This window comes from Melospiza georgiana, chromosome 5 (assembly GCF_028018845.1).
Source record: "Melospiza georgiana isolate bMelGeo1 chromosome 5, bMelGeo1.pri, whole genome shotgun sequence".
In the NCBI taxonomy this organism is placed as follows: Eukaryota; Metazoa; Chordata; class Aves; order Passeriformes; family Passerellidae; genus Melospiza; species Melospiza georgiana.
In genome coordinates, this window is record NC_080434.1 from 57,996,125 (window position 1) to 58,067,516 (window position 71,392).

Genomic DNA, 71,392 nt, shown 5'->3' on the forward strand with positions numbered 1-71,392 from the left:
CAGGCAATACTAATGACAGACTGTATCTGATTTTGGAAACACAACAGCAAAATACATTTTCTTGCAGTCAGGCAGTGATATTCTCACTGCAGAGTGGCTGCAGGGATGGGGCTTCTTAATCCAAAATTTTTACTCCTTACATAAAAATTCATTCTCTTCCATCTGACTCCATCCACTTACTAATCTTTTGAATTTTCTCTCTTGCTCAGCTTTTCTTTCAAGCCAGCTAGAAACAACAGTTCTTAGTGCTCTTTCCCAGTGCTGTAACTCCTCCTTTTTTCTGGTTCCAGCTGCACAAACTCAGATGGAACAGTTTCCTCCAACCAGTGTTTGCTCCACTTCCCTCTCAAAGCTGCCACATTGCAAGCTGGTGTTTTAACAAACCCTCCAAACTGCAGACAGCACCCCAGGCTGGTGGCAGCTTTGAGACCTTTCATGTTTCTGGTGTGAAACAACTCTCACAGAAATGTTGCCAAGCAAGGGGAATAATCCTTAATGCAACAGAGCTGCCCTCATGGCACAAAGCACCGGTACTAATCCATGATCTGATGTAATCTATGTGTTTAGAGTATCTCAAGCTGCCACTTTCCCTTTATGACAGTCTTACACATTCCTCCAAACCTCCAACACACTGTTAGAAGAGCACAAAGGTTGCAACATGGTTTGATTTAAACTTACCCTATAGTGACTCCTCAAAAATGCAACAGAGAAAGCAAAATCACTGTGGAATCAGAGACAACTGAAAATTTAGGAGGTTTAAATTGCAGATGTATCCGTTCCAAGCAACAAAATCCTTGTGGCAACAGAGTCAAATTTCTATTTTCTCTTGGGATAAGTAATTTTAAAAATAGTTTCTGACAAGAGGAAACCTACAGAGCTGGTGACTGGCACATACCCACATTTTGCCTCAGGCAGCAGTGCAAGGAAAGCAGAGTGAGAGTGAGCACGAGCACACGTGGTCAGAACTGTAATACCTGGACTGTAGAATTCACATGGGCAATTCCCACAGGGAACTGCAGTGTTCCAAAGCAAACAGTGTAAAAGAATGAGGGGAGAGCTCAGGGTTCACCTGTAGAAAGTGTTCCCTGCTTAATCTATGTGGGACTGCGCTCAGCTAGACTATGTGCTATTTTTAACACACACACCCTGCAAAAACTTTGTTGTTTTGATTTCACTGGCTGGAAAAATAGTGGTTTTAAGTTTTCTAGTACATGTGCACTGCAAGAAAAGAAAGGTGAAAAAAAAATCCCAACTTGCTCTCCAGGGCAGCTCATTTTTTTAAACTGGTCTCAAGGTAGTAAAAAAGTTTTTTTCAACATTAAATGACTATTGAGAGAAATGTGTATCTTTTGAGACTCACACAGACACTGCAATGGGCTGCCCCTCTTGTTTGAAGGTGTGCTGCACTCTGGCCAGAAACATTCTCTCATTTGAACTCAGGTTGAAATCAGTTCAGGAAGGTGCAGGGACCAAGTAAAGGAAGCCAGGAAGTGAAATCCCAAACTGTAGTGTATGGTGGTTAACACAACAAGAGATGTAACAACTAGTTTTGAATTCTTGGAGGGAAAAACACCTTAAAAACATAGAAGAATACTGTATTTTCCAAACTTTAAATTTCCACAGAATGTTAAAAAGTATCTGTAGCAAGCAGTTTGAAATGCAGTAACTATTCAAAGCACTAAAGCATAAAAAGGCCTATCTAAGCAATGTTTCTATGCTGTGACAGTCTATTTATTCCATTAATCAGCCAATGTCTTATACTCATTCAAGTGCAAGACAACTTACTGGTGTATTGATTGCATTTATTTTATAGTGCAGCTCTTCTTGTGATGGCACCCTCTTTAGCATTGTAAAGATACCTGGAATAGATGGAACTACTGAAAATCCTTAGAAAGACAAAATACATCAAGCAGTATAAAACAATTTCTCTTTATTCACAACTTGATCTTCGCCTTCATTTTACAAATAATCTGCTGTGCAAAACAATTTATAAAATACTAAAAAAAGGTTTTATTGTAAAAAAATAAAGTTTCTAGATATACAGTTACTTTGCACTATCACAAATATTGCCCAGTATTTACCATTTAAATTCAATGTCACAATACTCAGGTCCTGTAACCCAATGACCCTACTGGTAAGAGAGCCACTACTGAAACTCAGGTTCACTAGAGATTGGTTAAGCATTTTCCTCCTGTCATATCTACACTATCACACAGCTCTGATGATCCATGCTTGGAACTGTACCCATATCATGAACTTAGACACTGGCCATCCTTTCCTCAATTTTTAGGTAAAAAAATTCCAAGTTAAATGGTAAATTTAGTTGGTGGCAAATTTTAGTAAATCATGGCTACACAGTGCAGTCACAGAACAACAAAGGTCCCCAACAGTGCATTTAAACTTTGCTGAGAAGCAGTGTAAATAAAGGCAGCCTACATGTGGTTCTGGGAACAAGCACTCTGATTCCTGTCAGTGTCCAAGACACCTGGCCTAACAACTGACCGTGCTGCAGTGCAACTGCAGCCACATGAACCACCTCTGAGACGTCTTGGTACGGCCAGCTGAGCCCTCATTGTTCCAACTCACTTTCATTTTGCAGGGTTTTCATGGCCAAGCCCCAGAGGGTCATGCTGGAGAAGAAGGGGCCCTCGTTGCTCTTGTAGGCGGCAGAGGAGGCGCGGCTGCCCAGGGGCTCGGCCTCCAGGCCGGGCACGGAGGGGCGGACCAGGGCCATGCCCTCGGCCTGCAGGGGCTGCTCTGCCGCAGGCACATCCACCTCGGGGTACGCGTACGCCGGGGGTGCCGCTGGGGCCGGCTGGGCCCGGCCTTTCAGCGCCTTGCCAGAATCCACACCGAGTTTCTCTGCGTCTGCCGAGTCGTGGTGCTGGATCATGGACCGCAGCTTACAGTAGGAATCCGCGGAACTGTCGAATTCAGGGGAGCTTCCAGCGGGATGAACGGGAAATTTAACAGACACTGGTAACAATGTGACGGACATCTCCGGGCCAAAGGAGTCGGAGCTCTGGGACTTGTCCAGCTCGGGCGTTTCCATCCCTCGGGCGAGCTCCTCGAGGGCCCTGCAGTGCACCTTGCGGTGCCGCCGCAGCACGGCCGAGCGCGTGAAGCACTTGTGGCACGTCTCGCACGTGTAGGGCTTCTCGCCCGTGTGCGTCCGCACGTGCCGCCGCAGGTCACCCGAGCCCGCGAAGCACTTCCCTGCAAGGGACCAGGACACGGTCACAAAGCACTTCCCTGCAAGGGACCAGGACACGGTCACAAAACACTTCCCTGCAAGGGACCAGGACACGGTCACAAAGCACTTCCCTGCAAGGGACCAGGCCACGGTCACAAAACACTTCCCTGCAAGGGACCAGGCCACGGTCACAAAACACTTCCCTGCAAGGGACCAGGACACGGTCACAAAACACTTCCCTGCAAGGGACCAGGCCACGGTCACAAAGCACTTCCCTGCAAGGGACCAGGACACGGTCACACACCGCTCCCGACACAAGCGAGTACACGTGCTTTAGTCTCGGCATTTCCGCTGGTCAGAGCCACCCGGAGATACGTACAAGTGCCTTCTCCCAGCCCGGCAGTCGAAGAAGGAGTCAGGATTCTTCTGTTCTGGCTCTCAAGGTTGTGTTTTATTTCTTATCTATAACATTCTTTCTCTGGCCTGCTGAGGTCTGTTCACCACCCTTGGAGGCAGTGTTGCCTTTTATACTAAAAACTACCTGTACATTATTTACAATAATTTCCCAATACCTATCACCTATGTTAGAAAGTTTGTCTCTACCCTAAACCGATCCAAAAGTGCCACCGTCATAGAAGATGGAGGCCAAGAAGAAGAAGAAGAAAGACTGGACATGCCCAGATTCCTCCATCTTGCCTCCTGAACCCCCGTTCTAAAAACCCCAAAATTATACATTTTCACCCTGTGAAAAATTTGCTATCATTCTACTCAAACTTTCGTGGCTTGCAGATCCTCATATAAGGTTGGTAATTTTTTCCACGGGTCAAAATCAAAGGCACAGGTGGTCTTGGGCTCTGTGTCGAGGTCTCCGAGCCCCCTGGCAGGGTCTCCAGTCCTCCAGGGCAGTCAGAGGAATTTCCTGGGCTCTGACATTTTAATTACAAAAACAATCAAGCAATAAAGAATGTCCCATCACTTATCTAGAACAGGTTCAAACAAGTTCCATCTATTTTTACAATTCCACTAACTTGTTTCTTCTTCTTGATCTGATTGTCTAACTTGTGTTTCCCAATGAATGGGTTTAGTTTTTGTCTCCAGAGACAGGAATATCCATTAGTACTTGAAAACTGTGAGTGCTCTCAGTTTGTCTCAAAGAAAAAAATAAATTAACAGAATTTCTCTGTTAACAGAGAAAAAAATAAATTAAACTATCAATTTAATTTGTCTGTCTGGAAAAACAGTATGCTGATAAGCTTCTAAATATATTCTTCAAGTGAGAGCTGCATTATTGAAAGAAATGGTTTGTTCATTACCGAGGAACTACTCTCAAACTGCTGACAAAGTTAGCTTTTTTGTTTACTTTAGGCTAACATAATGCAGCAGTCCTTTTTTACATTCTGGCCAGAGAATGTGTGAGAACTATAATTTTTTATTGCTGTAAATATTAGAACACAGAAAAACATTCAACTGTTGGTCTATCTTCAAAGCTACAGACTCAAATAAGCTCAATCACCATATTGCTAAGCAAAGAGTCTGAGGCTGAACCTAGGCAAAGTGTAGGAGAACAAGCAGAAAAAGAGATAATTAATTTCCAGAACTGCCACAAGATTGAGACACCTCACATTCTTTAAAATAGTAAAAGTAAGCTTGTAATTTTTATCTCATTTATTTTGCAAGGACCATCTAAAATGAATCATTTTAAATGACTGCCCAATACAACTGCAGTCTCAATTTTCAGCAGCATACTTTTTATTTTGCTGCACAGATTTCTCTTCAGAACCATTTAACAGACACTGGTATTAAACAGTTATGATAAGATTAAAAATTACTGGAGTAATACATCTGGATGTTTTGCATAATGTGAATGATTTCTTAATGCTTCACCAGATCCACTTTGCACAAATCAAAAATATTCAGAAGACCACTACAAGACAAAATGAAAACAAGCCTGTTTAATAGCAGCAACACAACTGTTTTTACTTTTGTATCCTGTGTATCTATTTCCTCATTCTGATGCAAGGCCTCCTGACAGTATTGACTTTTTCTTGTGCCTTAAGACAGTGCAAATAAAACATACTGCAGCTGGATTTGAACATAGGAAGTTACCCTCCTGTGAAGCTGATTCCTCAGAACATGAATGAAATTCTGTCTAAATAACACATAATGGCCAAAAAAACACCAACAAACTGTGCAGGATCCCAAGTAACCTATGAGATCAAGATGTACCGGATCAAAAGACATTTTCAGACCTCCTGGCAGTATGGCCTATCTAACAGATTTTGAAAATGAGTGTTCTGAAATATTGATCATGTTTTGATTTTATTTCCAGAGGCTGAAGCAAAGTAGCAAAAGGTTGTTATTATCAAACTCTATGGGTGAATGGAGTTAAAATCAAATGGTATGCAACTGGAAAAATAAAAGACTCCATCAATAGCCAAATGATGTCAATCCTAACTTCCCATCAAAAGGACTATTCTGAAAAGAAATCTATTTTTGAAGCAGCTACTCTGAGCAGCTCTGTAGCAAACACATTGGCAAACACACACAATGTTGATTCCTCTTACTTTCCTAATTCCTTTCTCTAATTTTCAACAGAAATTCTCTTTTAAACTTACAATAAAGGAGTTTATTACACCAAATGAAAGACTATGAAACATGCAAGAGAAAATTTTGTGACTGACTTTCACAACATGGTATTTCAACTTAAAATAGTTTTGATTAATTGTTACTCTGCTGACAAAGGAACTTTTACTCATCATTTGGAAAGCAAAGACACAACCAAGCAATGCACAGTGAACCTTACCACAAGCTGAACAGCTGTATGGTCTCTCTCCAGTGTGCCTTATCCTGTGCTTGACCAATTTTCGTTGCATATTAAATGACTTCCCACATTCATCACAGGTGAATACTTTATCTGCTGTATGGGTCTTTTTGTGCTCCTTTAAATTACTGAAGTTACTGAAACCTAGAAGAATATGACAGGCTCTGAGATTAAAATGATTCCTCACTTTTCAGTCAAAAAGCCTGAGACAGAAGCTTTGGTTCTTACACACCTCTGCCACAGATATCACACAGGTGAGGTTTTTCTCCAGAATGAATAATTATATGACGCTGAACATCACCAGAAGCAGCAAATCTGCAACACAAGACAGAAACCCAATCAGTGTCTTTATAAAGCCCTTACTTCCCTAAACTATCATATGGAAATTGGCTTGAATGAATGCCTGATGTTCTGAACAAGGACTACGACCTAAAATACAGATTAACTGATGCAATTAAGAAAACATTTTTAAACTGACAGTGCCCAATTAAATTTATGCAAGGAAAAAACCTCCAAATATTTTTACCATTAATGTTACTAATTCATTCTGCATTTTATGCTATTCCTGCATTAGTGTATTTTCTGTCACCTGTTAGCTAGCAGAATCATTTAATACTTTGCTTAAATTTGCCAAATTTCCCATACTTCAGAATTTCATAAAACGTAAAAAAAGAAAGTATCACCAAATAATGACAAAAATATGAGGGAAAGGTACAAACCCACATGATTTATTGTGACTCACACCATTCAAAATACACACAACAATATACAACACAATACATATAACACAACAAAATACACTCCATGCTATTCTTACCTACATACCAATACACAAAAAATTTAGACCACAAGCTCTGGTGACACTGATTATCTTACAACAAGTCAATTGCAAACATTTATGTATTTTAATCCCACCAGCACATGTTTAAACCAGCATCTTCTAAACAGAACTGAGCAGCATGCTGCCTTAGCACTTGGCTTGTAGTTTATCATGAAGATCAGCAGAAAACATGAACAAATTCTTTCATGTTAACTTTACTAAGATGAACAATTCTACTCACCTTTTGCCACAGATTTCACAAATGTATGGCTTCTCACCAGAATGTCGACGTAAATGTGTCTGGAGATTACCTGCCTGAAGGGAGAGCAATTTAAACATTTAAATATTTAAATTCAGCTTGCCTGTTGCTGTATACAGATTAAAAAAAATAATGATGGGAACTATGAGACTGGCTTTTTATTCCTACTTCTAAGGCAGTGAAGACTACAAAGCATGTATGAACTCAAGCATTCTTATCTAGTAAAGACAGACTACCACGTACTTCAAATTGTTTATGTATGCAATTATCCATTGACAAGAATAGGGAAAAAAATAAAAACAAGAAGCCTGAAATCAAATGCTAAGAGAAAAGAAAGACCTATAATTGAAAGCAGATCCAATTATAAATGAAGACTACACTATCTAGAATGCAGTGAAAAAGAAAACTTACTAACTTACTAGCAATATGGTTCATGTCAGTCTCACTTTCCCTGTCCTACAAATAAAATATTGTTACACAAGGATGTCTGAATTCACCTACCAGGTGTTTAAAAAGAAAAGAATAGGGTGAGCATTTTTCTATCCATAAAATACTCAGATGCTCCAAACCTGAAATTATTTACTCATACCTAAATAAAACAGAATAGGAAGTACAGAAAAGAACAAATGGGACTACTGCTAACCATTTTATTACATATCTTTCCTCTCTCAATCCTCTAAAAATCATGCTAGTTGCTAGTCCAGCCAGCCAGCCAGCCAATGACTAGGTAAAATCTTCTTACTGAGTCCAACTTTTTTTGAAATGTTTTAAAGCCACTAGTCCTTGTCAATGGCTACTCCACTGAGTCCAGCTCTCAAAGCACACGACACACCTTGTAGAAGAGCTGCAGATGTTCCATACATGGTGCACACTTCCACAGTCAGTTTTTAAACCTTTCTGATTGATTAATTGCCTGGTTTTTATTTATCTAAGGAAACATCAAGTCCTTTACAATGGGAAAGAAAATTTGGGATGCAAAGATTATCATGTCCTCATCAGTCACAGTAAGATAACAAAAATTAGACCCAGACAAATTCCTTCTGACCCATTTAGACAATAAATTACCTGTTATGATCTATCACTGTAATCAGACTCAAGTACTACAAACACACACACACACACACAGAGGACAGTATTGAATGGATCAATGTGTGAACTCTGAAAGAGCTTTCTTCAATCCCTGTACACTTTTTCAAACAGTGTGACTGAACAACTGTTTTCTAAGGCCAAACTTTCTAATACTGAAATCTACTCAAGGAGAGGCATTAGGTACTTATTTCTGGGGAAGAAGAAGATGAATCATGGAATAATTTTTGCTTTTCAAAGACAAGGGATTTTATATCACAGTGCATTTAAGAAAAACGTACAGAAAAAAAGACAGCACCTTTACTTCTATCCATGTCACAAACAAACCCCATCAGGGGCATTTGAAAGTTATTCCAGATAAAGACAAAGGGTGAATTTTAAGTGCAGCAACAACTTCCCACAAAGGCATATAAAGTAAGAATAAAAACATTTTACAGAAAGCAGTAAGTAGATCCATTTCTTTATTACAAGCATATGTCCTTTCCTCCTAATGAGGGCAAAGCTTGTTACTATCTGTGCTAAGACAAAAAACGGTAAAAACATCAATAGCTTGTATTCTTTCTTAAGCTTTAAAGCAGGCACACAACCTTGGTTAAAGCATCACATGCCATCCCAATGGAAAAAAAAACTAAGGGGATTTCTGCTTGCATTTCAGTGAAAGAAAAAAAATGTTCAGAAGAATCCTTGAAATGGTTGCATAGACTTCCTCCTAAATTTGGACCAGACTTAGTCCTTTTGTAAATGGCAAGCTTTCAAAGTGAAGCACCTTATACACCTGGGCCCCCAAAAGAATCTCTGCAGGAGGAGGTGAAACACAATATCCTGGATCACCTGCCAGAGAGGGCTCACATCACAACAAGCTGTGTACAAGCAATAAGGGAAGATGAAGGCTTGAAAGTAAAAAAGAATGTTTTCCTCAAAAATCAAAGACTTTGATGGCTGTTTGTTCCCAACTATGAGTTCCCACATCAATTTCCCCTACTTTCATTTTCTGCTCCACACTCCAACACACAGCCCGTCAGCTACATTCAGCAGGGGCAGACATCCCACCAGGCCCAACAGCTGCACTGTCTCACAGGCACAGAACATGAAGGCTTAAATAAGAAAAGTGTTTCTATTTCTGTGCCTGCAGACAGAGGAGATAAAGGACAAGATCGGAGATGGTATTTTAAGCAAAAAGTAGATAGTAATTATCCTTGCATCTTGCTTTCTGGTGAGTGGAATCTTATTGCAAGTAGCTCAGACCCCTCTATGAGCAGAGGAAGAGCTGCAGCCCAGAGGCTGAGTGCTCTGGCTCTGTGCTGGGTGTGTAGGGATCGTCCATGAACACGTATCTGCCTGCTCCTTCAGGCCAGTCAGGTCACAGGGAGGGAAGGGAAGCTGTGTGGGAGGGTTTAATTAAAAGGCAGAAATTTCCAGCTTTGTCAGGGGTTTTGTTTGTTTCTGTAATTAGAGGAGCAAAGCACACTGCATGAGGAGTCTGTCATGCCTGTCAAACACTGTGTGACACTTCCCACCTCTTCCCCCACTGTAGTAGTACAAAATACCACTCTATTTGCCAAAAGTACTTTTAATGGAATTAGAAATATCCATGTTTTTCTTTTAATAGCTGGAAATTCAGCCATCAAAATGAATGAAAATGCTGCTCTTTGCCTAAAAAAAATCATGCCCAGTTTTGCTGAAAATTGCCCAATAAGCATGATGAAACAGTATTGTTCACTGGATGCAGTCTTATATTTATATTTGGCAACGAGGTGTAGTACACAAAGGCATCAGATTCACGGGTCAAACAAGGCCCATGGTGGGCTGTGAAACTGAAGCAAGAGCAGCACAACCAGTGGTGGGTGGGTAGGCTAAAAGCACACAGCTCTAATACTTAAACCAGCACCCATAAGAAATGCCAAAGCTATTCAACCTTAATTATGTATAACCTTAATCTTAGTATAAAAATATGCACCTGTTTATTGTCTGCTGTTCTTACATGTGCACCTCTCAACCACGAAATCAGAAAGGAAACAGACATTTTGGAAATGTGAGACAACTAGGCACCAACCTTGTAGAAATACAAATTAGTTGTTGCACCCAGAATAGGAAGCAAACACTGGAGGGCCAATAAAGCAGCTAAAGCTTAGGCCCTGTATGTAAGTATGGAATTTCACAAGAAGTTTTTTCTAAATCATAGCTGAGCTTTGTCACCAGGTAGTGGTTTCTTCCTCACTGAAAGAAACTGAGCCCACGTATATGGATACAAATTCTTTTTATCTGACTCAAATCTACTTAATCATTTATGCCATTTAGGAAGATGAAACTGTATTGTGAATACATTACATAAAACTTGAATCTGCACTTTTTTCAGACACTGTAAAAATGCTATTCACAACATACCTTTAAGCATAAAGCAAAAGAACAGTCTGGAAATTAATGTTCTTCGTATTTCAAATATGGCTGTGGCTCTGTATACTTAAACATTCACTTGAATGTAAAATACATAACACATCTACTGAGAGCAGACAGAATCAAAGACATCTAAAACATTCAACATGTTTTTTTCATATAAGACATTTTAATAATTTATCCCTAGAGTGAATTGTGTCTTTGAACAAAAAAAAATCTAATCTTAAACCCAAGACTTTTGAATCAACAGAGATGCATTTCAAGTGTAAGTACCATAATATATAAAATATTCCCACCTGTGAGAAGTGTTTCCCACAAATGTTACATTCAAAAGGTTTCTCACCTAAAAGAAGAAACATAGTAATAATTCTAATAGTTGCAGTAGAACAGAAATGTTTAAAATTGGTACACTTCCTTTTAAAACATGTAATGTAAGAATAAAAAATATCCCCAAAAGGATACTTACCCATCTACTTAAGGGGAAATTCAAGAGGGAAATATAGCTTTTACCCCTGAGTTTGTAAGGCAGACTTGCTCAGAATTTATCTTTCAAAACAAGTAGAAGAGTTTTGATATGAATGGGCGCAGGTTTTAATATTTTAAAAATACTTTGATTCTAAATGAAAGGAGTATCATAACACCAGGAAAAACAGAATAGAAGACAAGGCCCAGCAACAACAGTGATGGGAAGGGCACTTGTTTTTTCACTTGCACATTCTTAAAAAGAAGGAGGACTAAAGGGAAGCTAATTTGGAAGAATTGTGTTTCCTGGTTTTAATGTCTACCATATATCTCTGCTCAGCACATAGCCGTTCAGTTCCAGAAAATAAATATATTTGCCTTCAAATTCTCATCCTATATAGAAGTACCTGAAGATTACCCAAGTATTTTGCTCCAAAATTCTGAATTTATACATGTAAAACTGTTATCCTTGAATCTCTAAAAACAGATTAGCAACTTTAGTAAAAACTGATGCAGCCCACTTTAGCTTTCCAAAATAACTTGACTCTCAATCTAGAATGTGACTGTACTACAATTGTCTTGCTGTTAATTTAAGACAAATATGTTTTAGTAAAAACTTTTTCTCCTCTATAGTACTTCATTTAGGTGTTTTTTAATTCCTCCTGCTTAGTTCCTGGTTTCCTAGTTTTTATACTGTTGATAAAATTTTAGAATTCATCTTTTAGAATTTTAAAACCAAAAATGATGCTCAAATTCCATTCATTCAATGGCAGTCACACTTATCATCATCTTTCATGAGTCCAACTGCACATTTATAGGACATTTGTGCAGGGCACATGTGCAGAGCAACAAAACAAGTGTAAATCCATATGATTTTGAAAACAGAATATTTCCAAAGGGAAAAAAAGAGATCTTAAGCTGTGTTTCATCTTGATCACGATTAAAAAAATCTGTACAAAGATTTTTATTTACTTCTTTAATTTTAATTTTCCTGACTTTACAGAACACCTCTTGGCTTCTCTTCTATTAAGTATTCTTTACATCAATATTTTTCCTCCATCCTTGGAAATGTTACAAGCAACATCTACCACATCCAGGTGTGGGAATTCCATTTCCCTTTCCTCCTGCCAAATACAGATGAAGTTCTTCCAACATATTTTAAGATCGAGGACTAAATGTAATTCTCTTTAGATTTAAAACACAGAGTAAACACACAGTTATGTTGCTTCACAGATTGCAACCTTGCAGTTAGTCTGACAGCTCAAGGCTTTACCTACATAGTCTGCTTAATGAAGAATGGAAATCTTGCAGTTTTATTAAAGCTTTCTTTCAATTAAAGATAAAAATTATGAAATCAGTAAATCAACTATAAAGTCACTCAACTCTGAAGAGCCCTGAGGCTTAATTTCATAAGGATTTTAAACTTGCAAAATACTAAAAATTCTGATGCTGACAACACAAATGTGAATGAAACCAACAGGGAGCCAGATCTGTAGCAACTGGGAAGGATTCTGAAAGCCATAAAAGCGTCAAGATAATATGAAATGGAGGATAAAAAAACAGTAGCAAGCAATTTTTGCAGAAATTACCTATACAAAAAAGAAGTCACTGGAGACCAAAAGAATAGTATCTGAACAGGAATCCACTCTGAAATGACTAGAGGGAGAGGGGAGGAATTGGAGGCTCAAATTTCTCCAAACAATTATTGTAGGCTGCATGCAGCCTCATTCTAACTGTACTGACGTACAAACAACTGGAGGTTTTCCCCCCACAAGATAAAGATAAAACAAACAGGGTTTTTTTTGAAAAAGAAACATCAAATGACTTTTTGGACAACAATTTTGCACTTGCACAGAACTCCAAACCACTGGGCTTATCAAGTAACCTATTGCTCAGAGGCAATTAGCCTCACTGGACCTGAGGGTGTATTAGTAAGAGTGCAGCTAATAAACTGAAGATTCTTCTTCTCTGCCTGTCACTGGTAAGACCATATCTGGAGCCTTAAGAAAAGAAGGCACACAGGAAATCTTACTGCTGGCTACAGGCTTGGGAGGGCAGATGCAAGTAGGTTGTTCCTGGTATACAGTCTTGGGAAAAGAGGCAACAGATGCAAGTTTGACCATGACAAATTCCAATTAGATACATGAAAATAATATTTTACCCCATGAGGGTGGTCAGACACTGGGAGTGACTGTCTGGAGAGGTTGTGGAAACTCTGTCTCTGGAGATGTCCAAAATGTTCACTACACAAGGTCATGAGGAAAACAACCTGATCTAATTTGATGTGCCTTGAGCTGGAACCTGGAGCAGATTACCTCAGGAGACCCAAGGCAATCTAAATTAGTCTATGATTCTACAACTGTCAATAAATTCCAAACCAAAAACCTCATCTGAGAACACCAGGATTGCATCCTTCTTGTTCAACACCCTGCAAGAAGACAAAGTACACAATAGTGGGATACATGGCTGGATCAACAGCAATAGAGAAAAACTGGGGAAAAGTAGTAACTGACCACAATTTAGACAGTGCTTAATGCAGGGGACTTTACTTTTAACCCTTCAGCTGCCATGTGCTTTCTACCTTCTGTTTCATCCCTTCTTGTTCAACACTCTGCAAGAAGAGGTGAAGATAAAGTACACAGCAGTGATCAGAGCAGTGTTGTGTCAGCTCCAGAGGAGAAAGGCATGGAGGCAGAAGTGGTGTTCCTGATGACATCACAAAGGTGAGGAGCTGTACTCACTAAGGCAAGGAATGCTGGAAGTGGCTTAAGCAAAACTCAGAATGAAAAGGTTGAGGATCAACAAGGTATTGTATTACATGGCAGCGCTACTCTGTTCCTGTTCCATCCTGCCAAGAGTTCTTTCCATGGGCCCAGGTTTGTTTTGGGTTGCTCTTTTGAGATGTTGCCTGAAAATACATAAAATACCCCAACAAAACCACTGGATGTTTCTGGACAGGTATGGTCTATATAAAAGAGATAGACTTGCTTCCTTTTTTTCAGACAAGTCAATATAATAATAAAGAACAAATTATAACATTCAGTCAAAATCAACCAAAGTCAGTGCAGTAAGCTCTGTTCAGAGATTCCTTTAAATGTTCATGATAACAATACAAATAAAACAGTCAGACATGCCAGCACAATGACTGTTGAACACAGTCTGGCAGCCTTCACATAGAAAGCTCATCAATGCACCCATGCTAACCTGTAAATTCTTTAGTAGTTCCTAGTGTTCAGGGGCAGAGAATTTCACACATGCTTTTTCTTGACAACCAGACCACCACAGCACTTGTTTTGAAAGAATTGTCATTTTTGGGTTAAAAAAAGGTTTGCTACTGTGACATGTTCATATCAGCTTCCTCCATCTCTTCAGAAAGCTGTACTGGGAGGGCTTTCAGTGAGCCCTGTAAGACTTAAATGCCTGCTAACCCTTCTGCTTAGCTCTAGAAAATTAATGTTTTTAAATAAAATTGATAGCTAGAAATCTGCTATCCTTTCTGAAGTGGCAGATGCATAGAAATGGCGTTTAGCATACACTTATATTACTTAACTACCAGTGTACCTAACAGTAACAACACAGATGTGCTCTGTACCTTCTGCTACAGGTCTTTCCAATATCAACATCCTACTCACCATCCACTGCAATTTCCCAAACACTCTTTTTGCACTAGTTGGGTATTTTAAAAAAAGAATTAACATGAATAGCAGGCAAATAACAGGGAGTAATTCCCAAAAATAAGAAGGAAGCAAACAAGCATTTCTAGTCATATCCTTTCTTCAGTTTTTCCATCCTTTGATGTGCTTGGTATTTGTTAAACTTAGGCTCTTACACTTTTGTCATCTTAGCACATCCATAGAAGAATGCTAATGGTTTATTAACCAGCATTCAAGTCTGGAATTTTTGAAAACTACTGGAAGAAGATGGTGTGTGAAAAACAGCTGAGAATTCCTGAATGCTGGGGTCTCTCTAGCACAAACTAACATGTTACTGCAGTTAGCTGGGACTTTTCTAGATGCTCTTGTCTTCTATCTGATCATCTGTTTTCCTGAAAATCTAAGATATTAAAATAGACTGGATGATACCAGGTCAAACCAGATAAGATTCAAAAAAATACAAGGCAAAAAGAGGATCTGAGTAAGAGACATATGCAACTCTTCCACAGGAGAGCAAATTTTAGAAAAAGTCTTAGCAACATGAACATATAGAAGCAGTTAAAGCTAACAATTGAAAACTTCAGGAAGCTAATGCAAAATGTTTGGTATTTTCAGGTTCTGGGAAGATTTTTCCATTAATAAAATAGAATAAGAAACTTTTAATTCTAAGGATCAGTTGAGAAAAATTAATGTCTGCTAACAGAGTTTCATATTTAGTGTCAAAGTACCAATACATGATCATTTCAAAATTATGTTTATTTGACAAGATTGAGAGAGATGCATTTGTATATTTAATACAGGGAAAAAGAAAAACAAAAAATATTCAACAGCTTAACCAGGAGTAATACCATCTCAAGGAGTTTAAATCAATGGCGCTACCTGCCTAGCCAAGGTATTTTTTAAAAACTCTTCTAAAGAAGCATATGTAATAAAAGGACATGGTCATTAAATTGAACAGACAAAATAAATATTTGCAGTTAAACTAAGGCTTGTTTTTCACTAGAATAAAAAGATACTTAGAAATAAATCTATGTTAGGTTTAAAAATATTACCTGTGAGTTTTTAAAACAAAGTACATTAATTCAAAATTCCCATTTACTCTGCAGCCTGCAAGAGCCTTATTCTGTAGGTAAACACAATTAAAATTGTTATAAGACACATTTATACAGGTTAAGAAAAAATTACTACAAAGCCCCAATTACTTGCATCTTACAATGAATATATGACCAGAGAGAACAGACATATTCTAGTACACTTATAGTACCATTTACTTGTTTGCACCTTTTGTTGTCATCTGGCTCAAGCATCTGGGCCACCTGACAAACTGACTAGAAATGACTAATCTAAATGCAGGACAAAAACAAAATTTTCATTGAAATTTCATTTTCATCAAATTCACACGATGTTCTTTGAAAAAGCACCGAAAGCCTCAAATACATAGAAATCTTTTCTACAACTCCCAGCAAAATTCGGTATTACAGTTCTTTATTTCTGTAAGATTATCCATTAAAAAAAAAACCAAACAAACAACAAAATAAAACCACAACCTTTTGAAAGTAGACCCTTAACCAGCACCTCTTAAATCAAGAGACATTGCAAGATATTCTGTGTAACTGAAATATTTGGTCTGCAGACCAAGTAACTGATAACTGTACCTGTATGAGACCTTTTATGTAGCTCCAAATTGCTTGGATGTTTGAAAGCCTTCCCACATAACTCACAAGTATATTGTTTCTGTGACTGAAGAGTCTGTGATTGTCCTTCTTGTTCCAAAGGACCTTGAGATCTTTCCATTTCAACAGTCTGTTCAAAATTCTCTGAATTCATTAAATCTTCAGCTTCTTTTTCATCAGTAACTCTAACATCTGTTGTGTCCGTGGCACTTTCATTTACAGGTTCAATTACTTCTGTTATTCTACTGTCACCTCTTTGGGACTGCTCAGGGGGCTGCTCTGCTGATTTCTGAGATCTTAGGAAATTTAACTTTTTGAGGTGCACTGCCTTTTTCAGCCGCATCTGTCTGGTGGGCTGCACAACCGTGCTCTCTGCATTTTGGTCTGGAGCAGCTTCACTTGCAGACTGAACCAGGAAGTTTGATGGTAAATGCTCAGAGGTTTCCAGAATACACTCAGAGTGATTGACAGTGCAAGAATTGCTCTGCACTGTGTTTATTTCCCTGGATGTGCTGTAAGAAAAGGCTGGTTCTGCTCCTCTCTCGTGATCAGAGCAAGCGTTTTGTTTGTAGAACTGTTTGCTGTAGAAGTTGCGCAGTTTATAGTAATAATTTGCTTGTTTAAATGGGAGCTCTGTGCAGCTGCCATCTAAGGAATCTTGTGGTGGTTGTTTCTGTCCATCACCTGATGGGGTGTGCAGATTCACAGACTGTGAGTTCTGCTCAGCCAAGCCTTTGTTAGTCTGTCTGTCAGCTGAGCACTCAGGCAATAGGTTTGTCCCGTAGGCATCCCCAGCACAGCTGGTATCTGTACCCAGAGTGTTCTGCAGTGAAAACACACTGTTGCATGGCATGCTGGCTGCCTGCTCCACAGCTGTGGAGGCCTTTAAAAAGGTGTGGCAAATGTTCAGCACATTTTGCACTTGGAGGCACTGTGCAATGTCCAGCATAGCTTGTACATTGTCCTGACTAAGATCCAGGTGGGAGGTGTACATGAAGTCCAGGATCTGGCCTATGCCACCTACGTTTTTGATGTCCAAGTGAAACACATCATTCTTCTGGCCTGAAGAATTCTGGAAAAGGGTCCTGATAAAATAAGGCAAATATTCAAACACAAACACGAATAATTCACAAACACTACAATAAGAAAAACATACATACATCTCAAATAGGCTGCTTGGCATGAAACAAGTTTGTACTCTAAAGATTGCTCTGTTTTTGGTGATGAATTCCCCAAAACTGCTCAATGATTTGTCTTATATATTAGTCCTACATTAGTGCACTTGAAGTATAAATCAAAGCAAATGATCCTTTACCTAACTTTAATTCTGTATTTTTTTATGTTTTCATGTAACACTCTGTACTTATGGTTTCTTATCCACTGTTCATCACATATTAGGTGCAGTGGTGTATTTATGGACATTTGCAGAACTGGTTGACTCAGAATGGTTTTTCTCCTTTCATCAATGGCAGATCAAACAGGACATAAATTTTCTAGCAAAACAGAGAAGACAGACCTCAAAGTCAGCTAAACTCTTCTCCTCTGGCAACTGAGCTTGTCCATTGAACAACATCAGTAAGCCTATCAAAGGCCTTACCACTAGTTCTTTCTTCACAAATACACAAGAGCATGGCAATATTAACAAGAAGATGGCATTATTTTCAATTTATTTTCTCCTATCTAAAAAGGGACTTTTTTACTGGTACTGGATAAGAACCAAGTAAAAGGATAATGAAGAGTACAGGTACATAATCCTAAAACAGCAGTAAAACCAATACCCACAGAATCATCATTGAATCGTTAAAATGCATGAATTCACAAAAGTTCTTACTGTTGGATGTAAAGTATTCTCAGCATCAGAGATGTAGTTCTTCACATGCACAAGTAGTCCTAGATTAAGTGAGTTCATACTCTCTTTCAGTCAAAAACTCTGGACCCATGAAAATCCTGATACCTCCACAGTAAACAATGACATATAAATGGGGTCAGGTCACTCTTATGTAGTTACTTTCCTACACTAAAAAATGCCCCAAACTTAATGGTTCCTCTTTGTGGGCTAAATCTCAGATTTGGGTTTGGTTAAAGGAGGGCATGGTATCAATGAGCTCTAAATCTTAACAAATTGTGAGTCTATGCTGAAACTTCACAAATGCAGCAGATACTCTGAAGCCAGTGCCCACATCCAAATTCCTTCATAAATCTAGACTATCCTATCTAAATTAAAACCAGAACTACAATGAACAGATCTGCGTTGAGAGCCTAAATTAATTAGTCACTTATATCCTATTGAACTTTAATAGGAGTTGAGATCTTAGTTCTTTTTAACTATTTTAAAAATTTGGTCTTTGAGCATAATTGCACTTCATCAGCAGTACAGCTCTAGAGGAGAAAAAGGAACCTCTTATCTTTTTTCTCTGGTCATAACATTCAAGTAGGTTTCTTACAAATGAATTAGCAGTCAAGCTTTAGAGATATTTCAAAAAACAAGGCAAAAACTGCCAGATCTAACAGCTTACTCATAACTAATATAAAACACTAAGCTGGGAGAGCCAGCACCCTCCAAAATTTGGAGGCACCATTGAGGGTAGTAGAGAAGAGTAAGAAAGCAGTGATGTGGTGCAATGGGCCACCTGTAAAACACAGTTGTTGTCTCTGAGAATCTGAGTAAGCAGAGATTCACCAACAACCTATATTGGCACATTTTATTTCAAATATGACTGATCAAACAAGTCCCATTATTTGGAAATGGATAATGTTTTATCAATTCTATTCATTATTTGGCTCTGTTCATATACTCTACTATGTCCCTTGTAAGCAGTTATCTTTTTCTGGAGAAATACTGAATGCAGGTCCATGCCAGAAACTATTATATGAAGTACTATAAGCAAGTCAATCAAGAAGAGCATACTGTGAATACTTGACACAACTTCATCTCTGGACAAACAATTTCCCCTTTTTCCTTATACTCCCAAGAGTTCCTGCGACCAACAGAAAAAAACACCCTTCTCAGAGAAAACCTCAGCCAACAGCATTTAGCTAACTTTTTAAAGAGAAGAATTTTCTATCACATACCTGAAATATTGACTGAAAGCAGCCAACACATTCTTGTGTGCTTTGAAGCAGACGCCCTTGACCACCAGCATGCAGTCACAGAGAAGCCCCTGGATGCGCTGTTCGTGTAGCTGCTGCAGAAGATGACAGCTATGGCTAGCAACAGTGTCCATGCTAGAAAACCACCTAAATTACCTATAATGAAATAAAATCCTAAGGTGAATATTAAATTACAAAATTAATTTAAAATATTAAGAACATTTTTAACAATTTATTTTAGCTTTCAAAGGAAGCAGACTTCAGCTTAGACCTTCAATTTGATCACTAATGACATTTTTCTGGCTGGAGTCACAGCACTGCTCACCAACAGATACACAGCCATACACATTTGAAATACTGACTTTAACAGAGATTTGCTTACCACAAAGAGCCTCTGCAAAAATCTAATGGTGCTGCCAATAAACTGGACTCCATAACCACAAAAAAATGCACCCTAATTTAGACAACTCCCACAATAATTAGATTCTAATGCAAAAGACACAGAGGAAAACCTCAGTTTCTTCAGCCTCTAAACTCCAAAGGGAGAATATAGTACTAGTATTATTTCAAGCATTTGTTGCTGTTCTAGCTACATACATTTCCACCATGGATCCGATTAATTAGACACATTAGCAGAGTATTGTTTGTAATACAATGTAATAACTAAATGAAAAAATCCCCTCTTAACAGGTTGAAAAGACAAGTTGCATTCAAACACAACACATTTATATTGAATTCTATATTTCCTTTTTTTTTTTTTTCCCTAACAAGGATGTAATGCTTCCCCTGTGCACTTGTAAACATAACAATTCCAACTATAAGGATAATCAGAATTTTTAGTCTTCTAACTAGGAATGATGGAGGAAAACCTTCCTATTCTAATGAATGAATTAGGAAAACCACCTTCTGTTAAGCATGACCAGATAGTGGTCAACCCATTCTCAAATCTCATGAACGAAAAGGGTTTCACATAAATTTATCCTGTTCTACTCTGCGATTCCCTGTTTCTGGTATTACATGGGTGGGATGGTATTTTATTGTGCTTTTTCTCTATTAATGCTTAGCATGTTTTGACCAGGCTTTAAAATAAAGAAAGCACATCGATTTGCTTTCCCTGGGAACATCTCCCACCACGGCACCCTGCAATTACTTTGACACGAAGTGCCTCTCATCCATCAGGTGCGTGTGTCCCCGCGGGGCCGGCGGGCACGGGGAGCCGCTCCCGAGCGGGAACCCCCGGCACAGCCGCTGTGTATGGCCAAGCTCGGCTCAGCCTCGCCCAGGCTGGAGGTGCCGCACGGAGGCTTTGCCTCACTGCGGGCCGGCTCTGTCCGGGGCTGGGGCGGGAGGAGCCCCGGGACACACGGCCCCGGGAGGGGGAGAAGGCGGCGCGGCGCGGCGCGGGTGCGACAGCGGCCCAAGGGCAGGAGCCGAGCCGAGCCGAGCCGAGCCGGCCCTGCCCAGCCCAGCGCTTACCGGCTCCGGCCACCTCCCAGCTCCATCCCCGCCATCGGCCGCTTCCGCCGCCGCTCCCGCCCCTTCCCGTTCCCCTTCCCGTTCCGGTGCGCGGGGCGGTGGCAGCGCAGGCGCGGGGCGGCGAGGCCGGAGGGGCCGGTGCGGCACGTGCCGCGCGGGGCGGCGGCGGCCGCTGCTGAGGTGCGGGGAAGGGGAATGGGAGCGGGAGGAGAACGGGAACGGGAGGAGAACGGGAACGGCACAGCACGGCTGCTGCCGCCCAGGAGCTCGGCTGGCGGCCACGCCGGGCTTCCCAAGCCGTGCGGCCCGGTCACCCCTCAGCGTTACCGCTCGGCGGGGCCCGGCCGACACCGGTGTGCAGCTGCGGGGAGCGGGATGGAGCGGCGCGGTCCCGCAGGGGAAGGGAGCGGACCGGGAACGCCGCCTACGCGTATCGGCGTGGGGGCGGTACGGGGGTCACCGGTGCAGGAGTTACAGGGGGTTTCTCCGTTCGGGTGATGGGTTCGGGGGTTACCGGGTTCGGGTGATGGGTGTGGGGGTTACCGGTCCGGGTTCGGGGGTTACCGGGTTCGGGTGATGGGCTCGGGCGTTACCAGTTCCCTGCTGGCGTGGCGGATGCAGGGATTGCTGGTTCCCGGTACTGCTCTTCCCTGCGCTCACGGAGGGCATCAGGGGGAAGGAACTCTTGCGCGTTCTGCACCGCGCTGCTCACCCTGGCCGTCAGTGGGTGCACGGGTGTGTTTCGCTTCGGCCCTCCAGGTGTTTCTTTCAAGCTGTGAGTTAAGATAATCTTCTTGTATTCCTAGAGCTGCGCTTCTGTGGGAAGGAAGAGGCTCCTGACCGCTCGCCACCATGGTGGTTTTCACGTGCAATGCCTGTGGAGAAGCCGTGAAGAAAGCGCAGGTTGAAAAGCATGTGAACATCTGCAGAAACTGTCAGTGCCTGTCTTGCATGGATTGTGGCAAGGATTTCTGGTATGTAAAGAATGGGAAATAACCTTGCTCACTCTGCAGACTCACTTGCTCACTCTTGTCACAAATGCAAGAGATGCAAGGCAGAAATTTTCAGTGAAAGCTGTAGCATGACAGAAATGCCTGTGGCCTTACAAGCATGTACTTTAAGCGCATCACATTTTAATAATTTAAACGTTGACAATAATAAGGTTTAAATGATCGGTTCATTTAAATAATCTATTACTTCAGCTTGTTGGTTGGCTAAGTGTTGCACAGTTTGAGGAGTGAAGCGTTTCAGTGACCTGTGGTTAAAAATCTCTTCTACCCAGGGGTGATGACTATAAGGAACACATCAAGTGTGTAAGTGAAGACCAGAAATATGGTGGGAAAGGCTTTGAAGCCAAAGCTAGCAAAGGAGATGCTAAACAGCAGGAGTGGATTCAGGTATGGTTTATACTGTATACACCTACAGTAACTATTGTCTGTAATTATCAAAGATAGAAAAGAGCCTGTACTGGCTCAAGCCAGAGATCTGTTTTTACCAATATCCCCAGCTGTCTGTTGGTGTTTCCTTGATAGGTCTGTGTTTGTCCTGGTAAGAAATGTGGTTTTTGTTTTGAATCTATATCTTATTGGTTTGGTTTACTGTAATGTTCCCAACTGCATTCAAAGAGACATTGGTAGTTGTCAATCCCTTTTATGCCCTTTATGCTTTTGTAGACCTCTGTCAGGCACTCCTCCTCATCTCATATTCTTTGTTCAAGGTTCAAAACTCCTACCCTGCTCAGTTGTTCTTCATGTGTAAATTAGATCTTTGGGTTTTCTAAAATCTTCCCACTCTACTGTATGCTTGTGAAATGCTGTTCAAGATAGAAGAGAACCATAGATTTACCACGTGTCATAATTATGTTTTCTGTGTCCTTTATTCCTTTCTAACTATTATTGGTCTGTTAACCTACTCTTGGGTGGTTTTTTTGTTTGTTTTTTTTACACTGCTGCTGATCATTGTACTGGTATTTTCATGGAATTGTCTATTTTAACCCTGAGATACTCTATCTAAGCTCCAATGGTCAACTAAAGTCTGCCATTTTAGATATGAAATTAGGATTGCTTTTCCCTTCTTGCTTTGAGCGAATTTGTGTTGAAGGCATTTCACCTTTTATTCACCTTATTAGTCACTCATTTTCTTAAGATCTTTCTGGAATCCTCATAGTTCTCATTCTAAACAGCTTCATATCATAGGGAAAATTTTCTGTCCTCTTGTCAGATATTTTGTAAATATGTTGAACAGGAGAAGCTCCAGCATGGATAGAAATATTTCCTACTCTTTCTGTCTTACACAAGAATCTACTCTCTTATGGCTTTACTTCAAAGGTTTTGGAAGGACCTCAAACACATATTTAAAACCCCATTAGCAGTAAGTTAGATCACATTTATGCATGGAATTGTTGTTTCTATCAAGTAGAACACATCCTAAGAAGGTGCTGAGCTACATGCATGCTTGAAGCATGTGATGAATACCATTAAAGTCAGAGATGAGTGCTTTTGTTGAGATTGAACACTGTTTGAGCACATTTGTAAAGGCAGCATGATGTGAGTGTTGGTGCTTAGGAGCATTGGTAGCCTGCTTCAATAGTAAGTAATTCTTACACTGAAGGATGAGGGATTAGCAGTCACCTTTTTCTGAGTCTTAACATATTCACAAGCCTTTCAGTCACCAGGTGTTCAGAAGTACAGGAAGGCTCTGCAGTGTCCAGTGGCTGCACTCTCTGAGAACTGGGGAGCCCAGAGCCTTTGTCCCCCACAAGCAGCAGTGCTGTTCAAGGGGCTGCCAGGAGGCCCTGGTCTAACCTCTCTCCTCTCATGCTGACACCCATAGCACAGGAATATCCAGAGCTGTCAGATAGGGATAAATGCTTGTTGAAGCTGGCACTGCTGCCAGAAGAAATGCATGTCAGCTGTGGCATCAAAAGTAAGCCTGATTTTTCATAATTAACTCCAAAACCAAAAAGCTTCTTTTCTTAATGCAGGTCTTTTTCATGCTGCAAGAATCCCTTCTGTGATATAGTTACTTTAGTTGGAAATGTTTTTATTACATTTTGTAACTTATCAGAAAGCACTGATGAGCAGTCCTGCTTACCTCTGCTTACTACATAGGTATAAATGTTTATATAGATAATTTTGACACATTTAATGAGTAATGATAGAGCCAAAGGTCAGTGTTTTTCTCGTGTTTTTTGAGCATTTCCTATGAGCAGACGATACCAGCTGTAGGTGCTGGGTGATTTCTGCCCAGTGTATTTCAGACTTGCACACCTGACATGTACTATTTGATCCTTATGCTGCTTTCTTGATTTAATTCTGTTTTTCTTCATTCAGAAAATTCACGAGGTAATGAAGAAGCCCAACATAAGCCCCAAAGTGCGGAACATTCTGGAGCAAATACGTGCCTTTGATAACATCCCAAGAAAAAAAGTAAAGTTTCAGGTATGCTTTAATAGAGATTTGCAGTTATCTGTGCAGTGAAGACAAAAATAGACTTTTTTAGGGAATGCCACTCTTTTAATAAAGGTGGGACAAATTGCTTAGTTGGGCATTTGTATAGATTGTGTAATAACTGAATTTCAAATAGGCAGTGTTTGTAAAATTTGCTTAAAATGACTCTTGGTCTGCCAGTTGAATTAGATATTAAGCCAGAGACTTGCATTTTAACCTTAATCTCCATATGTAGGTTTGTTCTGTTTTCAATACCTTTCTTCTTTGACTATTTGCTCTTTCTATTGAATGCCCAAATTCTTATACATACTTTTAAAGATTTCTTATTTCCTTGGCTTTGTTTTTTTCCTGAAGGCAAGGTCCTGTTTTGAGGGTTTTCCTGTTACTCAGTATTCTGACACTCTCCTGCTCTGCATGCTTCACTAAAGTAAATTACAGATGTGGAGAATTAACTGTGTAAAGAATTTCATTAAAAGTGAAGAATTACTCACAAATGGGCCTTTTTCCACCCCCTCTCTGTTCTTTGCCTCAGATTGTGAGGCTGAGAGAAGATCAGCCTTGCTTCCAAAGCACTCAAATAGAACTTAATAGAGCTGTGGTGAAATTGCTGCTAGCAAGCTGAGGGTTAGACTATTTCCCTACAGGATTAATGTTCTGAGCAGGAAAACTAGTATTTTCCAGATCCTCTCTTTTTGATAAGATACATTGCAGTAGAAGATCAAAAGTTTTTGCAGTTAATTGTTTCAATTTACTAATACACATTTCCTAGGGTTTTTATTGCAATGCAGAAATCTTTACATTTAACAATGAATTCCACATTTCTAAAAATTGATCTCTTGCAGATAGTGTGAACAGCGTAATTTACTGCTATATTTTCATTTTCACCAGGAACACGTGCAATAACCCAAACAACTTTGAAATGTTCGCATTGAGCTGTTTGCTTAAATTATGCTTTCTTGTAATAAACTAAGAAATCTATTTAGGAGTGTGACCATATGTCCAGTACAAAATAAATAAGTTATAAATAAGATCAGATCATTAATGTTTTAACTCATGGGAACAGTCAGAAGATTTGGTGAGACCTTAACATAGCCATTTGTATCAAAAAGCTTCAGGATTATCTTTTGTGTATATTTACCACTTGGGGAGGCAATGGGTGTAGCCTCCTAACAGTTCCTAGACGTTACACGAAATAATTTAGCAAAGAGGCTTGAGAGATATAATAGGAGTAACCTCTAACCAGATCTTAGACAAAAGCAGTGATTTGATTTTTAAATGAAAAATAAAAAACAAGAACCAGTTATATTGCAATGAAGAAATCAAATTGGAGGATATTTTCACTTATTATTGTTTTTTCTATGCACAGAATTGGATCAAGAACAGTTTGAGAATTAATGACAGCAATTTGCAAGATCAGGTGTGGGGTGTTTTCTCAGAAGCAACCAGAAATGTAAGTGTAACTGGAGGTACATTATAAAATGGGAATGCACTCCAAAATGTTTGAAGGAAAACCTTTCAGACTCCCTTTGTATATGTTAGTGGAAACATTGTCTCCCATAGTTCCAACAGATTATGTTATGATGTAATATTTCTCGACTAAATTGTTAATTTGTGGAACACAGAACTGTTGCTGAAGTTGTTCATACTAAGAAAGTTGTGATTGAAAACTTGGACGTGGTGACACAATTGTGCCATGATAATCAGAAGGCTAATTTATGCTACTATAAAAAGGGAAAAGCTCTGCCTTTATCTTTGTTCCAATCTTCTATCACACACTAAGATGGAATAAGACATCTTTCAGAGTTTATTGGTCTCAAATTTATGTGTATTGCAGTGAGAAATTTACAAGCACATAGTTTACCTATTCATTAGTGGGGAGAGAAATCCTCCAGTTTGTGATGCAAGTTCCTCCCATTCCTTTATCCAAATTGTGACCTCACTCTGACCTTTTGCTAGTGCCTAATTCTTTGGTATTTCATTATAGCTTAGCGTGTTTTGGTAGGGTGTTGTTTATTTGCATCTATTGCTGCTACTCAAGAGCTGTTGGAGAAGCTCATTTCTCAGCTGATGTAAAGATGCTCTCCCCCCTTTCACCCAAATTCTTTTGAGGAAGAGTAGGCAAAGCTTTGGCATTATCCCCTGTTGATGATGCTTTGTGTTTCTGATTTGATGATTCCAGTTAAGTTTATTTGCAGTTTTTCTGAGGAATCCAAATGTAAGAGCCAGGAAAGAAAGAAGCACATTTACTAAAGGATGGAACATAACATAAATTCTGAACACTGTTGTGCTGGAGCATTAATACTGAGTTTATACAACTTCACTAAAGTCATAAGCAGTTCTCCCTTGACTTACATTAATTTATGAAAGGTCTTCAATCTGAAAACCTTTTATTTAAACACAAATGTAAACAATAACTGTTCATAGAGCATAGCATTAAAATAAAATTATAACACATCATTTCAATTCACTTTTAAGAAATCTTAGAAAGATCTTAAAATATGATTGGTAATACATACCTTGAAGTGTATATACTTAATTGGAATTCTCAAGCAGGAGTGCCTTTTTTATCATCATGTCATAATGGTTTGTTGTCCCAGACACATCCAAGACAGGATGGCAAAAGAGATTATTACTCAAGGGCTGTGTATTTGGGAATAAGTTCTGTATCTTGCTGTAATGTGCTGTAGTTTTGTTTGTGTAAATTAAAGAGCTGTCACTTCCTTAATTACGTTTAACAAATAATTTAAAGCACAATAGACACTTCAACTAGGAATTACATATATTGTAAGATAATATTTCTCCTGTGATGTTCATTAGCATTTGGTCTGTTAAGTTAAAAGAATGAAGCACATTAGTTCACTGGTGCTGCTTCTCAGGTAACTGGTAACATCATATGTGAGCAATTTAAATTATTTCAGGATATCAGTGTTGTGAACAGTTACCAATGATCTAGTAGAGGAAAGTTGCAATGTCAGAAAGCACATTTGAAAACTGTAATTATCTTTCTTTCAACAAAAGACTTCAAATGAAAAGGAACAAGACAAACCACAACAGAAGGAAGAGCAGCAGCCTGCAGAAACTGGGGAAAATACAAAGGCAGAAGAAAATGGAATTACAGATGAAAAAACTGAGAGAAAAAAGAATAAGAGGGAACGAAAAGAAGAGAGACAAAAGAATAAAAAGAAGGAGAAAAAAGATCTGAAATTGGAAAACCAGGAAGAAGTAAAAAAGATTAAAAAGTCCAAAAAAGGAAAAGAGAGTGTGGAGGATGAATGTGAAATAAATGGAAATGGCAATCACAGTGAAACAGAAGAGGAAACAAATGTAAAGAAACGCAAACATAAACATGTAGAAGGTATCCATCATACAATTTATATTCATGTTTGTTTTGAAGAGGCTTTTTCTCAATTCCACAGCTCAATAAACTACCTAAGTAGAATTTTGAAGTAGTGCATAAGATATACAAATTAGATTATTTTTTACAATGACTGTACATTTATTTTATAAAACCTAAACCACTTTGCAAATATAAATTCATGTTAAAAGAAAAAAAAACTTAAGCCATGTCAGAATTTCTCATTTTAAATCTTTCTTGTGTATGTTTTGTCCAATTCCATCTCTAGAGGAACCTCATACCAAAACAAAGAGAATGAAAACTGAAAGCATTTCAGAAGACATGGAAACAGAAGACGTCAATGACAATGAAGAAAATGTGGGAACAGATAAAGGTATTTTTAAAGGAACGATTTAGATTGTTACAAAACTACTCTGGAAAAGACATAATGTTATAAACACAGCTTCTGTAGCAAGCCATGATATAAATTGTGCCTCAGCGTACATGAATGTGTATATACTCAGTATACACATCTGTTCCAGAATAAGTAGCCTGTGCTACTCTTAACACCTGATAATGAATTACTTCTCTAATTTGTTGTTTGTGCTGTGCTGGCAGCCTTTGGCTGTGCTTGATTCCAGTGGACACTGAGGTTTCACCACAGTGGATCTCTTTCCCTGCTGCCATGCCCATTAGACAGCACAACAAAAAGGGTAACAACTCTTAGACCTCTTGGTATCTCTCATATCCCCGTTTTTGCTCAGTGAATCATAAATTGGACCTTAGTTTATGCTTAGATAAACCTACTTCTGCCTATCACCTATCATGCTCTGACTGTGTTTGAACATACAGATCTTTTATTTGGAAACTACCAATTAATGACCTCTAAAGGTGGCATGGTCAAATTTGACTGCCTGTGATTTAAGTGTGAAGAGACAGGATCTTAACTATCCCTGCATTATTTAAGAGTTTCTGCTTAATAGCTGAAGTGCACAAGTTAAGTAAAAACAATTGTGACCCCTGTTGTTCAAGTACTGTGTTGATTTTTCATCTGTATTCCTTTTTATATTCAGGAACAGCTGATTACTTTTATGCTTAAGACACCCTCCTGTTGTAGATTCAGTCAGTTAACAACTGTTGTGGTAGCCAAACTGATTCCAAAATTAGGAGATTGATGGCTGGTTACTAGTAGAGAAGAAGACCCAGAATACCTCCTTTCACTAACAGTGTTGTACACCTAATTATTTCCTAGGTAAATTCAACTGGAAGGGAACCATCAAAGCAGTTCTGAAACAGGCTCCAGACAATGAAATTTCAATTAAGAAACTGAGAAAAAAGGTACTGTACAACATGTTTTTTTTTAGTCTCCTATGGTCTTGTGAATTTATTTGTGTAATGCTGAAGCTCAGAAAATTCTGGATTGCATAAACAAAAAGTTCAGCATTTTTAGTGGGATATCAATTAACAGAATGTCAGCTGAAGGACAGGTTTTTTATTGCTTACTGAATTACACAAGAAATTCAGTGCTAGTTCTGGAAAGGAATAATAGCACAATAGCTTCCATGGCACTTTTAATGCAGTAATGTAAATGTATTATTGCTTCCAATGGAATTATAGCCACAGACTAAAAACCTTTTCTCTGTCTTTGTGCAGGTGATAGCTCAATATTACGCAGTAGCTGGTGAACGTCACAAAACAGAAGAGGACATCCTAGCCATATTCAATAAGAAAGTGAATAACAATCCTAAATTTAGAGTTCTAAAGGACAAAGTGAAACTTGTGAAATAAACAGTTTGCATACTTCTTGTGAAATAAAGTACTTTGCATAGCTGTTGCATTTTAATCTTGCAGATGGAGTGATACTCTTCTGTGAGCTGTACAAATACTATGCATTGGTATCAATTTGAATTGTGTATGTGAAAGCAGAATTTAACTTTTAATACTGGATCCCTGCCCTTTTTCTAGATTTATCACAGAACCTTTTTCAGATATTTTATTTTTTGATTTTATGGAAAATGTATATTTTTGGTACAAGTTTTAAGAGGCATTGAAAATAATTGCTGGCCTACTGTATTCAAGTTCTCCCAGTAATTAATATAATTTATAGGCATGAATGTTTTTCAGGACCTGGGTTGTGTGGCTTTTTGAAGGAACTGTTTTTAAAAGCAAATAGGATTTTCATATTCAGAAGCCCACCATGGAATAAATGTTTTGTTATGCTAAAACTCAAAATAGTATGGCTGATACCCACTTTATGCACTGTGGATAGTGTATGCAGCCTTTAATAAACTGTTGATTCTGTGTTGTAAAATGCATAAATAAAGTGTCAGATTTGTGTATGCAATATTGCACATTCAGTGAAAATCTAAAAACTGAGTTTTTCGATATGCATTTTTAGATTAGATTCTGTATGTGCAATCCTACTGAAAGTCTTGATTAGTAATGCAATAGATTTCAATAGAAGTGGTTACATGGACTAAAAATTGACTGATGAAATAGATTACTTTAAAATACAAGCTTAAATATAATGAATCTTGTCACTTTATAATTGCATAATAAATCCACAAATTATGCATGCTTTGAAGAGGCTGTTGTATTGCTGTCACCAAAACAATGTAGCTAGGCTAGAAATGTTACAGGTATGTAAGAGACAGAGCTGCCTGACGTTTTGTAGGTTTTTACTTAAAGGCAAAATTACTTCCATGTAGGAAGTTTCCTATTATGATATACTCTGTTAAAAACAGCATTATAAAGCACTCAGTCATATGGTGTTTTTAAAAACTGCTTAGTGATTTCAAGCAGGTACACTTCTATAAAACTCCATGGTAAAAATATTTAAATTTATAGAAATATTAACTATATTAAAGGTATAAATACTAAAAATTAACTGTGATACACTGGGTTCAGTTTTTTTGAGTACATATTTGTCTCACTGTAAAGGTTGCAAGAAAGGACATAATGAATTTAAGGTGTTAGTTGTTTGTTGAAGCTATGCAACAGTTGTTTTTATTCAGTCTAACAGATAAGCAGAATCTTGGATCCTATCATTGCAGAGTTCTGGTGTCTGATGCTCAGGGTTTACTGCAGTGATCACTGAATGAAGCAAAGCAGCAGGTTAAGTATTCAAACATCATGGTTCAGCTGAAAGCTGGGAATAAGGAATATCAAATCAACAGCGTGCAGATGATCTGTCAGAGTAGGATGTGACCTTGTAATTTGCTTTCCTGCTTTAACTATTATCACTCTTTAAGGTTCAAACAGTGTACTCCCCTGTGCATTGCCATGGTTGGGTTAGTGATGCCTGTGTGGAGTAATAAACATGCTGTAAATTATTATTCCCCTCCCTATGTAAAGGATAAAGCAGCACCAGCTGATGTTCAGTTTTTTCCCCTCATGTTTTGGCACATGTGAATCTAATGCTTGCCTCTATTTGTCAGTCATTAGTGGGAGTCTGTTGCAAGTAAGCCCTGTTATAATTACAATAGTATCACCTCAGTGTGTGTTGCTGCAGTATTACCTTTCCTGCTCTGTTGGCAGAAAGAGGGAGGGCAGTATGCTTTGTAGGCATATTTTTCTTTCTGGGTGTTCCTGGCCATACTGTAGTATGGTCATATCTGTAATATGTAATGAAATATGGTAAGTAACATTTATTATGGTAGATGAGTCTATGCCTTTAATTGTAGAAGGCTCCAAGTGCTACTCCAGTCCATGCATAGTTGCATTATTGACCTGCAGGTCTCCAGTGAAAAAAATCTCAGACTTAGATGTTTTTTCATTAGACAATTAATGAAGTACTCAAGAGGATTGAATTTGACTTTTCCCCTTGCAACAGATCTGGACTTTAATTTACTCCTTGCAAATAATAATGTCTTGATCAGATTGAATTTACTTCAAATTTGGTGGTAATTGTTTCAGAGGGAGGCATAATCCCTCAGAGATCATTGAGAATCGTTCAAGAAGACAGAAAACCAGCAGGACCTCTCTAATTTCTATTCAATAATTAAGCAGCATATTTACCAGTATTGTTTTAATCCAGAATATGTTTTAGTGATTTTCTAAACAGCACAAAATAGGTCCATAATTATACCTTACTGTTAAAATTTTCTTTTCTAAAATATTGTATTGAGAAGTGAGTGTCTTTGTGGCAGGGTGAGGAAGGGAGAAATTAGAAAATTGTTTAAAGCTAGTGGCTTTCATTATAACTATAGCATAAGCACTTAAGCAGGGACTTTAATCAGTGGAAGAAAAAAAGCTTCAAAGGACAGCTACTTATTTGTTGTGCTCAGCCCTCCACTGTCCTGGTGCATTAGAGTAGTTCATTCTTTCTCCAGTGAAAACTGATCCTCCCACCTGGTGCGATAATCCAATTGCATCAGGACAATGTAGTCAGAGCCCTACATGAGTAATGGCTCATAGCTGATGACCACAGGATACAGAGACCCAATACATGATTTCATTCAGAAACTTTTAAGGCTGTAACACTCACCCTTATTAAGGAAATAAGAGAGCAAATATTAAAGTTTTTGTGCAAGATAAGTGAAAAAAGGCATATTGTTCTGTACATTGAGCTGTGTTCACAGGTTACAAGATATCTCAGTCAATATATTCAACATTTACCCCTTTCTTCTCCCAGATTAGCCTTTAAGAAAAAAACAGGAATAAGTCCTCTAAGTTTCTTTTCTGCTCTGTCAGCCAAGAAAAGCTGCATATTATGTTTCCCATTAGTACTTTTACAGGAAGTGTTACTTTATATTGAATTCTAAATTCCACTTGGACTAGAGGAAGTTTTACTAGTAACTTTCCTTTATACTTTTAAGATACAGTTCCTTTTACCCCTGGTAATCTACTGCTTCTCTTTGCAATTCTTGGATGTAATTCCTCTTGCACCTGAATCCTCATGCTTTTATGCTCTCAGGCAGCAAAGGCTGAAAAACCTTCAAGCTTTTTGCTTAGATTGGACTTTTTTCTTCAAGATTGCAGATCTTAGATCTTAGTCCTTTCCAAACACATCTTTTGTTTATCTTTTAAAATTTATTCTAGAAGATTTAGAATTGTCCAGTCTTTTGTGTGTTTTGCCCTTCTCATTAGAATCTTTTAGTAGAAACTGCTCTTGCTACACAACTTCAGCTACCTCAGCTACAGCAGCAGTAAAATACTGGCTTCCAACAGAAGTAGTTTTATAGTTCCTGAAACTACTTGAAAGTAACAGAAGACCAGAAATGATGTCTTGATGCCTGCCCACCCATTAAACCCCTCTTCTCAAGCTTCTATGTGGAATGCATTAGTACAAAATTAGTATAAAAAGCCTAATTAAGGCCCGATTACAGTCAAGCTCAACTCACATACACTTGGTTTACCAGAAAAAAGGTACTTTTAAACATAATGGGATCTTCCTCTCAAGCAGCATGAAATCCTCTTGAAAGTATTCCGAACACTGCATCTCACTTAGGTGACAAAGAAAAAGAACCAGAATAAAAAAGAACCGGAATTCTGCCTGTATTGCAGATGGCTCAAACCACACTTCTGTTCCTTGAAGTAGCCACAAAATGAACTTCCACCATCCAGCCATTAATGTATAAACTCAAAGCACTAAGTGCACCTTTGTACTCTAATTTTTTGCCCTTCTGCTGGCCTTTTCTCTTGATGAGAAGGAATTTCAGAAGGAATACACACCTATTGACACTGTACAGTATCCATACATGGCAAAGGCTCATGTTTTCTGTGGATGAGACAGGACCAGGATTTTCTCCTAGACTGTTCTTTCTTACCATGTCTTATACCATGAAAATGTCTTTCCTCCTGCTTCTTGCTCCTACAGTTTTATTCCAGGTGTTATGCCTTTGAAAGTTTCAGCTTTATTTTTGGTGAACTTTCAGTACCAGAAGTTGTTCCAGAGGTTAGCACTGGGTAAGTTTTCCATGAGAAGAAAAAAATTGAACTCAGCTGATGTTCTTAAGATCTGTTTATGTTATGTAGATTAGCCAGAACAGTAATGCGAATTTTGCAATCATCCTCTAGCCAAAAATTCAAATTGCTGAATTCAGTCTTTATAAAGGAAACATCTTTCTCTTCCTGTCTGTCTTGGACAGTTTAATACTCAGTCAGTGTTCCTTCTAACTCTGTTGTCCAATTAATTACAATACCTGTTCAAAAGACATGAAAAATTGACCCTACAGAATATGTAAGTGGTAATAGACTGTGAAGGACACAAAGAAAACCTTCTCTGTGAATGAAGCATGTAAGAGCTTTGGTTTGTTGTTTTTTTTTTTCCAAGACTCCACAGAAACAGCATGAGCTGAATCCCACAATACACAGCAAGGAGATGTTGCTATGCTGAACTGTACCTTCCAATCTTGTTAACAGAGAGAACCACTGCTTTAGTACCTCAGTCAAATCACAAGCAGTGGTGGCACTAGACATCTCCCAAACCATAGTTAAAATTCTATCACAGCCTAAAATAATGCTAACCTCCACCAACAGAGAAATAGTGTCACACCAAGAGAGACTAATACTTCTGTGCAGTAAATGTTGAATGATACACTTGATTGCCCATTCCCACAACTGATAGTTTTTTCCTGTGTGAATGAGGTCTGACATTCAGTATTCAAAAAACATACTTTAGGATGTTCCTAAATGCCCTAAGAATTAAGTTCTTTTCATATTGTTACAGATGCATGATTGCACAGACTTTTTCCTAAGTAAAGAAATCGGTTTCAGTAAGTCCCACTCTTTCCCACTCTCCCACATCTGGCCATTTGTTTTTGCCTCTCCACCACCCCCTGCATTTTTGCAGGCTTTTAAAACCAGATCAAATCCTCAAACTGAGAGGTATTATATACCACTACTGGGGATTGAGTAGTCAAGAACAATTATAGCTGGAGTATTGCTGCCAAATGCTTTGTATCATTAAACTGTAGTCTTGGGAAAACATTTTGAGAGCCATTGTACCCCCTCAAGAAAGTAAGCATAGTTAAATGAAACTAAACAAATGGTTTAGAAGGGAGAGAGTAAGAAAATTTACTTAGCTACTTGTAGGAGAATGATTTATACAGATTTATTTTTGATAAATAGGATGAGTTTTGGATATTTGCATAAATTTGGATAAGTATTTTGGTGTTGTTTGCACAGTTAAAGATGGAAAGAACAGAACAGTCCTCTTATCTTTCAAATGCTGATTATAAAAAGGCAAGTGTCGAACACTAACATCTCTAATCAGGGTAACTGAGGGCGAAGATGGTCTTCTATCAAATAAATACTTCACATCAGCTATTTTTTTGTAATTTGCTGACAACTTTCAAGGTGAGGAATAACATACCTACATAAATTAGATGTCTTCACGTGGTGCATTTTCTTCTGTACTCCTAGATGCCCTTTTCACCTTTTAAACTGCCTTTATCTTTTCTGCTTTCTTTTTCTTCATGAAGTTCAAATGCTTGCATGCTTAAATATAGAGCCTTCTTGGTATCAAGCACACTACTCTATGTATTGTTTCCTTCCTAAAGGGTCAATCCAAGGCTGCACTGCAATTTAATACTCGCATGAGAATTCAGCTTGAGTTCAGGAGTTTGTATATGGACCACATTCAGAGTCAATAGAGTTTTACCCAGCAGTTGTTTTTCAGATCTGCATTAAGTTATTCACACCAAATGCTTTTAAGTCCTTTTCCATTGTACTGAATTTAAAACAGTTAAAAGAATGCAAGATGAAAGCAGGGGAATTGTTTGTACTATTTGGAGGCTTTTTTGTTACCTAGATGAGTCAGACAATGTATTTACTTTTTCACCCAGTGTAAGAGAAGATGCACAATACTTTAGTCCAAGAACAAGGTTCAGAAAGGATTGAGAATCTCTACCCATCCAATCTTTTACTCCTGATAGTGGAAGGTAAGCAGCAGATTACTACTGACTTTATTTAGCTTGTGAACAGAAAACACAGACTATTATAGCACTATTATTTTAATCCTCAAAATGAAAAAATACATCTATATTGTATCCAACCCACTTCAGCTAAAGTTTAACATAGGAAGGAGCCCATCCCACTTAGATATGAAATGAAGAAAATTCCAGTCAGGTGTTTTGTGAACAGATAACATTTGGACTAATTTAGCTTTTGATTTCTGTAATAGGGAAAAAGTTATGAAAATTGGCTGGAATATTAGAAAACTAATCTGACTTCCTAAAAGTGAGAATTTAACTGGGAATTCAAATTCTAAATTTTTTATCTACTTGGTCAAGAGACACAAAAAAGCTACCACATTTGTGAGCCATTAAGAATTACTTGTAAATTAACATATAACCAGCTAGTCACTAAGCAGCAAATATTCAGTGAGCAATAAGAAAATAAAATTCAAAATATCCAAATAGTTTCCAAAATTCAGCTTATAACCAAAAAACCTGAATATTTAAAGACATTCAACTAACATACAAAGCATTATTTTCTACTTAAAATAAAAGAATGTGAAGGTGTTGAATTCAGTTCCCAAGATGTGGAAACTGAATCATATTATGTGAGAGTCCGGGATTACAGTTCACGAGAAAATTTCTGCAAGCTCTGCCCTTTGTACATTTCTTTCACTGAAACTTCAAATTCACAAATTTATATCACAGACTTTTAACTAAAGTTATCACATCAAGCATCACATTTTAAAATACTTTTTAACTTTCATGAGAGTATTGTTAAACATTAACTTGGAAGAATTAATTATCCATAACAGGACCGCTGATTAGATGCTTTGTGAATTACGTTGTTCATTTTGTGACAGTCTCGGTTCAGCTCCTGATCACTATCTATTCTTTGGCAGATTAATAATATCTGAATCAGAGAAGCACTGTGAAAAGATCACAGAAAACATCTCAGCTCTACAAACACAGAACATGAGCGGTCTCAGTTAAGGTCAATAGTGAGCCCAGGAAGGAAGCTCTTATTTCAGCTCTTTGCACAATTCCTACTCTGTAGGTAAACAGAAGTGTTCAGTTTAACAACACTGACAGATCTTAACCTTTCCAAGCATTCATATTTATTTAATTGCTATGTTTAAATCAAAGATATATCCTATGAATAGCTTTTGCAAAGAAAGTGCATGAAGATTTCCTTGTTTCTTATTTGAATCACTAAGATGAAAGTGAAGGCTGAGGTAGTCATTTCACTCAAAGGAAATAAAACAAAGAAACCTCTATTTCATTGATAAGAAAGCAGAGCTCTGATCTCCCATGAGCTGCTAACTTCAAAATATTCAACTGAACTACATAAAGAATAATCCCTGTAGTCATAAGGACTGCAGTGTGGTTGGCCCTTATGTGATACATGTTCTAAGGCTGGGAAAACAATTTCTACTTACTATGACACCTCTCACATGAAATTCAGGTGTAAATGAAGGCCCGTCTTTCTGCAGAAAAAGATTTATTTTTTCTGTTTCTTTTAGGCTGAATTTACTTAAATTCAATGTGCAGTAATAAAGAACAATGAGAACCCCGTTTTCCCTTGTCCCTAGAATCTCAGTCATTAATTAAACACACAATAGTATATTCAGGAAAATACAGTTAGCCAGCAGATTTAGAACTGCTTAAAAACAGTGCAAGTCACAGAAAGTTTAGCTTTTACCCTAATTAGTTTCTACCAGTTAGTTTCTTCCCTCGGGATTGCCTAAAATTAGTGATCTTTTTAGGTTTTTTATAGTTTACTGATAAAATACGTAATTATTTATCCACAGCCTACATTCCATTCTTTTTTATTTTCCTGGTTTTTCAATATAAAACTACAAAGGAAGCATCTGCAAGGCATTTCTCTTGATAAATGCTGCACAATATGCAAAGAATGCATGTGGTAAGTGAAAATTTAACACATTTCTCATAATCATTGTTTTAATGCAAAATATTTTGCCTCCTGAGAGGAAAAGTACAATCAGATTATGAAACATCAGATTTTTGAACTTTTACCTATATACAGCCAGTTAATTTGATTTTGGTAAGTAAAACACATGTACTGAAATTAGGTTCTTGTTTCTTCAACCTCCCTGATAATGATCTGAGCTTTCATTGAGTATTTCTACATTTAATCCCACAGTAAAGCTATACGTAACAGCTGCTGTATTGGACAGGTACTTCCACATTGAAGTCAGCAGGAATTTTGCCTTAAGTGGAATGTTTTGCCACCAAATTTTCTCTGAGAAAGCACAGGTTTTGTAACAATCACATGGATCATCTAATTAACCTAATCAATCATTACTATTAGAAAGAATTTTCTATTTTAAATGGCTTGATCACTGAACACACCCCAGAATATGCAGCACACATATTCACTCAATATTCATATTATTCTTATAATGACCAGACCTAAGGTTAACCTTCCAGCAAAATTGAGTAGTTTTGAATTTGTCCGTGTGAGTAAACAAGAAAGCCCAATTGGTTTCAAGGTTTTGTTTTCAGAAACATGCTAATGTGACTTTGTATCTAGCTACGCAGATATCAACTACAGAACTGAAACAATCTATTTTACCATTTTATTAGTTTATTTAACTTTGACATAGTTTGTCTTGCAAATATGTTTATTATTGCAGTTACGAGTGCTACAGGATTCCCGTGGCTCTGGAAAGCCCCCAGAGCTCTGCATTTCACAGTCCCAGAATATTCCCAGTTGGGAGGGTCCCAGAAGGGTCATGGAATCCAACCCTTGAGTGAGCGGCCCGTACGCTGATCAAACCTCAGAGCTTGGTGTAATTAGCATCATGCCACAATCATTTTTAACCTACACCACTGGCTTGTGTCACAGAAATCGAGATTTCCCTAACATCTGCCCTGGAGAACATCTGCTTGGCAGATGAGGAAAACATTTCTACCCACAGAGCTTTTTGGGGGTTTTTTCTGAATCATTTCGGCACCACAGCCTTCAGTGCGGCACTCGGCTGTACACGGCAGTGCTCGCTCCCTCCAGAGGGGCTCAGCGCGATTCCCGAAGCTGTTTCTGGATCCCGTACAGCGGGCCCTGGCCCGGCCGCCGCCGCTGCCCCTCACGCCGGGGCGGTGGCGGCCGCCGCACTCCCGCCCCGCCGCGTCACTGCCGGAGCGGCCCAACATGGAGCCCGGCGGCGGCGGGGACGCGCTCCCGAGGCTGCGGCGCCCGGGGCGGCGCGGGCCGGAGCCCCGGGACCCGCAGCAGCCGCAGCCGCCTGCCCGGGGCGGCGGGACGGCCGGTGGGTGGTGCCGGGGCGCGGGGAGCGGTGCCGGGCCCCGGCGGGCGGGCGCTGGGACGGCAGCGGGGCCGCCTCGGGCGGAGCGGCGCGGAGCGCGGCCCCGCTGCCCTCAGGTGTCCGCTCCTGGCTGCGAGCTGGGCGCGGGGGATGCGAGGGGCTGGCAGCCGCCGACTGCCTGATCTGCCTGATGCGGATGAAATACTCGAGTGCTCCGGGCCCAAGCTCCAGTAGGATGAGGAGGAACGTAGGAAATGAAAAATAAAGCTGTCTGTAAGCTCCAGCAGAGCTGTGAGTACGCTCGGCTGGTGGCGGTGCGTGTGGAGGAGTCGGCACATGTGACAGTGCTGAAGGCACACGGGCCACCAGGAGCTCCTGAGATAAACTTCAGAGACATCAAAACTACCTCTGACACCTTTTGTGATAGTGTGTATAAATACTGTTTTACGTGGTTACTGTCGTGCACAAAAATGGCTTTCTTATCTGCTTGCTCTCATGTCTCCCTCTCTCTAAAACAGTACGTGGTAATGAGGGGAAAAAGAGAAGGTCGTTTCCTGCACAATGATAGTTGCAGTTTGCCTGCTGAAGGTGTGCAGTGTAAGTCCAGCTAGCTCCTGAAGCTGCAGCTGAAAATTTGTGAATTATCTGCAGTTGAGAACAAGAAAATGATGCCTGCAATCGTTTTGCAAATACTAAAATTCATAAAGAAGGATAAAAATAAATAAGTGATGTAGCAACCTGAAATTCTATATGCTAAATTAATAAAAATTGTTTCATAAAACCAGGGCTTTTTCATTAGTTAAACAACCTTTAGAAAATCTAGTTCAGCTGTTTCCTAAAAAGATACACAGATACAGTGTTGTGCTGATTGTTACTGCTTTATCCTTTTATCAAAGGGTACTTTGTTTAGTCTGTTTCATTTCAGTAAATGTTCAGAGTTCTTCAGAATATTTGTAGCACAAAGTGTATTATAATGAGTAGAATAATCTCCCGAGATAAATGAATTAAAAAGATAAAGTATCATGCTTTATGTAACTATAATCATACTTCATTTAATGACTGGCTTTAGTGCTATAATTATGTTCTTCTTTACAGAAGAGTCTACAGCTGTAGAGAAGACGATGAGGCCTCTTAACAGACTGAATATTCATTCTGCATTCTGGATTTTGGCATCAATAGCTGTGACATACTACTTTGATTTTTTAAAAAATATCAAAGAAACTCTGCAAGCAGAGAGGTAAGGTATCTTTTCTTACAAAAAGGTGTGTTTTAGTCCTATAATCATACTCAGTTTGTTACATCTGGTCACTGTATTTTAAATCATGGATGAACAAGATCTGCAGTAGGAATAGAGAAGCCTGGGAGTGTTCATCCTGGAGAAGAGAAGGCTCAGAGGCATTGTAAGTACCTGAAGGGAGGGTGCAAAGAAGACAGAGCCAGGCTCTTTCCAGTGGTGTCCAGGACAGGACCAGAGGCAGTGGGCACCGAGTGAAATGGAGGAGTTTCCCTCTGAAGATTAGGAAACACTTTTTTACTGTGAGGGTGTCTGAGCACTGCATGGGTTGCCCAGGTAGGTTGTGGAGTCTCTGTCTTTGGAGATACTCAAAAACCATCTGGACATGATTCTGGGCAACTGGCAGTAGCTGAGCTTGCTTGAGCAGGGAGGTTGGACCAGGTGACCACCTAAGCTGATATTATTTAACTGATTTTAAAGTAAATACAGTGTTTAAAATTGCTACAGTTATTTTTTTTTTCTATAAACTCTACTGAGCTGTCTTTGTACATACAAATTTTGCTGTGATACCAGACATTTTAATACTGTACCTTCAAGTTTCCATTTAAGTCCAAGAAATAGCTGCCTGTTTTGTTGGAAGTATTTAGGTTTTGATTTTATTTTTTATAATAAACCCCCTGAAATTAATACATAGAGGTCAAAGAGAAGTTTTCATTTCTCTAGAAGATTTGTAGATGATTTTGAGTAGGTCAGCAAAAGATTAGTGAAATAATTTCTGTGAAGTAATTTTTACTTCTAGTCCATTTATTTTCTATTAAATTATTTTCAATGGGATTGATGTATGTTAAATGTTTTTAGATAGCTTCAGCTGGAAGTGCTTTTAAAACACCTTGCTATTGGCATTGTTATATCAGTACGTGGAAGCTGCACAGGGCTCTGTGCTGGGAGGGTCTCTGGGGCTGCTCTCGCAGGCTGTTATACCCTTCATACAGCTCACTGTGAAAGCAAAACCAGTGACTCCAAGGTGTAATCAGAATCTGGGGTTACAACCCTGTCTTCCTGCACTGCTTGTGTAGGTAGGCCATGGCTACAGTTCTCTGAGTGCAGGATTCTCCAGTGGTAGTAAATTTCAAACTAGCATATTGTGTTTGCTGTACCATTCCAGAGCACATGGTACCTGAGCAGGAAGATCCTGGGTTACCCTTTGTAATTTAGTAATCAAGTTATGGTAAGGATTCATTTTTCAAAATTTTTATTTGTTAATACACCTTCAGATAAGATTTTATTAAAGTGCATCTTCCTCCCAAGTTGCCTTATCTGAACTAGTCTTGAAGTGTATCCTCAAAGGGGCTCAAAAGTGTCTCTCCCTAATTAATCACATACCCTGTGTTTTTATGAATCTGAGTTTAAAATTCTGCAATTCTCCATGGTTTTCTTCAGCAGTTGTAAAGAATAATCTTCATGCTTCTTGTTAAATTTGAGAGTTCCCAGACTGAAATCATATTAAAGCTTCCTGCAGCATTTCTGTTGCACAAAGATCACCAGTCTAATTTATAGTGAAAAGCACAGTTGGAGTGGAGCCTATTTTACTTTATTATTGACAAAGTGGTTTTGGTGTGGTAGTATAGTAGATTCCTGACAAGGTCTGTCACATTGAATTTCCAAAATATTTGAGGGGACAATATATGAAAGGAATGTTTCATTGCAAAATTAAAGTCAGTTTAACAGCTTTTAAGGGCAAAAAGTGTTTTGTAAGACCAATTTAAGGTAAAACCCACAGGAACTCTAGGCCACAATTGTGTTTTTAACAGATATTGTTCTGTTTGGTGACTGGAGTGAAGATTACTGTGCAAACTGCAGTGTGACTGTGCTAAGCATGGTTTAATGTGCTTTTCTTCCCACAGCTGGTGGCTTTCCTGTGGCACTTGTTTGTTGGCTGTGTGTTTATGTGTGGCCTTTTACTGCATACTGTATCTTGAGTGGTACTGTGGAATTCAGGACTATGATGAACAGTACCCTGCACTGATTCCTATCACAACAGCTACCTTCATAGCAGCAGCAATTTGGTGAGTTCAAACACTGTGCAAACTTCTGCTAAAGTCTGTGTTAATGGGCTCATTTTATAAGAACTGTCATTTCTGTAATTCTGCTATGTGTATTGGTGGCAATACCAGTTCTGTGTAGCAGAATTTCTTGCACTTTCAACTTTCATCCACAAAGCAAGAGTTACAACAGTTGAAACTTTGTATTGTGTACTTAGAGATGTACTGGATCTTTTCTGTCTTGAAAATTTAGGGGAAAACTGAAGTTATCTTTGTGTAAATTTCTCACCTCTGGCAACAACTTGTGCAGTTAACAAATTGAGACAAAGGTGCAGTCTCTCTATCTGAGAAAAAAATCAGTTTAATCAGTTTCTGTCAGAGTTCTTCATTATCAAACAATCTACAAGTTAGCAAACATACACAAAATGTTAGACTTCTGACTATTGCCATATGAGCTTTAAGGGTTTATATTTTGTCTGAGAATGGTACTTTTAGTAAGAGTTGCTTTACTTATGAGATTGTGTGAGAACTGAGCACATGTGAATGAAGAAAATTCCATTGTACCAGTTAATTTATTTGCTTTCTGCATGAAAATTGATTTCCTCTTGTTTAGCTGTTGTATCAGGGTATCAGTCAGTATTTGTTGCAATGGTGAAAAAAGGAAGATTGAAGTTCCCTATGGTTTATAATTAGTCAAATCTGTAATTCTTGTAAGTTAGATGTAAAATAAGTTGGTTTTCCCCTTGTCTCTTCAGTTAACTGAAATCTATCAAGATCAAAGTTCAGATTAAAGCTTCTCTCAGCTGCAATGTATGCCTATTGAAAAATCAGAGTAGGTAATTTTCAGGGGCTTCAGATACAGATTTTCTGAAAGTAAAAGGTATCTTTACCCTTGATGTGTTTTGTTTTCAGAAACAAAGTATATTTCCAGGTTAAGTAATTTAAGTCTTACTTCTTCTTTTGACATGTTTTCTTTGTATGCCTGATGTTTCTGTAATGTGACATCTGAACTTACCAAATACTTTCTGCTTTTACTCCCAGTTTCAATGTTGCCTTGTGGCCTGTCTGGTCATTTTTGACACCTGTGTTGCTCTTCATTCAGTTCATGGGTATTGTGATGCTTGTGTCACTCCTGGGATAAGCCCTTCAGGTAAATAATTGAATTTTTTAAGCACATAAAAGTATTTATCTTGTTGTGGGAACTGCTTTGTTAGACATTTAAGGATTGGGAGGCTGTTTAGGGGTTCCTTCTCTATGTTTTATGGGCATTCTTCAAATTGTGACATTTTGTGGCATACAGAGAAAACAGAGAACATGCAATTATCAAAAGGGGGAGAATGTCCTTTCCACTTCTCTAAAATTCCATTCTAGACATTGAAAAGAAACATTAGTGACATTGGACGGTTTGGGGATGTATAGACCAAAAACCTGCAGCTTTTACCTAGCCTGGGGTACCTTCTTAGTAAAGCTGTTTGACCTGATAGTAAAGGGGAGAAGATATCAACATCCATGGATGTTGCCTTCTCCATTTTTTTTAAATTAAAAATCTTTGTCATGTCTTTGTCTTCAAGTGTGCTGTTTTCATTTTCTGTGATGCACAGTCCAGATCAACCTGCTGTGTGGAAAATTGCCAGATAGGAGAAGTTATTTGTTCTTTTAAAAAGAACTTTTCAAAGGCCAACCCATCTGTTTTGTTGACTGGAAAAATGCATTCTCAATAACTGCCACATATTTTGTTAGATATACTTATCAAATTAATCCAGTGAAATGTAAAAAGCTAAGGATGACACCAAACACAGCTCAGTAAATAGGATGTCCCCTGTATCACAGGGGTCTCATATCATCCAGGGCAGCTCCTCCTTCAGCAGGTCTTGTTTGTTGTACTTCTCAAGGGAATGGGGAGGAAGCCTGCTTGGCTTTGCTTGCCACTTTCTAATGAGGAGATCCCTCAGCATTTTTAGGAATGCAGCAAAAAGAAGACTGTGCTGGATTGCTGGATTTAGAGTGTAGCCTCTTGTACTGACAAAGTTGTAGGCAAAAATTGTTTCATGTCTGGGATGGTGAAACTCAGATTTATTTTTTAATAACAAGCTGAACCACTGTTGCAGTTTCCCCTCTATTTTTGAGATATCAAGAAACCTGATTTTTAAGGAGATAATTAACTTCTACTCTGACAAAACTCAGACTTCTGAAAATACAATACTTAGTTCAGAACCTCTTTACGGTGGCAAAATATCGGGTGACACTTGCTGATACAAACGTGTCCATGTTTGTTGGTTCTATCATTAGCCATGTTCTGCCTCTGCACTTGAAGAATGTGGGGAAATTCTGTATTAGGTCAAATAATTATTTGCCTAATTATTAGGGACAAGTTATTACTTGATGTTCCAAAATCATTAATTCATTTTTGATACAGCTTGTGCAGTATATAGAACATACAAAAATTTTTGTTAAATTTGTTTTTTTCTTTTCTTTCAGCTTTGTGTGAAGGACTCAAGTAACTGTAATCCTGCAAAAGTGTATGTCACTTTTGTTACATTCCAGTACTTCTGTTGTTTCTAATACTGCCTGTTTGCTCTGACTAATACAGTAATTCTTAATCTACTTGATTTGTAAATCAATGGACATAACCATAGGAAAAGCAGCTGATTAGTCAATAATTGGAAGATAAATATGTTGTACATCTCTTAGTAACATGAAGCCTTTAGTTTTGTAAAGCTTTGTAAAGCTTCTATTTATATTTGAGTATTAAGCACATGGGTAGTAAGTAATAGCACCATAGAATAGTTAGTGCTGAAAGGGACCTTTAAATATTATCTCTGGGCCTCAGAGGTTACCTACTCAAACTTCCTGCTCAAATCGTGTTGTTTGATTTGGAAGTAAGTGATACTTAAATCAAGTGTTGTGGGGTTTTAATACTATATTCTTTCCATTTGAATTGACAGGTAAAATACTGTTATCTGGAACCTGTGTTTGTACTTGTAAACTTACTTACAGGAGGCCTTTCTTGATCTCTTAAATTTCTGCTGTTATATGTGTTACCATATAGGAAATACTTTACTATCTAATGTCTTGAATTCAGATCTGCTAGTGTTTAAATAATGTATGGATAAGGGAAAGGGAAAGCTGGTTGACATTTGGCAGTGCCATCAATTAAATAAATAAATTCTACTTGTACTCATACAGTTTGTCCACAGCCAAAGGTGGATGATCAAGCTGTGAATAACCAGCAATACAATGAACAATATTAACACTACACAAGAAATTTGGAGCACACATAAAATTCTTTTATGTATGTAGTGTTTTAAAGTATTCAGGTAGTTTTTTCTTCTGTAAATCAAATTTTCATTCTTAGCAGTGCCTGTTAATGAAGTTGCCATTTTCCTTACTCAGCAATGAAGAGGCTGATATTAACTTAAAAGCTACTAGTTATACTCAGTTGGGAAAATAAAATAACATTTTATTTTTATTAAATGTCTGTTCATGTTGACTGAGATACTTAACTGTCTGAAGACGTGGGCACCATCTGGTTGCTAGACCACTTTGTGTAGGTCCTTGTGTAAATACTTTTCCATGCACGCCTTTTGGAAAATAGGAGAATGTAGAAATTGGGTATTGAAGCCTGTTAAAATCTACTCCTTGTGAGTGTTGCTTGAAGTCTGGACTGCCAAAGGATACTGTGTTCTTCACTCTGACTTCCAAATCCATACCATTGCTGAACACATGGAATGTTTAGTAATGACAGAGAATGCACATTGTCTTTGATTGTTACTGTTCCATTAATGAAAAAAGTTGGGACCTAGTAGTATGTAATACAAAGGATCAGACAAACCAAAATAAAGTGCATTCAGCACTACTTGAACTAGTTTGTAGGATAAGTTAACAGCTTGATTTGTTTAAATGTAATATTTAAATTTGCCAAAACCAGTCATGCTTCACATCTTTAACGTGTAAGTTGCTTATCTTCAGGTCTTCAATTTGTAAAAGGTTTTACCAGTTTTTTCTGCATACACAGGTACATTTGAGTAACTTTCTTTATTACAACATTTAAAATGCAGTATTGCTCAGGGATGGTTATTATAGCTGTATTTTTATTTGTCAGCTATATAATTGCTCTAAGTGTTTTAAGTTGCCTTGTAATCTGAATTAAAATTACTGTTTGCTACATGATTTTTAAAATTCATTCTTCTGAATATCTTAATAAACTTTGTACAAAAATGATCAATAGTTGTTCAATATTTAATTGTTTAACCATCTAATTACACTTTCTTGGAGACCTCCACCCCATCTCATTGCTTTTTCTGTAAAATAGATGTTCATGTAGATTTTAAATACTGTACTTGACTCAGGGTATCTTTGTCTTTCATTCCCCTTCACCTGGGTTTACTGAAGGTGTAATAACACTCTGTTCACCTCTGGAGAGCTGTTTGCCTTCAGACTACTTTGATGTCTTTCTGAGAATCCCAGGTAGAAATGCTCATTGTACAAAGTCTTTCAGTAACAGATCTGAGTATCCAACACAATACTCATTCACTTATGTGCTCAAAAGGAAGTAGTGGCAAGTCTGGTAAGAATATAAAACAATGCTTGTTTTAATTGTTGCAGCCTGACACAATGCTGCTGCCACTTCTGTGAACTCCTTGCTTTTGTTATTTTCCTTACCACCAAATAAAGAATTTAGGGCAAGGGAGTAGAAAGCGATAGCATAATAATTCCCTGAAAAAAAAAATGAGGCAATTGAAATCCTCACCTCTAAAAAAGCTTGAGTGTATTCTCTTGGTACAGACCACCATAGGTATCTTCTGTATCCATTTACATTATTTCATTTCAGGATGAGAATGTGTACCAGCATCAAAGAGCTTTCTATTACAGGTGACAAGGAACGCTCTTGGATAATTTGAAGTAAAATAGTCCATGCAATGAAGATTATTTATCACAGTTACCCATAGAAACTCTGTAAAATGGAAACATCTTCCTTAGTTATTCTTTAAAGGTTACATTATATGAGATAGAAGTAGGATTTGGCAATCCCACAATGTCATTTCTGATAACAGTGGATGTAGCTGTGAGCTAGAGGTGGCCTGAATGACTGGTTATGCTTTTGATTTAACAGGCCAGACAGAAACATAGGGCTCTCTTCCTGTTAAGTGCATTTCTCAAAAGGAAAATTTGCAGATGGCTTAAAATACCTGTTTCTTGAGAACAGGACAAAATGAATAAAGGACAGGAACTACTTCTTTATGTTTACCTAAATAGGTGATTGTCCAGATTCACTGATTCCACCTTTCTGCCATTTTGTTTTTCTTCCCTGTTCTTTAAGAGGCTTGTGAACCCCAGACACTTATATGTAAGCTCAAAAGTCTCCTTTGTTATATGAGAAACACCCCTCTATTAATTTCTGGCTTCAGAAGAGAAAAAGCTTAAAATGACTTTGCCAGAGGAAGTGGAGTAAAATAGATGCTGTATTTTCAATATATCTTTTTTTTTAAATTGTAGTTGAACTAGTATCTTAATTTCATGCAAAGTATGGGTCACTCACTGTAAAAGCCAATGTTTTGGGTAATGAATATGCAACCAACAGGTACAGAGCAAAGATGTAAGACACTCTTGGCCAGAACAAAAACAAGTCTATCTTGGTATTTGGCCTCCAAGCTATGCTTAGCATCCAAATACCTAAAGTTAAGAGAATTCATTTTAAGTAGAAAAGGGTCAATATAAATATTGGGAAAATTAATATATAAGAAGGGGACTAAATTCTGCAGAAGGTTTTGCTACTTTGAGGTCAGTAATTGCTTCTCCAGCTAGCAATTCCTATAGAACTGTGTTGTCAGAATGGGACTTTCTAAAAAAAACAAGGTAAATTACCACTTTTGAAAGGTCTAGAGAATTCCTGAAAAACGAGGTTCTGTCCTACCAGTGAAAGTGCCGATTGCTCAGAAGAAGATGGCCTGTGGAGGCCAGAGTGTGAAGCACGCGTGTCATCCCTCTGCCTGCCCTGCGGAGGAGCTCCATGAGCAGCCGCTGGCTGCAGGGCAGGCTCCCGCCTCACCAGCTCCCAGGTTCTGGCCGTTCCTCGGCTTTCCAGCCGCCGGGCCGGGGGTTTGTTCAACACACGGTGTCTTTTGCATTTTCCTGCCCAGGGAATGTGTTACACCGCACGGGTCTCCCAACACGGACCGTGTCACCAAAGGCAGAGCTGGCTCCGAGCTAACCTTCGTCCGAGTGACTTCTCCTCACCCTGGTCCGGAGCTGTTGTCAGTGTCGGGGAGGAATGTCCCGCAGAAACCTCAGCAGCCTCCCCCGGCAGCCGGGCACCCCCGCCCGCGGGCAGGGCACGGCAGGGCCCGCTCCGCCCCCGCCGCTGTGGGGGACGGGCCAGCAGCGCCCTCGGGGCTCCCCGGGGAAAGCGGGGCCGCCCGCTTGGAGCACCTGGCCGGCAGCGTGGGACATGGAGCAAGCCGCCGGGTGCCCCGCGGTGGGCGGCAGCTACCCGCAGAAAAACGCCGAGATCCTCAGCAGCCAGTACGGCATCAACCTCTTCCTGGCCGGGCTGCTGCTCACCTTCGCCTGGGCTGTGCACGCCGTGGGCATCAGCAAGAGCCACCTGCTCTCCTACCTCATCACGCTGATGCTCATCCAGCTGCTGTGGATGCTGTGGTACCTCTGCAGGAGCTGCACGCAGAGGAGGCTGATCCGGGACAAGGACACACACGCCGGAGCCCGCTGGCTGAAGTGTGAGTATGGGCGGATGGCACAGAGTGGTACCGCACAAGGGACATCTGTGCCGTCACCTGTGTCTGCTGCCGCTTTGTTGCCTCTCCATCCCTACCGGGAGGCATCCTGGTATTTGCAAACTGAATGAACATGCAGTGCAGTCTAAAGTAAATATATGCATAAGCTGAACATACTAGAAGATTGTATTGGGAAGCTGTTTGTTAAACATCCTTTCTTTCCAACTACCCTTTATAGTGCTGAAAGCTTCTACACCTTTCTTCCTTACCAGGCTGGCTTGGTGAAACTTGAAAAATGAAATATGGCTAGTGAAACAGGCAGTTTTGTTGCTGTCTTGTAGCTGTTTTAGAGGAATTATCACCTTTTCCAGATGGTATAATGCAATTTACTTTATGGTAGTACCAGTCAGAAAGTTCTGAAGCTCTGTCTATACCAACATGTATCAGAGATTCCTGTTTATATGTGTACAGTGATGCTTTTGAAACATCTAGAGTTAGACAGAAGAAGACAAAATCCCTGACCAGATCAGTTTGTAATCAGCACATAAAGCAGTTAAACAAGGAATCTAAACTAAGCATTTGCTTGCAGAAAAAGTATCCAAGTTTGCAAGGGTAGTGGTGGGGTGTGCTGGCCCTTATCTGCAGTCAGCTGTGCACCAGAGTGAGGATACAAAGGTAATTGAGAGAAGGTGTTTGGGCAGCCCATCACAGAATTGTAGTGACAGGAATCTGTGTTTTCAGGTACCAAGGAAAAGGAACAGCCTACATCAGTGCTTGTGCAATAATAGGCAATCCCAGTTTTACCAGCCTCTTCCAGTCTCAGCACTGTGAATGATAGATTGGAAAGTATTTAAGTGGAATGTTATGACAGATTTCCCCTAAAATGTTTTCTACTTACAGCAATGAGACAACAGCTAATTTTCACAGCAGCTAATTAAACATCTAAATGAAAATTCCAAGAACACCTGACACCTGATTGTTTTGAAAAGTAAGGTTGTGCTGTGGAAATGTAGTCCTCAATCTCAGTGCTTGTGTATCATTTACTTTCTTCACAACAGTTAACATTTGTCTTTGAATTGCTGACAGAAAACCTGTTTTTTTTAATGTCTTATGTATAGCCATGGTCTGTAGACTCCTTCCTGAAATGTATGGAGTTCACATGCCAATTGTTACATTATTCCTCTTGATTATTTATTATTTTTCAAGGAAATGTTAATCTCTCAAGCATTTTTCATTTATTAGCTTATGTGGCTTACAACCTCCTGAAATTCTTGCAAGGCTTAATATGATCGTACCTTGGGCCAAGCTAAGCTTTTGTTACTCAGAGGGTAGCTTTCCCCTCCTAAAAATGGAATAAATGCTGCCTAGCATGGGTAAGTACAGCAGGATCCCCCACCCTCTTTTTTTTTGGCGCTGCATTCACAGCATTTCATTTGTCCTACAGAATATAAGGAGTCACAGAAACTTAGAAATAAGATCCTAGATTGAGCTACTGGGTTACCATATCCATTTCTTTTACCAGCACAGGATGGCTCTTTGTACTGGCTTCTCAAGTGCTGTGGGTTCCATGGCTTCTCTTAGGCTGCAATTCAACAAATTTGCCCTTAGGGAATGACCTACACTTTCCTATTCTTGGGAGTTTCTTGTAGCTACAACAAGGCTGCACAACTCCTTTATCCTCTATTGGTAAAAGAAAACTGATTTGAGCTAAGGAAAAACTCAGGTGGCAATTCCTCTGCCAAGATCCCCTGTGCCCTCCTCTTTATCATGCTTTTGTCATAGAAGTCTTTTACCTGAAAGATCAAAAGTCCAAAAAGGAAAGGGGAGGAAGGAGTGGGACAGACATATTTTGTTTGGGTTTTTCCACTGAAAGCTTTCTGCAATTTTTTTACTAGCTCTATCAGCTACTTTTGAAGAACATCTCTTTGCTGTAATTGTGAGAGCGAATGTCCTTGTATTAAACAGTATAAAATGAGTGTATTTTCATGAATCCTTTCAAACTGTGAATATCACTTTAGTAAAAGTGGTGGCAGTTACCTGCTTAGACCATTTTGCTCTGACAAATGTTGAAATGGAATGATTTCACAAAACCCTCCTATAACTGACCCCTTGTACGTGTTTAGCAACACTAGAAGGACAGTGATCAGTTTGCAAGAGCTGCTCACTGCAGGAAGGCTTCCTCAAGCCTTTCTGCACAAAGGTGTCAATTGTGTGAACCCTTGAGCTTGGTTCTCCTCCCACCTGTGTGGAGACCAAGAACCACTCTTGGAGTCTGAATGTGGGAAAAGTTTGTGGCAGAGCTGTGTCTTTAATAAAACACAGTTATCCTGACCCAAATTACCACAGGGAACCTTAGGAAGTCTTTCCTTGACTTATTCCAAATGTTATTCCCCTAAGTATGCTCTCCTGCTAGAAAAAGCTCTCTGACCATGTTTTTGGGAAAGTGCAGTGAAGTGAGCCAGAGAAGTCAAAATGAAAATCACTTGGCTTTATTTTAAAGTCAACAAATGGCTTTATTTTATCACACTCTTTAGCAGCACAGTTTCTGTTTAAAGTATTGACAACTGGTCAGCTTGAAAGCTCTTGACAGACTTCGACTTGTATCTTTTTACTGCCTGCATTGAATTGCCAATTTGAACAATATTTTAAAGTGGGACTGGTGTTTTTGCAACTGTATCATTATGTTTTTCTGATCTTCTTGATGGTTACTAGCAAGAAATGAGCCAGCCCTTAGAAATATTGAAAATCCTATTAGTGATCCCTTAAAACACAGAGGTTTCAACGAATGTTTGAAAGGAAAAAATAATGAACCAGTGCTCAACAGCAATAATTTCACATTTCTTACAATTTTAAATGAAAATTACTAAGCGGTGGAATTATCTTCCTTGAAATTACTGGTGTCCTTTTAGTATTAGTACATACTACTGAAGTTTCTATCACAAAAAGTTGTCAGAAAACCTATTAACATACCATATGCATGGCCATTATTGTTGTGCTTTGATTTTTGACTAAGAAAATTAGTACAATCATTCTCTTTTGAAGCCCATAAATAAGCATGTTGGACACTTGTATACACTTGTAGTGTGGCCACCTGGGTGATTGCAGAAATATCTAAATATCATTTGAATAAATGAAAAAAATCTAAAATTAAGAGTCATATAAAGTCTTCTAATCCTTGGAGGTCAGTAGTCTATAAACTTTTTGCTTCAGAAGATAGGTTTTGCCTTCTTACTGAAACAATCATAACACGTGTGAAATGGACTCATTTCAGATAAATAGGCTGTTTCCTGCCTACTTTGTAAATAAATCATAAATCACAAAATCAATCTTAGAATAATTCAGGTGGGAAGGGACTTCTGAAGTTCATCTAGTCTACCTTGCTCAGAGCGTGCCTACTTAGGCAGAGTGATTTATAATCAGTTATATTTATAATTATATCATCAGAACTAGAAATTCTAATTTATTTAATAATTAACATTCTTTGCATAAGGCAAGAAACATACCATTTGATCTCAAGAGTAGCCTATAATTTTGTATTTTATGATACCATTTAGTTTCATACACAATAAAACTGGCACCTCTATTTAAAAACGTGAGCTCCAGTCCTGTTACATGTGTTAGAATACAAATTAGGTGACCTAAAAAGCATAAATTTAAAAAAACTTTATGGGATCATACACATGTATGAAGTGGAGACCTGAGGTTTTAGATTTTGAATATATAAGCAAAAGTTTTGAGCTCCTGGTAGAAATTACACTCAACCAGTAATTTTACAGTGTTTTTATTATAGAGAGATTATAAAGCAAAAGCAAAAAATCCTGTTGGAATTCATGCCCTTGTGATTGAAAAGGTTTCTGAAGTCTGTTTTTGTTTCATTTTAAAGAGTCAATGAAAAAATAAACAAAATTACAGTGTGTTTATATAACTTCTACTTAATTTTTATCAATGCAACTTCGAGAATAAAGGTATTAATTAAATAAATTTTTAATTTCGTGTTACTTTTTTACGACCACATGTCAAGTGGAACACATGGTACTTATATGGAAGTTATAGGTTGAACTAGAACTTATAGGTTGTGGCTTCATATAAAAGATAAATATTAATCCAAGTCAATACTGGTGATGTTATTTACTCTGTGAGGAATTGCAAAGAAAGATTAAGTTACTGATGCTGGTTTATATCATGAGGTCTGGTTAAGGTCCATGCATAAATTTTTATCTGGTCTTCATTCAAATAAGTCCAAATTAAATCCAGTGAAAACTTGCTTGAAAAAAGCTTTAATAAAGTAAAAAAAACCCATCCATGCCCCCAAAAAATCCCTCAAAACAAAACCAAGATTTGGTTCAGTAATCTTGTAGCCAATTATACTTTGTCATACAGGTACAAACCCAGTAATAACAGCACCAAAAAAATTAACAGAGGGAAATGTATTTCAAAGTTCTTTAGGGTATAGAGTAATATGTTAGGATATTTTTGTGTGTGTGTGAAATACAGACACTGAAATTAAATCTTTGGTTCTTTATCAGGAGAACAAACCATAGAGCTCGTTGTGGTTGTGGTCTCTGAGTTACAGTGTGACCCCCCAGCCATGGAGAGGGCACCCCAAGTGATTGTGTTACTTCCCACTGTGCAGGGGTTGGCCTGGGGGGCGTGAGGTGATCGTTCATGTCCCAGGAGTGCCCAGTTTGCTGTGGGGCTGCTGAGGGCAGGAATTCCTGCTCTCCATGGCTGTTTCAGTGCCGCTGTCACCTGGGAGCCTGTCCTGCCCAGAGCTGGGCACTCTGCTGGGGCTGGATGTCCTGGGCAGGGCAGGGCTGGCCACTCCTCCCTGACCATGCAGGGGCTGCCAGTGGTGACCCTGCTTCATGTACTGGGCAGAGGCTCTCACAGATTAGGGGCACTTATGTCATAGAGTCAGTTATCTTCTTGAGCATTGATCCGCTCTTATTTTCCTAAACAAGAACACAGATATTGGTCAGCTTTCATTCCCCTAAATAGGTTTTTGTATATTTTATAAATAGTCTCTAGACACTATAACTATACATAAAATTTTCTAATATCTTTTTCATTCGTAGGTGGGATTACATTATTTGCAGTGATTACTTTAATTCTGGATTCCTTTAAAATTGGATATTATATTGATTTTTCAAACTGTTTATCACCAACTGAAGGCATTTTCCCTGTTACACATGCTGTCCACACCATCTTACAGGTAAAAGTCACTGGTTGCACTTTTATATTAATATTTGTTTCTTTTCAAAAATATATTTTATCTTGTCATCAGTGGACTTAAAACTAATTTGATTTCTAAGCGTATCACAGAATACTTTTGAGGACTAAAGGCTTGTGTGTATAGTAAATTCAAGGTTTGCAACCTGAAGTTGCTTAGCCATAAAATTCATGGGTTTCAAACATGGGTGTGAAAAAAAGATAATAAAAAAAATATTCTCCTGCAGTTGAAGTTATGTGTCCTTTTGGTTTGGTTGAAGTTACATACAGAATTTTCAGGCTGAAATGAGTATTTTGGCTAAAGACAATTCCCTTTCTTATGTATGTAGGACTTGCCACACAAGTTCAATTCCATCTGTCTAACCTGATGTTCCTCTGTGGTTAGAGGTGTAGGCTGGGTAAGTTAAAGGGGACAAAACCCTTCCTAGCTGGTTCTAAAATACTTGTACAACTTTCCTATCAAAATGAACTTGGATTTTTCTTCTAGAAGCATTTGCTTGTTCTTATCAGTGGCTGCACAGTAGCAAACATAGTGACTCCTGTGAAATATTCCAGCTGTTTGTTATAAGGCTTTGGGTCTAGAGTGTGTGGTGGCACTCCATAGCCGTTTGGTTCTCGCATTAACTCCTCTGAACCCCTGTCAGCAGGTTTGTAGGGAAGAAGGAAGAAAAAGCCACTCAAATGAAATATTCAATCATAGCCAGGCACTTTTATGAATTTTCCAAGGGGTTTATGTCATTCAGAAAGAAAAGAAATGTTTTCCTAGCAGTTGTGATTGAACAACCTACATTTTTCTGCTTTCTTCGACAGTAAAAAAAAAAAAAAACCAAAACAAACAAACCCTGAAATTTAAACAGTTACTCTCAGCCCATCTATGTTTTTCTCTGAAATTCTGAGTTGGTTGAAGTAATCTTAATTTTACATTCTTGTAAAATCCACTCTCCATGTCCTGCAACTTCATTCCTTCATCTCTGAAAAACAAACCAATGAAATTAAGCTCTTCTGTATGCTGATCTGAACACAGCATTCTTCACTACAGCCAGTGACCCAGAGCTGACAAGGTTTCCAGCCACCATGAACTGGAGTGTGGAAGAATGATGAATAAAAATGCTGAACAAAGTCAATAAGAATTCTAATTTAAATTTTACATCACCCAGTGTCATTGAATTTATCATCTACAGAGCTTAAAATAATGAACACTTGAATGTTAGCCTGAGAAATCAAGGAAAAAAATTAAACTTAAAAAGTAATGAACCACATACCTCTTACCTAAGACAAATCTTCTTGTGTCTTTGAAACAGTGAATGAAATCACAGCAGAGAACATCCCTAATATGTGTCATCTAAAAACCAAAGAATTTGTTTTCTAATGGATATGTATCAGATTCTGTCGTCATTTACTCAAAGTGAGGCATCCTGATACATGTCATGAAATGAATATATACATTGTGCACTCATGTATGAGCTAACATGTACCTGCCCTCCCAGGGCAGGCTGTGCATTGTGTTTTTCTGCAGGCAGAAGTATTCTGAGTATTCTGTGAGCCAAACTGGATTTTATGTTATTTCTGTACTGAGTTTTCCTATTTCTTCCCACTATCCTGTGTCTGAACAGATCATCAAAACTTACGTTTTTATAAGTTTTAAAGAATGGGTTCAAATCTGCTGTCAGATTTTACTGCATTTATCCCAGGATGGTAAATTGAATATGGCATTAGAGACTAAGGTAATTTTAATTTGATTTCAGTTGAAGCCTACATGAAATATTTTAGTCTTTACATCTGGGATTTTATGGTGGCCACTCCTCGCATTGATAAATGCTTCATTAGAGGAATTGTTACTGCTGGGTAGCAGAGTTGAGCCATAAAAAACTGCATTTGTCTAGCTTTGCTTGCCTCAGAAATAGTGACTGTGAAGGCATCCTGCAGTAATGGATGCTGTGGAAAAATGGACTTCCAGTTTACTCTGGTTGCTGAAGAAGAACCCAAAGTTTTTATCACTTTTCAGACCATTTCTTTAGTACCAAACCAGGCAGGTTTCTAAGAGAAATCTTGGGACTCTTTCTCTCCTGATAGTTTACCTAGTGATGAGTTCAGTATCCTAGGAACTATTGAGCTGTTAATGTCACCCTAATATCCCTGAGGAACATTGGTATAGTTCTTCTTGAACCTATCCACACTTGGTTTTGTTTCAGTGGCAGTCTTTTTCTGAGGTCTCCATTATGCTGTCACAGAGAGTTCTAATTTTATTCCTCTTTGCCTTGACTTGCTAACTTATTATTGTTATCTCTTTCTTTTGTTCCTTGTTTGAGTTTTCTGCACTATCCTTGAGTGCAGCTGCTGTGTTTTTAATGGGGTTGTCTCTCATGCAGTTAGTACAAACTTTTCTCATGCTTCCTGGGAATTTGTTGTTTTATTAGTCAAGTCTGGCATCCTTTCATCAATCTCTTTCCCTCCATAGAATTTAATATATTTCATAAATTATTCAAACTTTGCATCACCATACCCTGCAGCAATCATACCTCTATCCACAGCCAGTGGCTTTATTTTGTCTGTCATTGAAATAAAATCTCTTCAGATACAGAAGGAAAATGTGTTTTAGTGAGTGATTCTTAGACTTTCTACTGTTAAGCCACTGATTTTTCATGTAAGAAATATCAGGATTTGTGTAAATATCACATTAAATCATGAGCTCTTTCACATGTGTGGAGATGGAGCTGCCTCAATTTGAATCATCAGAAGTTTTAACCATTTAAATGTCTATCTACAGATGCATATTCCTTTCTGAGTGTTACACATGTGCATTAGGGTAACAATATTTCTTTGTATTTCTTCTATTTAGGTGTATTTTCTGTGGTGTCATGCAAAGGATGTTATCCAGTCTTTCAAAACACTTGAAAGGTAAAGTGGATCCGATCCTCATCTGCATGTTAATAGGTGTAGGTCTTTGCTTTAACACCAAAGTTTTATTGTATGAGTGAAAATATTGAGATTGATTCTCTTCTGGATTGCATTAAGTAGAAAGAAACAGAACAGTTGAAGTAACTCCATTTACCCTTATTTAACCTGCCCTGATATTTTGTAACACAAAATAGTGTCAGAATACAAGTATTTTTCTCATGAGAGAGGAAAATGGTATCTTATCTTATTGTGGTATCAACATTTGATATCACAGAGTTACTTAAGAAGGAAGGATCATATATGTGTTTCAAGACTATGCACTATATTATGTTTTATTTATTTACCTACTGAAAGGGAACTTGTATCAGCAACCTGCAGTCAATGTACTGTAACTGAGGTATTTGATATTGATTTTATGGAAAGCACCTTTTTAAAGCTAGGTCTTAGAGTCATACAATAGTTTGGGTTGGAAGAAACCTTTAAAAGCCATTTAGTCCAATCCCTCTGCAATAAGCAGGGACACCTTTAACTAGATCAGGTTGCTCAGAGGTCCATCCAACCTGACCTTGAATGTTTCCAGCCCATCTTGGTGCTGGGGCTTGCCCTGACCCAGCTGCAGGACCTTGCACTTGCCTTTTTGAGCCTCATAAGGTTCATATAGGGCCACTTCTTGAGCTCATCCAGGTCCTTCTGGCATCCCATCCCTCAGGCATGTCAACCACACCTCACAGCTGTGCTAGATGCAGCTGTGCACATGCACTTGGAAACACAGCCTCCCTGGTGGTATCCTGGTACCAGATCAGATCCAATGTGTTTTCTACTTTTGTGAGAAGGTGAATTAACGTATATTAATCTGTCTGTACATAGGACATAAGTAAGCAAACATGGTAATTTTTAAAGTACTTATTTGAAGTTATCAATGATGTGACCAGTTTCTATAGGAGGTAAAATAAATTTGCTCAGGAACATCATCTGTGGTGAAGGTTCTCCCTTTGTTCTGCTCTCCTGGGTAAGTGTTGAAACCCCATGCTCAGGAAGAGAGTGATTACAAAAGGCTATGCAATGTCAGCTGGTGCTATCAGCTCTGTTTATAAGTAGATTTTAAAAAATTCTAACTGCAAATTTATCACTGAGAACAGTGTTGTAATTAAGAACTGTTTCTTGGTGAAGAAACATTAACAGCCTCAGGTGCAGGAAATCACCTCGCATTGGTAGGTGAAAGGATTTGTCTAGGAAAGAGATAGATACATGATCTCCTATTGAAAAGGGAACTGCTTGGCAACAGAGGACAATGTTTTTTCTGGATTTTATTAGGAAGTTCAGAACCATTAATACACTTCTTTCTCCAATGCCATTCTGTTTCACCAAGCTGAAGTGACTTGTCAGAGGCCAGGAGCCTCAAAAATGCATGGAGACCTACCCACATTTGAATGGAATAAAGCCCTCTGATAGGGCTTCAGCTCTCTCCAGAAGACAAAAATGCGTGGGCAAGAAGTTGGAGAAGATGGTGGTATCTGTGAAGAAAGATCAGAGAATATGAAGAAGCACTGCAGAAGGCTGTGAAATATGGTTTGCAAACAAATAATCCTGTTCAGATTGTTCAACCACTAACATTAAGCTTGTCCAGCCCAAAGAATAAAACCCATCACATAAGAGAGCATAAGAAACAATAAAAGCATTCTATTAATAGTTTAATGCATTAGGTCATTTAATATATTGCATTTCTGTAAGGTTTTGGAAGATTGATTTAAGTGACTGCAGAACATCTTTAGAGATTGGTGATGATTTTTCAACTCTCCCCTTTTACTGACAAATAAATAGTGCCATATAGCTTGTACACAGAAAGTTAATCCATTTAATTTCATTTCACGTTTTTAATGAGATACAGTCTGTGAGGATTCCTGCAATAATCACTTTGTTTTGTAGGTTTGGTGTCATCCATTCTGTTTTCACAAATCTGCTCCTGTGGACAAATGGCGTGTTAACAGAGTCAAAGCATCAATTGAATGAACATAAGGAAAGACTAATCACACTTGGTTTTGGGAACATAACTATAGGTAAGCAAAAGGCTTCGTGCATTGTGAAATTCCTGCTCTAGCACACTCATACAAAACACTGTCACTGTAGGATTTAGCTAAGTCATTCATGATTATGTCAGCACGGTCATTCCAGGGCACATGGTAATTAGCTGGTACTGAAATGTTATATGATCATTATCATGTGTGTGAACAAGGCAGTAATTTTCTTCTAAGTTCCAAACAGATTTTTTGAGAACATTTCTTTTCAGGAATAGCATCACTGAGGAACACCACTAAGGAACCGCTTTATTACTAAATCACAGTAATACATTAACATAGCAGTGTTAAAAAAGAGTTTACTACTTACTAAGTTATTTGTAAAAACCAAATATGGATAATCTTGCAAATCTTTCCCAGGAGTGTGATTGCATGTAGCCTGTGGTCCTACAGGATTCTGTGGGATGGCTCAAAAGAATATAAGCTATCCATTAGTGCTGTTTTGCAAGACAAAGACTTTGCTCTGGGTGTTTTTTTTACTAATGAATAATTTTCTCCATTGGCAAGATTGTGCAAGTTGTAGTCAGCAAATATTTAGGGTAAGGAGGATATAAAGAAAAAAGTTCTTCACTGTGAGGGTGGTAAGACACTGGGACAGGTTACTCAGAGAAGCTGTGGATGCTCCATCCCTGGAAATGTTCAAGGAAATGTTCATGGGGCTTTGAGCAACCTGGTCTAGTGGAAGGCTCCCTGCCCACAGTGGGAGGGGGAGTTTGAAATAGATGATCTTTAAGGTCCCTTCCAACCCAGGCCGTTCTATGACAACTGCTGGGGATGCCTTCTGCTTTCAAACCCCAGTGAAGCATGGGGAAGCCTTTTCTTAGGTGGGTAACTGGGCGTTGTTTGACTGAAGTCTTACCTTTTCTGTTTCAATATTTTATTTATGTTTTATTTATTCACTTAAACAAGGAACCTTGATAATGCACATAACTGATCTCTCCTTCTCCTTTAGTTCTAGATGATCATGCACCTCAATGCAACTGCACAACAACAACTCTCTGCTCAATATTTTCTCAGGGAATATATTACCTATATCCCTTTAATATAGAGTACCACATCCTGGCATCCACGATGCTCTATGTCCTGTGGAAGAACATTGGTCGGAAAGTTGAGCACCACCAGCAAACCAAAACTCCATTCAAATTCCATGGCATAACTGTTGGAATGATTTTTGGACTAATCGTGTTAACTAGCACAATAGGCATAGTTGTTGTGTATTTAATTCAGATTGGAGGCTCAAAAATCAAAAGTGAGTTAGCACTCACCATGTTTTACTTGCACGCTATCTTTGTGTTGGCTCTCATGTGCACAGCTGGAATTGTCGCCCTTCTCATCTACAGACTGGAGGATAGATCACTGGATAATTCCAAGAACCCTGCTCGAAAACTGGATGCAGAGCTGCTGGTGGGCACAGCTGCAGGGTCCTGGCTGCTCTCCTGGGGCTCAATCCTTGCCATTATCTGTGCCCAAGGTCATCCCAAATACACATGGTATAACCTGCCCTACTCTGTTCTGGTGATTATTGAGAAATATATTCAGAACCTCTTTATCATTGAATCCATCCACCGTGAGCAGGAGAAGGTGAATGAGGACATTAAAACTCTTCGAATAGTGACCATATCTCGGGGGAGCACCTTGTCCCTCAGCCCCTTATACAAAGAGATTTACAACGGTAGAGCTGCTCGTGACAGTGGTGACATACCCTGTCTGTTTAAAGGCAGCATCTGTGGGAGAGAAAACGATGCTGCTGGTGTTGCCAGAGAAGAAACGAGTCAGGACAATAGTTTGGTCATGCACTCAGCCTCAGATTTCTCATTTTACAGCAGAAACTCAGTTACTAACAACAAGAGGAGAATTTTGAAGAACATCGCTGCATTTTTATTCCTCTGCAACCTTTCGGTAAGACATTTTGAATGTAGTTCACAAGTTAATACCCAAAAGTTCCCATCCTTTCAAGTTTGATAAGTACATTAAAATTGCATGGTTCTATAGTTTTTAGGCAGAATATTTTACTTCTGGAAGAAGTGAATATGCTTTTGGGGAACCAAGTTTATTTAAATGAGGAACATGGGAAGTTCCTTTAAGTAACGGTCCTAAACCTGTAGCAGCAGCAGAAGCTGAAACCCTCTTCCACCAGTGTGCCCCCGTAGCAACAGGGAGGGATTTCTTAGGGACCCCTGAAACCAGTGTGCAGCACGGTGAGTCACAGTCATTAAGGGCCATTGACTTGTAGGGCTGGTGATTAATACTGGCCTCACGTTCTTTCCCTGCAGCTGTGGATACCACCGGCGTTCGGGTGCCGCCCGGAGTATGACAATGGACTGGAAGAAATAGTTTTTGGCTTTGAACCCTGGATAATTGTTGTGAACCTTGCGATGCCTTTTTCTATTTTCTATCGGATGCATTCAGCTGCCTCGCTCTTTGAGGTCAATTGTAAAACATAGATCATATACGGTCCCTCGGTGAACAATTGATTGAATAATTAATTACATAAATAACAGTCGAGAGAGTGGATGAATGGATGAGTGAATGCAGCAGCTGCCCAATAAATAGAAGATTCAATATTTTTTTTTAAAGAAGGGACAATAGCTAATAGCATGTAATTTTTTTTTCTTTCCACATGTTTTGTTATATATTTGGTGTTATTGTATAAATACACTTTTCAGAATCAAATTAGTGTTAATATGATTAACTCTACATAGTAAAGTTAATTCAATCTCATTAATCTTTGTTTTAGTCAACTGGGATTTGTTCTCTATACAATTTGTATGGCTTTGTTTTCATTCATTGTGACTTGTGAAAGGAGTTTACAAAAAATTCTGTATGGCTTAGAACAGAAAATCCCACAAAGAGCTTCTCCTGAATCACAGAGATATTAGGAAAACTCCAAGTCTTAATTCATAACTTTGGGGTTTTTTTTGTAGTAAAATTAAAATAATTTTCAAATATTAATATTAATGTACTAAAATATTTGCTAGAAAATTGGGATGTGGGAATTAGTTTAAATTTCCTTATTACAGATGAAAATCAATATAGAATTATTATTTTGTGGATAGATATAGATAGTAAGAAATCCAGGTGAGTAATATGTATGATTAGATATAATGCTGTGTATAATTTTTTCTGATAAAATATATTTCTATTAATTTTCTTGTATTTACTCTATGACATAACTGAGAAATAAAATTATTCCTTTTACTAAATTCTTTATTCAAGTATTCTCGGAATGTTTTGAAAGAAAAAAATCTAGTCCTATAGCTCATATTAAGTATATGCGTTCCAGTGCCAGAATGGTATGTATTCCCTGCACAATTTTTTAATGAGCTGCTAATTTCATTGTAGATCAGTCTCCTGGTTGGAAAATAATCATAGGTTTTCATACAGAGGTGCTGTAAAGCAAAGCTGAAGCCTTTAGGAACCTGGAGAGCCTTTGGCCAAGAGTTTTATAAGTGTGGTTTAAAAGATGTTAGAACATAATCTCAAAACGCTTTGATATTTCGTTGCTTGAATTCTCAGAGAAAGCAGTGAAAGTGCCTGAATATTCTTAGAGTCTTCACCTGCACGAACAAAAGACTGGAGCAGCAACCAGGATACAGGAGCTACAGATCAATTAATTACTGGATAACCCTTGCTAATTTGTTGATGAGCTAGTCCTAAATCTGGGGGGTCAAGGGCTGAAAAATTTCTGCTCCTGGTTCCTGAAAGTTGTAAACTTATCACCACCATCATCCCGAGAGCAGGAACATTTCTATGTGGGAGAGGTTTGCTTCTGAGATAGGAAATTAAAGCGGTTGAGTCTGCCCTCATGCAGCCGGAAAAAAAAAAAATGTTGGCTTTGTACCACTAGATGGCAAGCACAGACCATTCGGTAAATTGCTTTGGGTTGCTTCAGGAATTGCTTCACATCATAATTAATCTTCAGTTCTATTTTGTGGTATGCATAGCCATAACTTGCTTAGGAATTTTTACTACCTTCTTTGCCTGTTGCAGAGCCCAGATCAGGTAAAGAAGTGTCAGTATCCATCGAAGTCTCAGGTGAAGTCTGAATTAGATGAAGCATCAGGAGACTGAGCAAAGCAGTCTTCTGCAAAGCAATTTCAGTTGTTGGGTTCTAAGGGGTTTTTAGAAGAGACACTATAGTACATTGCTGTAATCTCTGTCTGTCCCTAGGGCTGCTTGTCATGCTTTTTTATAACATCTTTATTGGCTTTTCTATTCATTCTTAGACAACATTTGTCTTTCTTATTCAACTCAGTAGCTTGATCTCACCTAGTTCCATGTAAATACCAGCTCTCACCACTCAGTTGTCTCTCTACAATTTGAGTAAATAGGGCCATTCAGATAATGAAATAAAGCTTTAATCTTCCTTCCAAAGCAATAATTAATCTTTCATCCCGCACAAACTCTACAGCTAATTCCAGCATCATAAAAAAAATTAATTTCACTAGGTAGGGGCAAAAATTCCATTTCAACCTTCAAGTGCTCATAAAAATGGCTAGAGGAAGTCTGTTTCTTCTTCCTCTGCTCCTCTGGGATGGGTCCCATGTCATTCTTTTGCTAGAACTGGTGTTCTTTAACCGATTTCCAGCAGTTGTGTTCAGCCAAAGCAGAGCTAGCTCTAAATCCCTAAGGCCAAGAAGTGGCCATATGCTCTATTACAAACATGTAGCACACATCTGGAAGTTTCAAAAATAAATAGCATCCTTATTTAGTTAGATTTCATTTGCAATTACTTAGCCCTTTCTGCTTCTTCACATTATGATTGAAATAATTTCATTTGCCCACAATATTAAATTGCTTTTGAGTGCTGAAATTGAAGTTTATTCAGAGAAGTGAATTAAGGTAGCACTCTGGCAGTGAGCAAATGCTTTAAACATGCTAATGGGCAAATTCTATTCCAAGCTGCACTGATGAAATCCTGCTGACTGAAATGGTTCTGTTTCAGGACCAGAGACTTGATTTTGACCTGACATGCTTAAGAGGTTTTCACAACAGGACTTCTCTCAAAAAATATTGTTTCATCCAAATACAGACTGTTTTATGGAAGCAGCTCTTAGCTTAACTACTCTTGGAGCAATAGTGAGTCATGAAGTTCTGAATATTTGAGAATATACATTTTTAAGAAATATTGATTTTTGAACCAGGAAAAAGAAAAGCATGCATTTTTAAGAAGCATAGATTTTTGGACAAGGAAGAATACTTAGATTAACTTAGTTAATATAGTGTGACCTCCAGCTCTCTGCTCAATGCTAAACCTGAGCTTTCTCCAACAACTGTTTTCTAATTGTTTTTCTCTAGTATATGTTGACAATACTGACTTATGACAGGTTTGAAAAGACAGTAAATAGCACAAAACTACCCTATTTCTGCCTACCTATCTGCTGGAGCATGTGACAGGAGGCACAAGAGCCATCTTACCCAAGAGAGAGGTGTAACAGCTGCTCATTGATATTCTCCTGAGGTGCTCCAATTTAATATTACCTTAAAAGAGACCTTTTTAAAAGGGATTTTTTTTAGTGAAATGCACTTGATATGCAAAAGATTCCAAATTTTTTCTGCATAATCTTAACCAGAAAATAATTTTCTGATGTTCATCCTTCTGTTAGGCTCTTCCACTCCTTCCCTTTCTTCATAGAATAATTTTATCTATTCAATAATTCATGCTTTGATCCCATTTAGACTCATATGTGTACAGAATTAAAGGCTGCTAAGGTACAAAAAGAGCACTACAATCCTCAATTTACCTGAAGAGTCAAACTTGCATGACCACAGATTTCCAAGTGTTTTTTTGTGTCAATGACACTGAGATAGAAGAAAATGGAAGAGTTGGGGTTGAGGCCTTCTAAAAGAATTTAATTCCTTTTACTAGTATTTCTCAATACTTTGAATTTCCTCTTTTAATCATGCAAAAATGAATGTCCATTTTGATAATTTTGGAAATATTTGTGTGTTGTATTGTCCACTTCTCTTCCATAGACTGAGTGGACTATATAAGAGCAGAGAAATAGATGGCTCCAGAGAACAGCAGAGAGGGAAATTACCCAAGTAATGTAAGTGCATTTTTCTTATCACTAGCTTAAATAATTCATTCATCTTCACCAGAAATCCATAAGATAAAAAAGATTCCCAAACTTCAAGATTTTAATAATCTGTTAATTTTTATTTTCCCCACCTCGGCCTGATTAGACATGATGTGTGTACAGATGGCTCATTGGATCACTTATTCCCTGGGAACCCTTGTCCCCAAGCATTTGGCCTCATTCTATGCATGCATGAATAAAATGAGATCTGGATTTAAACAGAATTGAAGCAGATGCAATTGTTAAGGAGAACTTTAAATAAGAGGTTTGGCTCTATTAGTTTCTAAAGGATCAATTTCATGTTGAAGTTGATGATACTTTAATGTCAGTAGTCAATGGTTAGATTTTTTTTTTAGTTAGTTGTTTTTTTGGTTTTGTTTCTTTAATTAGGAGGTGTGTCATGTCCCATAATGTTAATTTGGCTGACATTTAAAGCAAAACTTATAGTTCTATATGGCATGCCTCCTGTGTTCCACTATTACTGTTCTTCACCTAAAAGAGAACTGAATTTCATCTTTAAAATATGATCTTTGGTAAAATCTTTACCAACCTATTTTTTATTTTCTTGACAGAAGTAAATGGATCACAATTTATGCCTAAGTACAAATAAAGATGGATGCAGTAGGTAGAAATTTTTGAAAGAACAGGGGTTGCAGGAAAACCAGCTGCTATCTCTCTACTTCATTTGTAACAAAGCAGCGGGTGTTTTATGTTTAGTTTCCAATAAATCTTTGCTTGAATGTCACTGGAATTAAAAGCCATATTGTGAAAACCACACATAGAATCATTAATTCTGGTGAACTACATCAGCATTTTAATTTGAGTGAGGAACAGCTCCACATGTGCTGATTTTGGCTGGATAGAGTTAATTTTCTCAGAGCAGCAAGCGTGGGGCAGTGTTTGGGGCTTGTGCTGGAAGCAGAGCTGGTAGCTCAGGGATGTTTTAGCTATTGCTGAGCAGCCCTTCCACAGAGCCAAGGCCTTTCCTGTCCATCATCCCACCCAGCAGAGAGGAGGCTGGGGGTGCACAAGGGGCTGGGAGGGGACACAGCCAGGACAGCTGACCCAGGGACATCCCACACCACATCCCACACCCTATGGCTTCGTGCTGAGCATAAATCTGATGGAAGAAGAAGGAAGCAGTGAGGGAGGGGGCACACATATTGACTGATGGCATTTGTCTTCCCAAGTCTCTGTTATGTGATGGAGCCCTGCTTTCCTGGGAATGGCTGAACACCTGCCTGCCCACGGGAAGTGGGGAATTAATTCCTGGTTTCACTTTGCTTGCTCACATGCCTTTTGCATTATTACCTGTTAAATTGTCTTTTTCTCAACCCACAGATTTCATACCTTTACTGTTCTGATTCTCTCCTCCATCCCACTCTGGGGGAGGGAGTGAGTGGCTGGCTAGGATTTTAAATGATACCATAACTTCTTAATTCTAATTTATTGTGCTATCAAATATTTTCCAGGCTTATCTGAAGATTAGAGTGCTTTTAAGAATGAACAGATACAATTAATATACCTAAGGCAAAGTCCACACTTTGCGTCTGCTTCCAACTTGAGTCCATAATTTTCTGAATTTAGTTAGAATTTAGAATTTCACTTCTAGCAGGCAATGACTTCTGTAGGAAGCTAGCAACAATGCAGTAAGCAACAGCTTTGTAACAACATCTTAATGGTGGCTGGTTCCATGAACCCCCTTCCTTGTCCCTCCTGCTGCTCCTCTCCCAGGTACAAGAAGCATGTCTGCAGTGCTCCCCAGGTAGGGATTTCCACCACTGCCTGCTTGAATCTAATAGTTTAGTTACCAAGAAATAAATTTAAAAGATGTATCACTAGCCAAACAGGCTTTTGAAAGTCTTCCTTCCAAGCATCAGAATGTCTTCTTTCTAAACCTTTAATTTTATTTTCTTGATTCTCCATTTTGGAAAACCTTTCCAATCCAATAAGAGTCAAGACCCCAAAAATCACTATATCAAGAAGAACTGGCTGTGCCTGCACTTGCAAACTTTGTTCCACTGCAGCAATACATTCACCTTGTGCTGAATTTGGGGTATTTGCCTTGATTTATTTGAGCATATGCTTTTCAACCTGTATGTTCCCCCCTTTGATTTGCAGTGCACCAGCCAGAATGGGGAGGTCCTAAAGGCATTACAGGGATGGTTGACACTCTCTGCACTTGAAACTACTTTGACCCTCATTACATGTGTTGGAGAAGAAACCAGAAGGATTCTAAATGAGCATGTTATTTCAAGTACTGCTTAAGGGGGGGGAAAGGCAGAAATAAGTAAAAGTTGCTCTTTATCTCAAAGTAACAAAGTTGCTCATCCTTACCACTAATATTCAAAAATTTGGAGCTGGAATTCTTTCTCCAAATAAATTCTGAACTACAAAATCTAATGCTGGTCTCCCACAACTCTAAAATGTACAGATTAAAAACCCTGTCATCTCTAACTGTTGGCACACTTGTAAAATTACCTGGCTTTGCAGTTTTCTGTGTAGCATTTGCAACAGGCTCTTCTGCAAGGATACAGGTGTCCCACATTGCCAGTGAAACAGATGAGGTTTGGGTGTCCTGCTTCCCAGCCCCATTCCCTGTCCCATTCCCTGTCCCATTCCCTGTCCCATTCCCTGTCCCATTCCCTGTCCCATTCCCTGCCCCATTCCCTGTCCTGCTTCCCAGCCCCATTCCCTGTCCCATTCCCAGCCCCATTCCCTGTCCTGCTTCCCAGCCCCATTCCCAGCCCCATTCCCTGTCCTGCTTCCCAGCCCCATTCCCTGTCCTGCTTCCCAGCCCCATTCCCTGCCCCATTCCCAGCCCCATTCCCTGTCCTGCTTCCCAGCCCCATTCCCAGCCCCATTCCCTGCCCCATTCCCTGCCCCATTCCCTGTCCTGCTTCCCAGCCCCATTCCCTTCCATGCAGCAGCTGCCATCTGGGAGGAGGGGAGCCCAAGGATGAGTCACTGTCTGACCCTATGAGACATCATCTGTGCTCCTTGAGAGGCAGACACCCAGCTGCTGACTTCTGTTTGCTGAGCCCCATCTTTTCTATCATGTTAACAGTCTTCACAATAGTGTCTGATTTCATTGCTGAAATTACTGTTTGGTTCCATGAGGGATTTGGTTTTCCTACCCATTTCGTGAAAGATAATCTCATGCTATGTTAATGGACAGGGTAAAATCCTAAGAAAAATGATGCTGTTGGTAAAAGTTCCAATAAAAATTATTTAACTAAAAAAGCCTATATTTTACATGTTCAATATAAAATTCATAGATCCTCCTAATGTATGGTAGGTTAGAGGAATAGAGAAATCAGAACACTGAAATTTGTATTCAAATTACTCCACAGGGCATATTGTTACACTGTGGAAGTCAGATACAGAATTACAGCAGCTTCTTGGGGAATTAAGCCCACCTGATTTTTATTTGCAGTTTGATAGTACAGTTGGCAACAGATAAAATAAAAATCTTGAAGTGTTCAGCATTAGAAAGTTAAAATCACCTTTTTCATCTTGATTATTTTCTCAGGACAGCTCTTCCCCTTGGATATGGCAATGCACACACAGAGAATACAAATAAAATTCCCAAATTGTAAAAAACAGGGGTTTCCCTATATTTATTTTTCTTCTTTCAAATGTTACTGATCTTTAGCAGTTTTTAATCATGTGAGCTCTTGCTTTATTAGAAAAAATGACACTATTTTAAATTCATGTTTATAAATAACTAAAAAGAAAAGATAATATTTTATAAGACAAAAGCCCCCAAATTAACAAAGACAATGCAGTAGGAATCATATTTACAAAAATGCTGCTCCCTTTGATCTTGGCCTTGGCTTGCATCCATCTTTTATCTCTAACCATAGGTTTAAACGAAGTCAAGCTTGGTATGAATTAAAAAAAAAAATAAAACTCTGGAAATGTCTTCTGTTAGCATCATTTTTTTCTTGATTTTCCTGAGTGATCCATGGCTGATGTAGGAACCATGTCACACTCATTACAGATCCTGTTACATATTGCTAATCATGTCAACAAAAACCTAAACAGGATTTAAGGCCAGTGGGGGTAACTGTAGCCATTCAAAATTACCTTTCCCACAACATGGGCTACAGAGCACTCTTTGGTACCCCTGGAATGAAGACAGAGCTGGGGGATGAGCTGGGGCACAGCCTCTGAGAAATGCATTCAGCCTTGGCTTTCAGATTCCAAATGATGGCAAATCTACTACAATCAAAAACCAATTGCTTCAGCCATTAATCATCCTTACTGTTAAAAATGAATACCCCACCTCTACCCTGATTTCTCATAGATTCAGTTTTTAGCCTCTGAAATTTTTCTAATTTTACCTAAAATATTAAAAGCCATCTGTTACAGAAAAGTTTTCCCCTTGTCAGATATCACCAGCTGGTTCTAACCCTCCTGTTGCCCTCTCCTCAACTGAGGAAGTTTCCCAGACATAATTCCTGTAATGCATTTCTGATCATTTTCCAATTGCTCATGTTTATTTTTGTTTGAAACATGAACAGCAGAACCCAACCCAGTCTGCACGGATTTTTCTGTACTCCGTGAAGTGGTGATACCAGTTATCTCCCTCCTTCCTCAGCACCCTCACATGGCTGTACATACACCTGCACCTGTGCAATAAAAAAAAGCATCAGTGTCAGTGAGTAAAAGCAACTGACCTTAAGCATGGGTTCAGCCATGCTCCTAAATACAGCTCCACTTGAGCATCCTTCTATGTTTAAGCCTCTACCACTCCCTCTTGTTCTCTGGCTTAGAGAGAAGTAATGGGAGGTTTTTGATGGGATGCTTTTACAGCCTAAACCTCAGCGGTACACCTGTGTCTCTGTGTTTTAATTTCCTTTCAGCATTAATTATTTTCCTATCTCTTTACACCAAGTGTCTCTCAAATGAGAGAATGTGTGAATTTATGCATGTTGATGATTTTTAAATAAATATTATTAGGCAGAACAATGGGTATTTGTATTTTGAAGTGGAGATATAAAATGTGGCAAGGAAGGGAAAGAGCTAGTAAAACATACATTTCTAAAATCAGGAACTGAAAAAATTTTATTTTTGCTCAGAATCATTGCAATAGCAGTTAAATTCCATTACTTCCAATCTGCCAGCTGTGAGAGAGAACTGCAATTTTAACAGGTGAATAAAAAAAAAGAAAAATGAGGCAAAGCTCTGAAGGAAAAGCACAAAAGACATTAAAAAGATGATTTCAGGATGAAAAAAAACCCCACCCCAGATCTCTCAGCAAGTGACAGCTGTGGGTTTAATGGACTATTCTTAAAATGAGATTTATATGCAAACTGCCTACAGAAAGTTAAAAAAGGATGCTAATAACCTATAAATGCAAAAGGTTTTTATCTCAGGCTCAAAAAATTTTGATGGCAGTGGATTGAATGTTATAACAAACGTCCCCATTAAATGATTGTTTCTCTGACCTGATGCCATTATGAATGATCCCATAAAATCACAAAGCAGTTGTCCTGTTGCTCCTTCCTGCACCACTTCTTCCCAACTCACTGAGTCTGTCAGCATGGGGGTTTTAGTCTCACATGCCACCCCATCACAAACTAGGACTCCTTTCTACTACCACTGAAAATATTCTTGATCTCCTAATGCATTCCTATGCCTTGAAAGAAAGTTTCGAACATGTATGAATGAAATGGATCAGCATTGGAGACCCTGCCACTGATGCACCCATTGACAGCTGCACCTTTGGGGGACAAGTCTTGCCCCAGTTCAAAGCTGGATCTTTATCCACAGGGAGCTTTGGGGAACAACATCAGTTCACACCAGCTGGAAACCAAGAATGGTTCCTAAAGATTAAATAGGTGGGAAAGGATATTACATCCTCTAAATTCTGTGTTGCAGTATTCAGACAGCCAAATACAACTCTTGGCCAAAAAATGGCGTATTTTGGAAGGTCTTCCACTTTGGGTCCACCAATTGCAGACAGTAAAGAACAAAACATAGCAAAACTTTATTCTTCAGACATCTGACAAGTGTGCTGTTATAATTTTTGTTTCAATGAGTTAAGGCATCTTTCCCATCTGCTTGCACCTCCTCTGTGCCTGACTCCAGCACAGCCGGCAGAGCTGGCAGGAGATAACACACACCTGCACCTCTGATTTGTACCAAGCTACCAGTGTGGGCAAGGGGCTGCTGAGTTGTGAGCAGGCTATGTTTTACTGGG

The 71,392-nt window shown here is 38.8% G+C and overlaps 4 protein-coding genes across 5 annotated transcripts; 3 read left to right on the forward strand and 1 right to left on the reverse strand.

The window, feature by feature from the left end:
* Positions 1 to 1,931: 1,931 nt before the first annotated feature.
* Positions 1,932 to 20,979, reverse strand: ZBTB49 (zinc finger and BTB domain containing 49). The gene is made up of 8 exons (XM_058024847.1): positions 20,928 to 20,979; positions 19,434 to 19,607; positions 16,344 to 17,446; positions 10,870 to 10,916; positions 7,076 to 7,149; positions 6,247 to 6,329; positions 5,997 to 6,158; positions 1,932 to 3,216 (listed from the first exon to the last, which is right to left on the reverse strand). The coding sequence occupies exons 2-8, from the start codon at positions 19,583 to 19,585 to the stop codon at positions 2,570 to 2,572; spliced, it is 2,268 nt and encodes a 755-aa protein (XP_057880830.1). The 5' UTR covers positions 19,586 to 19,607; positions 20,928 to 20,979; the 3' UTR covers positions 1,932 to 2,569.
* Positions 20,980 to 21,038: 59 nt separating this feature from the next.
* LYAR (Ly1 antibody reactive) lies at positions 21,039 to 30,288 on the forward strand. 2 transcript variants are annotated; one of them, XM_058024848.1, is made up of 9 exons: positions 21,039 to 21,107; positions 21,734 to 21,901; positions 22,210 to 22,324; positions 24,260 to 24,367; positions 25,743 to 25,826; positions 27,395 to 27,731; positions 28,000 to 28,104; positions 28,963 to 29,048; positions 29,364 to 30,288. In XM_058024848.1, the coding sequence occupies exons 2-9, from the start codon at positions 21,780 to 21,782 to the stop codon at positions 29,496 to 29,498; spliced, it is 1,092 nt and encodes a 363-aa protein (XP_057880831.1). In that variant the 5' UTR covers positions 21,039 to 21,107; positions 21,734 to 21,779; the 3' UTR covers positions 29,499 to 30,288. The 2 variants fall into 2 exon arrangements, with proteins under 2 accessions (XP_057880831.1, XP_057880832.1); XM_058024849.1 differs by lacking the exon at positions 21,039 to 21,107 and adding an exon at positions 21,264 to 21,280.
* Positions 30,289 to 38,780: 8,492 nt separating this feature from the next.
* TMEM128 (transmembrane protein 128) lies at positions 38,781 to 46,389 on the forward strand. The gene is made up of 5 exons (XM_058024850.1): positions 38,781 to 38,898; positions 39,991 to 40,132; positions 42,034 to 42,195; positions 43,213 to 43,321; positions 44,650 to 46,389. The coding sequence occupies exons 1-4, from the start codon at positions 38,781 to 38,783 to the stop codon at positions 43,310 to 43,312; spliced, it is 522 nt and encodes a 173-aa protein (XP_057880833.1). The 3' UTR covers positions 43,313 to 43,321; positions 44,650 to 46,389.
* A 1,925-nt stretch (positions 46,390 to 48,314) lies between these two features.
* On the forward strand, positions 48,315 to 61,548 carry OTOP1 (otopetrin 1). Its single transcript, XM_058024851.1, is given in 8 exon segments — positions 48,315 to 48,358; positions 48,360 to 48,419; positions 48,421 to 48,905; positions 53,978 to 54,114; positions 56,971 to 57,029; positions 58,956 to 59,086; positions 60,057 to 61,003; positions 61,378 to 61,548. Coding segments are annotated over 8 exon segments (2,034 nt in total).
* The last annotated feature ends 9,844 nt before the right edge of the window (positions 61,549 to 71,392 follow it).

What these genes read in the sequence shown, in the direction of transcription:
- ZBTB49 (XM_058024847.1), bottom strand. Translation starts at nt 19,585, where the DNA reads ATGGACACTGTTGCTAGCCATAGCTGTCATCTTCTGCAGCAGCTACAC. An exon ending in TGTGAAATCTGTGGCAAAAG is followed by an intron (nt 6,330 to 7,075) that starts GTGAGTAGAATT and finishes CTTGTGTTGCAG; the next exon opens with ATTTGCTGCTTCTGGTGATG. An exon ending in ATACAGCTGTTCAGCTTGTG is followed by an intron (nt 3,217 to 5,996) that starts GTAAGGTTCACT and finishes GGTCCCTTGCAG; the next exon opens with GGAAGTGCTTCGCGGGCTCG.
- TMEM128 (XM_058024850.1), top strand. Translation starts at nt 38,781, where the DNA reads ATGGAGCCCGGCGGCGGCGGGGACGCGCTCCCGAGGCTGCGGCGCCCG. An exon ending in CCGGGGCGGCGGGACGGCCG is followed by an intron (nt 38,899 to 39,990) that starts GTGGGTGGTGCC and finishes TCTTCTTTACAG; the next exon opens with AAGAGTCTACAGCTGTAGAG. An exon ending in TTCATAGCAGCAGCAATTTG is followed by an intron (nt 42,196 to 43,212) that starts GTGAGTTCAAAC and finishes TTTTACTCCCAG; the next exon opens with TTTCAATGTTGCCTTGTGGC.
- LYAR (XM_058024848.1), top strand. Translation starts at nt 21,780, where the DNA reads ATGGTGGTTTTCACGTGCAATGCCTGTGGAGAAGCCGTGAAGAAAGCG. An exon ending in AACAGCAGGAGTGGATTCAG is followed by an intron (nt 22,325 to 24,259) that starts GTATGGTTTATA and finishes TTCTTCATTCAG; the next exon opens with AAAATTCACGAGGTAATGAA. An exon ending in CAAACATAAACATGTAGAAG is followed by an intron (nt 27,732 to 27,999) that starts GTATCCATCATA and finishes TTCCATCTCTAG; the next exon opens with AGGAACCTCATACCAAAACA.